The 71,546-nt window shown below is 44.0% G+C and overlaps 4 protein-coding genes and 1 long non-coding RNA gene across 6 annotated transcripts; 3 read left to right on the plus strand and 2 right to left on the minus strand.

Moving 5' to 3' along the window:
• Positions 1 to 13,408: 13,408 nt before the first annotated feature.
• On the minus strand, positions 13,409 to 16,160 carry ISG20L2 (interferon stimulated exonuclease gene 20 like 2). The gene is made up of 4 exons (XM_053474809.1): positions 16,036 to 16,160; positions 14,591 to 15,503; positions 13,841 to 14,041; positions 13,409 to 13,654 (listed from the first exon to the last, which is right to left on the minus strand). The coding sequence occupies exons 2-4, from the start codon at positions 15,368 to 15,370 to the stop codon at positions 13,541 to 13,543; spliced, it is 1,095 nt and encodes a 364-aa protein (XP_053330784.1). The 5' UTR covers positions 15,371 to 15,503; positions 16,036 to 16,160; the 3' UTR covers positions 13,409 to 13,540.
• Positions 16,161 to 18,448: 2,288 nt separating this feature from the next.
• Positions 18,449 to 35,542, plus strand: LOC128504406 (SLAM family member 5-like; the record flags this gene model as incomplete). Its single annotated transcript, XM_053474437.1, has 5 exons — positions 18,449 to 18,680; positions 19,122 to 19,379; positions 19,568 to 19,678; positions 26,910 to 27,118; positions 35,435 to 35,542. Coding segments are annotated over 4 exons (645 nt in total), but the record flags the coding sequence as incomplete, so codon positions are not given.
• Positions 30,234 to 36,339, plus strand: LOC128504407 (SLAM family member 5-like). Its single transcript, XM_053474438.1, has 9 exons — positions 30,234 to 30,338; positions 30,390 to 30,453; positions 33,219 to 33,524; positions 33,972 to 34,229; positions 34,418 to 34,528; positions 35,248 to 35,285; positions 35,517 to 35,609; positions 35,967 to 36,057; positions 36,176 to 36,339. Exons 1-9 carry the CDS (start codon positions 30,234 to 30,236, stop codon positions 36,337 to 36,339), a joined length of 1,230 nt encoding a protein of 409 aa, XP_053330413.1.
• An 80-nt stretch (positions 36,340 to 36,419) lies between these two features.
• LOC128504885 (uncharacterized) lies at positions 36,420 to 39,701 on the plus strand. 2 transcript variants are annotated; one of them, XR_008355499.1, is made up of 3 exons: positions 36,420 to 36,480; positions 36,647 to 37,723; positions 39,542 to 39,701. It is a non-coding gene; the product is annotated as an uncharacterized LOC128504885 (long non-coding RNA). The 2 variants fall into 2 exon arrangements; XR_008355498.1 differs by having other exon boundaries at positions 36,422 to 37,723.
• A 2,925-nt stretch (positions 39,702 to 42,626) lies between these two features.
• On the minus strand, positions 42,627 to 57,400 carry VANGL2 (VANGL planar cell polarity protein 2). Its single transcript, XM_053475031.1, has 8 exons — positions 57,271 to 57,400; positions 52,627 to 52,899; positions 52,167 to 52,287; positions 49,366 to 49,970; positions 48,383 to 48,519; positions 46,940 to 47,075; positions 45,761 to 45,992; positions 42,627 to 44,685 (listed from the first exon to the last, which is right to left on the minus strand). Exons 2-8 carry the CDS (start codon positions 52,695 to 52,697, stop codon positions 44,425 to 44,427), a joined length of 1,563 nt encoding a protein of 520 aa, XP_053331006.1. The 5' UTR covers positions 52,698 to 52,899; positions 57,271 to 57,400; the 3' UTR covers positions 42,627 to 44,424.
• Between the last annotated feature and the right edge of the window lie 14,146 nt (positions 57,401 to 71,546).

Here is a 71,546-nt window from a genome sequence, read left to right on the forward strand (position 1 = left end):
TTATTCCTCCCCATTCCCACTTGCATCAAGTCTTCCTTGTAGAATGAACTGCCACATCCCACTTTCCTCCAACAAGTATTGCCAGAAAATACACCCCTGAAGCTTGGCATTAGTCTTTATTTATAACTTTATGACCAAAGAACCCCTCTTGCTAAACACTGTTACTCCTCTTTGACACCCCATAACTATTTTATATTCTCATAGCTGGGAAAAGCGACAAAAGACAGTCGGACGTAGAAGAATAACCGAGGCCGCGCTAACAACGCAGAGACGAGGAAGACAGAGAAGAAGGGATTAAGGATTAGAATGTTGAGATCGGGGAGACGTTCTTTATGGTTCCGTTATGTCTTCTGGACCGGCTCTGGTGTGGTAGGCATTGAAAACGCCGGCTTACAGCACATGTTGGTTATTCCATTGTGCGACCAAAATGTTTGTCAGCGTATAGGTTATAACTTCTGAAGAAGGGACCTCTGTGTCTCGATAGCACGTATAACGCTTGCCCTATGGATGATGTTTTTTTAGAAGGCGTCACAAACTTCACAATTTGTATCCCGCTTCTAAAAAAAAAACGTTTTGCTTTAAGGCGTGTTTTTCAGATTACAGATGAGCGCCAGATACGTTTCATCCCCTTTGTTCTCGAGTTTGAACAACGCGGACACAGCGTGAAACTCGTGTTTACAACACGCAACGTCGGAAGCCGATAACGTTCATCTTTAGATTTCTAATTGGAATAATACATTTGTCGGCGCATGATGGGCCTTCAACATTATTTTTAAACTCACATAAAGACGGGTTGTGATTACCAGCCATGTGTCAGGGAGGCATAACTGCTTACACATGTTATCAAACAGACTCACAATGTCAGCTCAACTCTGATGACCCGAAAATTCAACGAAGGAGAATAGCAAGGCGGATGAGATGAACGCTTTCCTTTACATCCCCAAAGGCGTAGCTCATATTTCCGACAACGGAGACTCCGCTCCAATACCGAAAACCCAATGCTATAAAAACCCAGAACTGTATTTTTAATTATTTTAACATTAGCATAAATAATCAACTCTGCACTAGTTTGTCACTTTTTTTTTTTTCTCGCTTCGGAGATATTTAGTTTAAATGCTGTTTTCATTGAAACTGGGACTGGTGGCAGCCTGTGGCAGAGCCAGCATTACCTAATCAAAACGCTAATTCTCTTCAGAGTAATCAATACTTTAATTTGTAAATATACTAATACGGGCTTCGTTTTTCTATTTGTCGGCTGAGCACGTCGGAGATAAAGGCTTTTCACCCCAATAAAATAGAAATACGACCAAATGAAAATGTAAATAGATGGTGCGTATATCCCATGTGTTTTCAGTTGTAGCTTAATATAGCAGATTAACTCCTTTTACCTTTTTTTCATGGAATATTGACACAAACCTTAATTTCCTTACAATCCAAGCCATGGGGACCTCTGATGGAAATCCCAACGCATTGCACACATTTATACGCCATGTTCACAGGCGAAGGATACAAATCTGGATTTCTACTTAGTAATCGTATTCCAAAAAGAAAAATAGAGATAATATTAAACCAGATGGGACGGACATTGATCCTGACGCATTACCAGACTGCACGTGACAAGCAAGGATTTGTAGCCTTTTCTATGAGAATTTAATGAAAAATATAATCGCAGCACCCGCTGTCTGCTGTCCGCACGGTGCCTGAAATTCCCACCTCACATCCAGCTTCATGACTTTCTACCAACGCTGATAATCCTATACTGGAAAGGAGAGCCAAGGAGTAACCAGGGAAGCTTGTGAAACGCATGGGGGGGGGGATTAGGGAGCGAGTCTCCAGACCGAGGTGGATTTAGCCGGCAGACAATGACGGCTACCCAGAATCTTTGTTTTCTTAATATTAGAATATTAGTATCAGAAACAGGACTTTTTAAATATACATTACGCATAAATGATTAAGGATTTAAAATATTCACGAATAATTAAATCATTTCTATTGGTAGATGCTATTGCTACATAATATGCTACAACCTTCAGAGGTCCACTTTCTCCAGCATCTACCGGAAAAATCCATTTTGACAAAGGTGAGCACTGCAGATTTTGTATCTCTGAGGTGCCCTTGTTTTACAGTCTCCAAAGCAGCGTATTCAAAGCTGAAGGACCTCGCCGTGGATTTTACACCCAGCTGCTTCCCATTCCGGCAAGCCAACAATCAGCCGTTTGTGGTCAAAAACCTTCTCGTACATTGAAGCACATGCCTAAAACATGCCGTGAGAACGGAGGAAGGTTCCTCGGCTTCTCTGGTTTATGAGGCAAACCATATAATAAAAACCGTAACATGTTAACTGGCCACAAGGAATCAACAACGGCAAAACCTTACAGGAAAATAAGCATTTCTACCACTTCATCCTCTCTGTTCTGTAACCCCTGCCATGGCCAAGAAAAAACATCATTTCTGTGTTTTGATGTGTCATTAGTTTTGGTATCTAGATAAACGAGGAGCAAGATTTACATCACTGAAATTTTTATCGACTCGGAATTCTTGCGCGGCGGCAGCCATCTTGTCTCTCTAAGACACGCCCCTCTTCTTAGGTGCTGCTTGTTTTTCTTGGTTCTTTTTTAGTGTGTTGTTTTAAGAAATATGGTTATGAACAAAAGGAGGGGGCGATTTTCTTTCTAGCAAATTAGAGATGGGTGAGCTAGGGAGTGTTGGAGAGATATTTTTATTCCAAGAAAACTGAATTATTATTGGACAAGGGAGCAATGTGAAATTAACACTGGATTTAGTGCGTCATTAACTCATTTAAGAGAGCCTTTCCATTGAACCATGAACGCCATTAACGAGGGGCAACACCGTTGACTATTTGAGATCTAGAAGCTTTGTTAATATTTCTATAGCACCATCATATTCTGCGGCGCTGTACATGTGTACGTTTGTGAATGACAGTTAGTGTTTGTACGGGCAATTGAACGGGGTGAGAATGTAATGTAAGCCTTGTGCGGTTTCTCCGTGACTTCCCAGCAGCGAAGAGGTTACGTGAAAGTAAGACGTGGAAATTCCAGTCCTCCGCGATGTTGTCTGTGTTTATACAATCTATCATCTTGGTATTATTAAATTTCATCTTATACGGCTGTTCTTAATTCGTTCCATTTGCTGGAAAGCCAAGTTCCTAACGAGATAAGATTATGCAGGAGATTTTCTGTTGTCGTTGCTCCTTCAACAATGGAAAGGCAGAGACTGTTGAAGTTATTAGCGATGCATACGAGACATGCAGAATCAATTAGCGTGCGCTGTGAGACCGGCCCTCGCATCAGCGTTTGGATCATAACTGCAAGCGAAACAATGACCTTAGCATGATGAGGAGGCAGAGAATGGAAGCCTTTAACCCCCTGAGCACCAAGGATCTCCTGTGCACAACGCACTGGATCTTATTGATCAAATCAGGGGCGGCCACTTGTCTGATTGTGGGTCCGACACGGTATGTTCAGCAATTGCCACGTCGCTTAAAGGGATAATCCGGTCATTAAATGCACTTTAATGCATACAATAGCTGAGAGGGCTCTCTAAATACTTGTGATGTCCTGCGAACCTGCAGAACCTCCCATATCCATCGGCCCCTGTCCTCCTGTCAGGGCCGGCTGGGGACACCGAGGTGGCCGTGGCACATTAGGCCAGAGGCCGACTAATGACGTAACCATGTCTGTTGGTGGAGGTCTAATGAGACATGCGTGGAGAGAGCGCCCATTGATTTGAACAGGAACACTTTCCTGCCGCGGCAGCCAATCAGCTCTGCCCATCCTGACACTTTCTGCATACACGCCTCTTTTTTTATACAATAAAATAGTGTTATTTTTGTTACCCTTATACAAAGTCGTCGTACTTTTTAAATAGCAGTTGAATGGTCGCGCATGGTTCTACCTCCCGACTCGTGGAGAATCGAGGGCTATGTCTGCCCTAAAGGGAAAAGCAATTTCCTGATAGATAATCCCGTGCAAGACAGCAAGCACAACCTACCTGGAGAAACGTCAGCCTCAGGTATCTAATCCAGAACTAGAAATGAGCACAGAAAGAAGGCTTTTCACGGGGACGTAGAAACGTTATTGCATTTTTACAATTATTTTTTTTTTGTGTAGGTTTTGCCGTTTTTGGCTGCTTTGCCGGGAACGCTGCCACGATTATATTTATATATATTTTTTATAGTTCTTTATTGCAATGAATCTATCCTGGGAGAATTCTGCCAGCGACGCGTCTGGGTTTCTCCGTGATTAACTGGCTTGTAGATGGCCGAGCGTGGAATGCTGGAGCAGCAACTAATAAAAAGCGAGCGAACGCCAGCATTGATCTTCATTATTAACACATAAATTACATGGGATAAGGCGTAGGTAAGCGGGTGAAAGACGTTTGCTTCTATTGCTGGCGTAAAATACGGGCGCGCATGCTAACCGTAGATGAGATTGCTTGGAGATCATCGCGAGGAATGTTAAAGCTTTGACTCTGCAGTCCCGCTTGTCAGTACGTTGGCGATAATGGGGTGAGATATGAGAAAAAGCAGACACGAGGCTTTATCACCCAGACGATGTGGAATTGGCAGGAGTTCAGGTACCAGATCTAGGGGTTCTGCCGTATGGATTTCATAGGCGGCTGCCCGGACTAAAACAAACTTAATGAAGCAGATTGATCATCGCTAATGGGTTTCGAACGTGTCCGGGCTTCACTTCATCTAACTCAACCTCTGTTACGAATCACCTCTAACCTGCTGAACAATGGAAAGATTCCCCTCGGTATATAATTACACCCAGGTAAAAGCAGGTGCGTTGGATAGGAAGAAGGGTTATTGTGATATTATTGCAAAGGAGGAGAAATGTTAGAAGAAGAAGAAGCCATGATCTAAAACTACAGGGTCAGAGGCTTAAATGGAATATAGGGAAGTTTTACTGAGAGGGTGGTAGATAAGTGGAACAGCCTCCAAGCAGAAGTGGTAGGGGCTAATACAGTGAGGGAATGTAAACAGGCATGGGATAGACATACGGATCCTGAATCTAAGATGAGACCAACAACCGACTAGACGGGCAACTAGATGGGCCGGATGGGGCTGAACTGCCGGCAGGTTCTATGTTTCTGTGTCATGTTACACTTTGCTCAAATATGGTATTTTAACGTGGGCATCTAATGCATCAAACGTTACATGGTCACAAGACCCTGTAGAAAAAGTAATGGCACGGAAGCAGATTAACCCTTTTAAAACACATGGCAACATTGCCTATAAGGGGTAAAAATCCTTCATGTTTGGTTGCACCAGGAATAAAAAAATGCCCTGAAAAACCACAGCAAATAAACGTAAAATATTTCTATATAAAAATGCTAGTCCAACAGTGAAAAGTTGGAAGTATAACGCATGACTTTCATTTATCACGGGTGACTCAGTAGAGTTCTCATCACAGGATTATCTTTTTATTACATGATATGTTCTTTTCAGCCTAGAAAGAAAAGTTCTGGAGCCTTGAAGACAGAGGAGACCTCCTAGCACGTTATGGAAGGAGATGTTCTGTTATTTCTGAGCCCCGCCGGGCTGTTCCTTTTTAGGGTTCTGGCCACGGAATGTTTTTTTACAGATTTAATTAGAGAAAGAGTACTTCTACGGAGTTAATTAGCGCTGAGCGCGGTGTCACCGGAGTGGATGAGCGCTAGACCCTTGGCTGTTAGGGGTTAAGCCCGTGCTGCTTGGCGTGGAAAGCCTCAGGGTAGCATTTTGTAAGCGCAGCAGCCCTCTCCCTCAGAGTCCGGCTCTCGCTCAGCTCCAGATGTTGGAATAAATAATACAAGCAAGAGAGGGGCCACCTACATCAGGCTTAAGGAAACATTTAAAGCTTTGTGGGGAAAAAAAGAACAGCATCGACTTATAAAAAATAATAATAAAATATCACACTGAAGTCACGCCGAAAACCTTCCCACTCGCACACATCCACATGCAAATACAGTGACGAGACCGTATGCTGTGGAGACGCTCGATAATATTCCATGCGCGTACATAAACCATTTTAGTGAAATCTCAAGGAACCCCCCCACACACTGTATTTTAACACATTGCTTCAGAATTTCTATGAAGCCCCCGTTATATTACACAGACGCATGTAAATAATGTGCCGATACATTACATCGCAGAGGGATATATTCTACACCGACCCGTACTCATACATTGTTTCATGCTATGAGAATCGGGTGCCGGGATTATGTGTTTAGAGAGATGAGGTCACTGGTTTACCTCATAGGATCCAGGATCTTTTTAGTCTTTGAACACCCAAGGACAGGCAAAGAGAGATCCTCTTTGACAGGAACACACATGACCTGGCATACCCACCAGATCACCAGACACAGAGGGCCGCCTGACACCTGGAGACTCAGGGTCTGCTCATAGAAGGTCCAAGAAGGTTGAGGAGCACCGGAAGCGATTGGAGAACTTGCAACAAACTATGCGTGGGAAATGTCCTGACATGGACAAATAGTTTGGTGCGGTTTCTGGGGCAGTATCGGTTGGGTAGTGTCTTCTAATTTGTGACCCGCTCAATAAAAATGTAAGGACCCCCTTTAGGAACATTGCTCACCACTTCCATCCTATCACTGGTTCATAACTGGCATGGACTCGGGTGATAAAAGCATCTTTCCAAGAATAATCAGTTACAAAGCCAAGCTCAGACTAAATGCTTGTAATAATATTACATTTACACGGTAACCGTGTGCCCAAAACACAGACAAAGGGGAAGATGATTCATCCTCCCAGCTCACCTCTGCCTCGCTTAACAATGGAGGTGTCGCTCACGCCTTGGATATGTTGTCAACATTTGGAAAAGGTCAATGTAACAAAGCTGGTAGGAAATGAAAGGACGGGACTTCTCCTGCACCTGTAAACCTTTGTTACAGACCGCCGCTCCCTGCACTGTTTCACCTTCTTTTGGCATTGGAAGTATTCTGGGTTTTATTAACCCCGGAAAGCTTCTATTAAAGGCAGCTTGCAGTGTAATTTGGAATGTTAGTGATACAGAGCAGCATGTGAGTTAAGTGTGTGTCTCTTTTGTGATAAACCCCCATGTTTGTGAGAGCCATCCGTTACACACTAGTAACACAGTTGAGGTGCCAAGGCCAACCAAAAGGAATCAGCTTCAACCAAGCAACTTGCAGAGTCGATGCAACTAAAATTTGGGTGAACCCGACTACTAGTTCAGGTTGATTTGCATTGAAAAGCACACATTCAAAGAAAGTCAAGTGAAGTTAACAAAGGAGCTCCACCTCGGCAAAACCAACTCGCCTTCTCTGGAGGAGTCAGACAGCAGACTCTGCTGTTGTAGTCTATTGTGACAGTGCTTGCAACCCAACACACGTCGAGAGGAGTTGGACAATAAGGGGCTCGAAATGTTAAATTCATCAGAGCCCCCAGTTAACCAACTAGCCTTATCTTTTAGCAAATTGACCCGAGACAAGATCGCACATTTTCCATCAACAGATAGAACCTGGACTGTGAGAGGATTCCCTCTTAAACTGATCGCCTACGTGTTCTACTACCACTCATCCTGGCTGGATAGTGAGACTTTTAGTCTGAAAACAGCTCAGTTGGCTGTAACGACATATTCTATATTAGAATGAGCTGGACGCCCCTTTGGTTTTACATGAAAGGAGACGAGTCCTATTATTTATGGCGTTGGCAGAGGCGCTCGATCTTCTAAAAGCCATAAATACAGTTTAATTTTTCTGTTATTTTTTGAACTCGTTCTCTCTGTTCTCCCAGTCGGCAGGATGCGTGTGACTAGTAATGAGATCATTCGCTGTACATCTGCTTAATTAACCCCGAGCAGAGCAGTCTGGAGACCGAGGATTTGCTCTGATGCACATAACACATTTTTTTTATTGGTCCTTATCGAAAAAAAACACATAAAGCTGCAACGTCAGCTTTTTAGATTTTTATTGATTTTTTTATTAATAGGAGTGTCAGGAGCCCTCACTTTCTGGGGGATATTTACAGCTCTGAGCGATGCTTTCTGTAGCGAGGATGAGAAGTAATTAACCATTAACGGCGTAACCCACCAAGTGGTGAATATCAAGTCTGCATAAATTTAACATGACACCTCGATCACGGGATACGTGTGATTTACCCGGCACCAGGGTGCTGAGCAGATATATGTTAAAAGTTACTAAGTTCACCAGCAGCCGGGGGTTGTCAATCGTTGATGGGTATTTAGCGAGAACAATGCGCTTTTAGATAAAAGGGGGGGCGTCGGAGGGCCTGATACAAAGACATATCTAGATGTAGGTCTCGCTCTCAGATTTCATACCTGCTTGTTGAAATTTGATGTCTTTGCTGCTTTTTAAAAAATTCAATAGGGCCATTCTGCCGGTAGCGCATGTTCATAAATCTCTGGAACCTCACACAGGCACCACAAGCCGAGACGTGCAGAGCCCGGTCCGCCAGCAGAAAGACATGACTATGTAACGCTGGACACGTTCCCAGGCCGTGATTAAAGGCTGTCTCAGGTGAGAGCTGGGTGGGAATGGAGCTACGAGCAGCCACTGACTGCCGGCTCTTGTGATCTCCCGGCTATCTGTCCGTTTAGAAGAGATTCCAAGTGTTCCGATCGTACGCTTGGCCTTTTCGGAGACTTGATTTACCAAATAAAACTTTGGCTCTGTATACGTGTTCATTATATCAAATAATTAAAGACTAATTATATGACCACTGATTAGTCGTCAGCCATTGAATGTAGACCAGAACCCCAGCCTGGCCGCGCATGGTTTAATTAGTCTACGCAGTCACCTCTGTGATGGCAATTAACATGGGCTCTAGGACCAGCCATATCTCTCTTATGATGACAGGTTACATTAATGCTGTGACGGGTCTCGGTAATTTACGACTTTCTCTCTGTGCCTGGAATGCAGAAGATCCTTTCACAGAAGCATCACAGCCGGGGCCCCGGTAACAGCATGCATGACCTTGCTTCCAACTCTCCAAGGTCAAGGCAGTGATGCTAAAGAAATAAGATTTATGAGCGGTCCCGTGATTTAGAGACGGGGAGAGGCCCCACACTCCATACCCCGTCTTTCAGACAATGTTGAAAATAATCAATAACCCAACAGGCCCATTACTCTGGATGAATTATGGTTTCCTTAAGAGCCTAGAATTTCAGCTCGTAAACCCATTGTGTGCCTGTTGACTCTTCAAAGCCAAGGTAGATGGCTCCTTTTTTCATGTTGTTTCTACCCCCTGCTGTCACCCGAGGGTCACAAGAGAAAGCTTGTCATACCCGGGCCTTTGTTTTATATATAATGGCACCGGGGTCAGGACTTACACATTAATGTAGTCAAGGGATTTCACGTATTCCGGGGCTGCCCCTCTCCTGACCCCCTTTAAAACTGCTTTGCATTACGCCCAATTAAAGTGCTTTATGGAAGAGAAGTTGTGGAAACGTCAGCTCCGAAGGTCATTGTTCACAGAACGCGCTTCCGAGCGATCTTGCGTTGCCTCTTTGTGCCCTCGTTGATTGGAGAGTCCGGTGCTTGCTCTCCCTGGGACTCCAGATGCATCTGAACCTGGTTAGTTCCAGGTGGAGGTGGAAGGTCAGCTGCCGGAAAGCGCTGGGACTCCGAGGACTTCCGCTGGTTATTTACCTTTGGAAAGTAGCTGTACACAACGTTGGCGCATGCGCATGCTTTAACTTGAAGGTTGTGACACTGACCCTAAACCACCTTTGACACCCATCGTATCGTTAACCTCCTTTCTGAGACAAAAAGTTGCTTTTGAAGCTATATCTTGAGAATAAAAAGCACGCATCTCCTCTGTAAGTCCCGTCGTATTTGTCGCTGTTTGCGGTGTGACCTGCGAGGAACAAACATAAGATTGCTGATTTGCAGTGAAGTGGTTGGAATCCTGAATAAATGAAGCTAATTGTTTATGGTCTGGCTCTGTAGTTTTTTGTTTGTTTTTTTTTCGTAATTTTCTGCTGAATAATTGAAAGCACGTGAACTTCAATCATGTAAGTCTCTCTCTCACCGTTGCATAGGTGCCAACAGTCTTGAAAATAAGACTTAGGCATCAATCAGAATGTGCACAAAAGAGGCGTTGTTTAGGCATCGCATGGCAGGAGTTGCTGGCATTTTTTTCTACACACCCGTAGTTTTATTGCATATTGATGGCTGAGGGTGTCAAGATTTGAAGTCTAAAACAAAAATCTGGATCATTCAGATATCGCTGAATAGCATCCGGGGGAACCCGAGTAAAATCGATCATCACATCTTAAACGAAGTAAATGCAGCTGGCTCCAGTGGTCTGGGCACGATCATAGTTATACATGGTTGGCTTTGCTTATGCCGCCCCCTGCTGGCAGTAAATGCACAATACAAAGGTTTGAATTTTTATATTTTTGTGTTAGAATCTTTTTAGGGTTATACAAACAAAAAAATCCATCCAAAACGGGTGGAAAACGGCATCTTTAGTACGCTGCCTGCGTCAATGCACGTGATGTATAAGGAACCACATGCCACATAATTCTCTGTTCGCGTTGAGTCTGGAGGCAGGACCAGTTTAACTAACAAAAAGTCGAACAAGAAGGGAATCTTCAGACTGAGGGAACATAACTGATGGGCAGCTGCCCAGCCGGCTTCATTCCAAAGGAAAACAAGACCACACGAGCTGTTCAGAATGACGGACATGCGGGACCATCCGCTGGACTTTGCAACAAACCTTGTAAAACCACCATGATCCAACAAGGACTCGTTCACACGGCAAACCATCACCTCCAAACTAGGTTGAAAGGGCAACTTGTAGACTTAGCATTAATGCCCTTCAAGCCAAGACTATAATGAAGGCTCGGTGCGTGTGGACATCAGAAATGTAACCAAAGAGGATCAGTACAGGGTATGGAAGTTCCTCTCCCATAAACGTTAATTAGTTACTAACTTCATGTCTGGAAAAGGTTTTTGGGGTTTGAGAACCCCTTCTATGGCGGACACCGCCTGTATCAGCCAAATAAACAATGCTTTCACTAATCGGCTTGCATATAGTACCCGGGCACGAGGAGGGGGTCTGTACCAATCTATCGGCTCCACCGGTGACCCCATGGGTTTTAAGGCTCCTGAAGACGACTTCCATCTCATAAAGGTGTGTGTTTGAATGCAAAAGAACCGAACTTACTAAAGGAACCCCGGAATTAATGCTACAATATATTCATTTTGGATAACGACATTTGGAACGGTCTGAAATCTTAAATGGGTCACAGGTTAAAAGGGACAGTTTAATGTCTCAAGACAGCCTTACCAGAGAATACGGTACTTTGCGAGTACTTTTATACGTGTTCATTTACGTTAATGTTAATACTTAGTTTACGGAGAAGCTGCAGCTGATCCCCTCTTCCATGGTTCACCAATTCCACTGATTGGCTGTTTGAAGCAACCAATGAGTGTCGGGTAAAGTGCTCCCACTGCAATCAGCAGTAATGTTTTCCACACATGCAGACGGGGGTCTTATTAGACCCCTCTTAGCACCACTGAGCCAGCGCTAAACACAACTCCTGCGCTGCAAATAGCCGGGGGATGAAGAAAGGGGGAAAATAAGTATGGGGGGGTCCTGCATGGAACATCTCGTAGCCACTTCTAACTGTAGAACCAAGTCAGGCCCTAAGTTTGATGCTGTTTGGTAGGAGTCTTGGATGTGCCGAGGGATTTATTCTTCATACCTGGCAAAGCACTCCATGTATCTGTACCTCCGCAAACATCCATGCGCAATGAACAGCTTACGGATCAATTCACTTCAAATGTTTGCGCCGTATAAATAGAAATGTGTACCTCTCGTAAACCCAGATCACCGAGAACTTCTAACTGGCAATCGTAATAATTTGCCTTTTTATACTATTATAACCATTCTGTCCCATTCTAGACCCAAATTTAAACTGCAATTAGAAATAAGAGCTGCGCGTACTCGCTCTGTGCAGAGAAAGCGCTGTAATGAGGCTGATGCAGTCAGATAGAAGTGGTTTGTTTTTCTGGCGTGTGGGATGTTCTTCCCATTACTTACTGACGGCGAAAGATAACGCATAGATCATGACGCAGGATGTCGGACGGCTTCCGATGTAATTACGAGGTCAGTTAAAGGGGAACGCCCGCCATTTTTTTTTTTTATTAGTACCAAATTAAAAATATTTTTAAATACCGTATATTCCGGCGTATAAGACGACTTTTTAACCCCAAAAAATCTTCTTAAAAGTGGGGGGTCGTCTTATACGCCGGGTACTTACCAAGCCGGAGGTTCCCACGAAGCCACCAATCTCTCTAATCACTACGCGCCGGCTATTGATGCCGAGCGCAGGGATGCCGTCATGTCCCGGCGCCCGGCATCAATTGCCGGCGCGTAGTGATGAGGGAGCAGGGAAGCCCGAGGTCTGGCACTTGAGACCTCGGCTTCCCTGCTCTCTAATCACTAGGCGCCGGCTATTGATGCCGAGCGCAGGGATGACGTCATGTCCCGGCGCCCGGCATCAATAGCCGGCGCGTAGTGATTAGAGAGCAGGGAAGCCGAGGTCTCAAGTGCCAGACCTCGGGCTCTCACAACTGGATGGAAGAAAGAAGACAGAAGATAAGGTAAGAGATGGGGAGAAAGGGACAAAGGGGGGGAGAAATATATATATATATATATATATATATATATATATATATATATACATACACACACACACGTGTGTGTGTGTATATATATATATACATACGTGTGTGTGTGTGTGTGTATATATATATATATATATATATATATATATATATATATATATATATATATACATATACATATACATGTGTGTGTAAAGGCAGGGGTGTGTGGTGAGGGCAGTGTATAAATGTGTATGTATGGACAGGCATATGTGTAGATATATATATATAGATATATATATTATATATATGTGTGTGTAAGGGCAGTGCATGTATGTATATGTCAGCAAATCAACCAGCAAATCACCGGTAAGGTACATCGCTTGCCGTGATTGGCTGGTTGTTGTACGCTGGGTTGAGGGGTAGTCTTATACGGCGAGTATAGTCCAAACTCTATATTTGGACTGTAAAAGTTGGGGGCGTCTTATACGCCCAGTCGTCTTATACGCCGGAATATACAGTATATTGGGCAGTTTTCTGTTTTTTTTAACCAGTTGTAGTATTTGCCCCATAATGTGTTTTCAGGCAACTGCATATTAGCCATTAGAGTTCTCGCTCTGTTATCTGATCCCGATCTACTAGACAAACCCGCCGACTCCTTATCATACTGCCTGTGGGGAACAAAAGAATGGCTCAGTCTTAATCACCCAGCCAGACACTCTGACTATGATAGAAAAACATCAGTAGTTTGTGGATAATTTCCTGGACATCCTCAATAATGACACAAATATTCTCTTAGTTTTTTGTTTTTTTATATATATATATATAAAACAACTCAATACTAAACAGTTTAGCTTTTATTCCGTCCCATCTGAAGAGGATTAAATACTTTCTGCCTCAAGATGGTGACGCACACAAGGTGTTATTTCTGGGCATTGCCTGCCGCCAGCTCTCTCTCCCACTCGGCTTCAATCACTCTGTAAAGTTCCATCGTAGTCTTGGCGTCCTCGACGGATGAATGGCCGTTCCTGCCGGTCTAAATAACAGAAAGGTAGGTTCGCATCATTCTAACGAGTCGATGTCTCGAGGTGCAGGTTATCTCCAGCAGGCGCCGTACGCCTTCATGCCGGTCTGCACTGATGGGTTGGGACGGACACGTTACCCACGTTCACCATTATTCGTGACCGTTCTCCATGGCGGTACACGAGGGGTCTGGCCTTACCTGGATATCCTTGCGCAGCAGCTGCTTAGCGAGCCGTTTCAGAGAAACCGATTCTTTGTCCTGGAAGCCCGCCTTACGGTTCAACAAGGGGATCATTGACGTATCGCGGGTCATTTCCTTGGGATGGAAGTATCTCAGGGCCTTGAAGTCGTTGTGGATGGCATGTCCGACCACTATCTTACCACTGAGGATTTTCAAGATCTCAAGGAAGAAAACAGAACACAAAAATATTAAACTTACAAGAAAAAAAATTCTGCCAGAAAATTAAGCTTTTCCCTGGCATGCCCGAAAATTCTTCTTCCCGAAACTAAGACCTCTTAGAGACGTAGCTGTTGGGTCAGTTTAAACATACAGAGGGAGATGCTGTCTCAGAATGAAATATGAAGACGTTTGGAGCTCACAGGTGCCCTGAATCCCTCCAACTAAGCTTTTTACTCTACAGTTCCATACGGCGTTTCTAGACTGGGAGAATATAAAGCATTCTGTGGCACTTTGTGTATTGTGGAAGCATATAATACGCATGGACTCTCCTCTTTCCTCATCTCCCATTGGCTGCGGCTTGAGTTTAGAACCCTAACACGCTGTGATGGTTTTGGTTTTAGTTTTGTATGTTTTGGGAAGGATGTGTTTTAAATGGATTATTACCAGGAAGTGCCTCGACATATCATACGTTTAACATTACAAAACAAAGCTTGCCGGGCCAAGAAATACTTTGAACCCCGAAAGTTGCGCAATCCTTGCTTTCCTCACCTCTTTCTGCGCTACGCTAAATGGAGTGGCGTTAACCATGTGCTCTCTTCTGATGCCGCTCCACTTTGACCGGTAATCTGTGACGGGGCTCTCGGGTTTGATGTACTTATCATACACCACGTCCCCATGGTAGCTGACAACGCTGCACCGAGCCAGGTCACTGTTCCGCCCCTTCGGCCCCGTGCCCACCATTTCACAGTCAATGGCCACGAGTTTGTAAGATGGTTTTGTGCCGGAGTAGACTGGGGGAAGTCCGCTTTCAAACTCGCTCAGTATATTCACTTTGCGTTGCTCTGGTGGAGCTCCACAATGCGTATTGGCACCATACCTGCGACCGTTGACCAGGCTTGGCGCAGAAGAAGTGTTTGGCACGGCCGTTGCCGTGTTAGGCACATAGCTTGCCACGCGTGAATGATGTGGGCCGGTGTCCACACGGACCGTGAGCGTGCTACCCTGGCCCCGGAAGGCATTTCTTGTTGATTTGTCAGGGACGTCTTGTTGGTGGAAACCACTCCCAAGCCCTGTTTGATTGGAAGGTTTCTTAGTCCTGTTAAATTTGGTCCAGCTGCCATCTTGGCCCCCTCTCTCCTTCGTCTGGCCCCAGGAGTTTGAGGCATGCCCTGCGTTTGGCTTCGCCGGCAGTTGCTTCTGCTTGAGAAATCCCTTTCTTTCCAAAAATTTACGTTTTCTGAGGAACTGTTGATGCTTCGTGTTGAAATGTTCTTTCTTCCCGCCGGACGGACAGGGCCCCGAGTCCAGGTTTAAAACTATGTTTGACATGGCGACGACCGATTAGCCACACGGGATCTCGAGGCGAACTAAATTAACGTCAGCATGCGCATCATCCGAATCTTCTTAGGGTTACGTATAAAATATACGCCGGTCAGATCGTCGCGCAAATTCATCGCCTCACCTGAAAAACGGAATAACGAGAACGTTAGATACCGCAGAAAATACTATAAAAACAGCATTTCCGTGAGCAACGCTTCTTCAATGGCTGAAACAAAGTAACTGGTGGATTTCGTGAAATGCGTCGGGGATAAATCTAAATATTTGTGTGTATGTGTATGTATATATATATATATATATATATATAATGTGTGTGTGTGTATATATATAGTGTGTGTGTATATATATAATGTGTGTGTATATATATATGTGTGTGTGTGTGTGTATATATATATATATATATATATATATATATATATATATATATATATATTATAATGGCAAACAACCAAATAATCACATTATAAAATACTATAAAATACTGACATTCGGGTGTGCGATAACATAATGCTGTTTGTTATGATGATACATTAGATGGCAGCGTCCTGGCCGTTGCAGCCTCTTATTATTTCGGTTATTGTATAATAACGGGTTAATTCTATATGCACAGTGAAGGCAGCAGCTGTTGTGGCAGAATATACCCTGGCGTGGGGTACCTGTGGGGAGGGTTCTGCCCCGAGGAGGGGTGAATTTCCCCAACACAGGGCAGCCTGCGGTATGCGATGAGCCGACACCGGAAACTCACCGTACACGGGATGGCGAGAAGGGGGGGGCAAGCACGCACTTCCGGGTCTGTCGTCACGTCCCATAGCAACGGCCGCAGCTCTTCCTGGAAACAGACTGAGGCGGAGGACAGGATGATGAAAGAAGGCACGTGGGAGAGGCTAGAGGAGGCGATGTGGTGGGGCAAAGGGGGCAGAATGAGCACATGACGAGGTAGAACTTAGAACAGCAACTAAATACTAGGCCACCAACCCCCCCCCCGGAAGCCCTAGGAAATGTGAAAGTGCCCCATACTGGGTGTACCGGGGAATGTGGATAAAGACTAAGAAAACTCTGGGTAATGGGTTGTAATGCAGGACAGTGAAACCGGCTCTGGAGTCTGTGCTTTATCTTTTCTAGATCTGATATTAATCAAGGTGTGAACCTCATTATATACCTGCCAAGTGTCCCTGTTTAGTCTGGCCAGTTTCTCCCTGATGCCCATCTCTTCTTCCTTGATGCTTCTCTTTCATCCCCTTGATGCCCCTCTCTCCTCCCTTGATGCCTCTCTCCTCTCTTGATGCCTCTCTCCTCCTCTGATTCTCCTCTCTTCATGCCCCTCTCTCCTCCCCGATGCCCCTCTTTCCTAGGTGCTCTTTTGTTTGCTGGGTATGAGGGTATCACAGGGTTCTACAGCCCTAAAATCCCCGATAATGTGGATAGAAACAGCAGGAAATGGCTTTATAAATAAAATGGGGGTGAATAAAAGCCATTATTCTTCCAAATGCCCCACTCAGTGCCACGCCTCTGACCACACCCCTAAACAAAAAGTGCCCCTCTGACCATGGAGAAGGGCAACACTAAGAACGGTGCAATGGAAATACATGGAAGACATTTACATAAAAGATCAGTTGCCATGTTCCTGAGTATACAGGGGCAGTCTGAGCTGGGTCGGGGCAGTTGCATCCTGGATTAGTCCAAATACTGGGGTGAAATAATAAGAACACAAAGGTTATTAAAGGGGTTAATGTGATTAGGGCGTTGTGAAGCCGACCCTCTAAGCAGTTCTACTTTTCTCTGCTCCTCTCAGGTCATTCCGGCTTCACAGGACAGCCGATGTTTGTGAAAATCAATAGCTGCCAACACCCCGAGGACATGAAGGAAACTTGAATGCGTAGGAACTGAGAGCTTCCCACATACAGGTATGAGATTGTCTCCAAAGCCTTGTGAGCCAACTGAATAGCTGAGACATCTGTCACCCAACTCTCAGATCTATGATGTTTTTCTTCCAGGGGTATTGTGGGGGGGCTGGAGGGTTGGTTAAGTTGACTGTTAAAATACATTTTATACATTTAATAAACTAGTGTTGACCCCAATTTCTAGTATTGGCCACTAGGTGTCACTGTCAGATACCTGTATGGCACGCACTGCTGCGACATTTCCCTTCACTTAGAGCGCAGTAGATAAGTGGAACAGTGGTCAGGAAGAAGTGGTAGAGTTTAGCATTCATCTGTTTGTGCTAAACTCTGCAGTAGGTGGCTCTCAGTGCTGAATTATCCGTTATGCACACTAGCCACATGCCTATGGGCCTCGAGCCGTGAGACGCTCCTGTGATGTAATGCACAATATGGCTCCATCAGCAGCGGGAGTCTGGTCATGTAATGCGATGTAAGAGCACCGGCGCAGCAGCTCTCGCTGCATGGAAGGAGGAATTGACACCTGGGGCATGTGTGTATTTACGCCCTGGAGGGTGTTCGTTCGTTACTGGAGACTCCCATTAGTTTACGCCCCAAACTATATTGAACGATGTAAAGAGGAAACCACATATCAGTCGGATCCTCGTGTGTCGTCCGTAACGGTCTGACATGGACGAGAAGCGTATTCACTTACTCTGGAGTTTGTTAATATTTTCTGTTTGCACAGGTAAGACCCACGTCTCTGAATATCAATAAGGCAATCGGTGCATTTTCGGATTAACAGAATTTATTCCTATTATAGACTTTATGCAGCGGCGTTATACGTTTCATATTTTTAAAAGTTAGTTCAGAACTTTTAAAAAGTTATTGATTGAAAGGCTCTTTAAAATAATACAATGAAGTATTCGGGCTGCAAAACTATAAAACACTGAACCTTTTTATACATGCTGAATTCTCTTTGGTCTCGTCTTAGATTCAGGAGCCATATGCCTATCCCATGCATGTTTAAATTCCCTTCTGCTGGGGGGCTGTTCCACGTATCTATGACACTCGGTGTAAGAATATCCTTGACAAACTTGTTTTCAATGTCTTGTTAGTTCTCTCCAACACCGTCAGGCGGAAGGTTTTTGTGTCTCCCGGCGAAGACCTCATTTTATCTCTGAATCAGACATATTCTGATATTCTGGACGCCTCTTGGATTGCTGAGGGAACCCATTTTGCAACAACTAAACCTAATGAAGATGTGGTAATTCGAGACAAACGATACGAGGGAAGACTAAAAGCCAAAGCGGATGGATCTTTAATCATCATCAAAGTGACCAGGGAGGACCAAAAGGTTTACCAAGCTGATATAAACTCAGATAAAGACTTGCCGCTCAAGGAATTTGATGTCAGAGTCTTAGGTAAGGTTTTGCTTTGACTGTAAGGTTTTAAGACCCCAGGATTGCTGCAGCTGGATTGCATTTACGCCATTACTAGAACCTTTCTATTCTTTCTATGTACACAACTTTGTAACATGTCAGGATCATGTGCGTCTCATCAATGTCTGGCCACCTCTGTAGCGGAAACGGAGCTGAAAGTGCAGGGCCGCGCATGGGGAAGGAGGTGGCAATTAAGCTTGACAGCAGACTTAGGCTGAGCGCTAAGGTCCATCACAAATGGAACAGCCCCCCCCTCCCCCACAGCCCCCTCTTGCCTTTGCACGGCGTAGAGAGCCGGTTGTACCCCAGTTAGTTCGCTCTAGAGGTCTCAGTCGCCCCTGGACCACCATGGAGGAGTCCCGCCTAAAGCGCAGAATGTTACAACTCAAGCTGCATCCTGTAAGCCGGTGTTTTATGTTCCAGATAAACTCTCCCCACAAGACATAGACATTGTGCACGTGGTGAGTAGTAATGAGACCTGGGCCTGCGCTTTGTCCTGTAAAGTGAACCGATTCAACGTGACAATCACCTGGAGCAGCTCGGACGGCAGGGGACTGCATCTGATCAATGGATCCCTCCATGTTCCCGAGAACGCGACCAACGTTAGCTACACCTGTTCAGCCGAGAACCCAGTCAGCAGAGCCAACAAAAGTGTTCTCCCCAGGGAACTGTGCAAGAGAGGTAAAGCATTCTATAAAGTACCTGCGAATTAACCCAACACGTCCAAAGCAGAAGTATAAATAAATAACGTGAAATCCAACTGAAAAATACCCAAAATATCCCGGATTTCACTATGCATTAAAACCCCAATTTAGTGAATACGTCCCTTGGTTTTTCTGAAATGAATAACATTGTCCAAACTCTTACAGAGCCGAATACTTCTGCCCGTGTACACGTCTCTGTTTGCATCATTATGGCTGCGTCTATCGCATCGGTAGCAGTGATTTGGTGGATTGTTTACTGCGGAGTTTGCAGAAAAGGTATGTTCACACGCGTGTAATCCAGTCTGTGATGTCAGAGCGCTTACTGCCATTATTAGGCTAGGTTTCTACTTGGTTTTTTTTTGCTAAAAACGCCAATTCAGCCACACGGCGTTTTTTTTAATGAAAAAACGCTGCAGCCAGATGTTAGCTGTTCTTCAATAGGAAATCGCAAAATGCCATTTCCACTTGGCGTTTTTCTGTTTGGCGTTTTTTCAGTCCTCTTTGGCGTTTTTCTGCTTTTTGGGGCTCTGTGGCAGTTTTTCAAAATCGCAGCATGTTGACACCCTGGCGTTTTTCTCCAATAGAAGTCAATGGGAGAGAAAAAACGCCATGAAAAAGCCATGTGGGTTTTTTGCCTTGGCGTTTTTTATGGCGTTTTTTTCCACAGTTACAATGCAGAGGATGGACCCAGTATCTGTGTGTCCTACGAGAAATAGGCTGGAAACAAACAGTTTCACACAAAACAAAGTTCATATTGAATTTTACACCATTGGGACCAAACATGCCATTACAAACAAACAAACCAACTGGATCCTGCGTGCCAAAAGCAACAGCAAACAATTTGCACCCTCATTTGGGGCCAATCTTCCTAGAGGAGCAGACATTCGGAATAAAGCATGCCTTACATGGCCGGGGCGTTTAAGTAGAACTCTACCAAGTAAATGACATCAGGAGGGGGCAGATACTTGCCATTTATCCTAATCCCTTTTAGCTGGGTGAAACTTCTAACTTGTAAAGGCTGGAAAAACTGCCTAAGGTCAAAAAAAGCAATTTCCACAGAAAGGCTAAAACGCCAGAAAAAAGCAGTTTTCTTGGCGTTTTTCCTGGCGTTTTTCATCAAGAAAAAAACGCAGGACAAAAACCCAAGTGGAAACCTAGCCTTATAAAGAGCCGGGGTTTGTTGCAGAGGAAGGTGATGGCACTGAGACTTCGCACTGTGTTACTCGGTGCAGTCAGCGAAGAGTAACAGAGTCTGATGCCCGGTCCATCCCATTCGGCCCCTGTCTAGTCGCCGTTTATCCTTCTGTAAAGACTGTGACAGAAAGGCCGGTACAATAGTGGATGGGCGGTATATACGCCCTACTCTGGCTAACTTTGTCTGTCCTTATGTGTAAAATTGAAGTCCCAGGGAAAGATGTTGTTTGACTACAAACTGCATTACTGGCAGTTTGCAAAACATGGTAAGGGTCCCTGGGGCGGAGCATCTGGAAGAGTAGGGTGGGCCAGTGCTCCAACAGCACTAATTGCTGTCCAGAGTCTGCATTCTGGACAGGAGCTCCACAGGTGTGGACTAAGTAGCAGCTCACCTGTGGTTGATTAATTAGCAGGCAGAGGGTAAAAGGAACTGAGCCTGATTCAGGAAGAGGCCATTGTTATTCCAGCTGGGAGAGCTGAGGAACTGAGGAGTGTGGTTTCTCTCTGAAAAGCCATTTTGATGGAAACTTGTGACTTGTTGGAAGGTGAATGTTTGGAGCTCTTTTATACTAAGTCAGTGCTCAAGCAAAGACTGTAATCCTGTGCTGCTTATAACTGCTGCTGTTTCTTTCTGTAAAATAAACATTGATACTGAGCTGGATGTATCCTGGGCTTCATTTACCCTAGAAGACTGTGGTAACAACCGAGATCCTTGACAAAAATCCCAAGGAAAAGGGAGGCCTGTCGCATATGGTGGAGATTGCGGGCATCCACGTAAGTCTGTGGGTAGAAGCCATTTACAGCTCACCATGGAGGAAGTTATTAAAGCACTGATCCAGTCTACTTCTGCACAGCAGGAAGCTAATAGGAGAGCTGCAGAAAATAGTGCAGCCCTACAGCAGCTGGTGCTGGCTCAAGCAGAGAATGCTATGATAATGGCCAAAACACAGAAGGAAAGCACTGAGACCTTGGTACAGCAGATTGTTATGACACAAGCGGAGGCATTCAGAGTGACCCGTGAGGAACAGCAAACCGCTACCCATGCGCTACAGCAGGAGATTCACGCTTTGTCTGAAAAACTGAACTGGGACTCTGAAGGGACCTATCAAGGACCCAAGGTGATTTGGGCAAGTCACTATCTTCAAAAGATGACTGCAGTAGATGACACTGAGGCATATCTTCTGGCTTTTGAACGCACAGCAGCGAGAGAAGGATGGCCGGCAGCTGAGTGGGCAAGCATACTGGCACCGTTCCTGAGTGGAGAACCCCAGAAGGCCTACTATGACTTTGAGCCAGCACAGGCCAGTGACTACAGCAAGTTGAAGGATGAAATCCTGGCAAGGCTTGGAGTAACCTCAGCAGTACGTGCACAAAGGTTCCATTCATGGTCCTATTCCTCTGACAAAGCTGCAAGATCCCAAATGTTTGACCTAATACATCTGGCCAGGAAGTGGTTACAGCCGGAGGTCAACTCAGCTAGTCACATTGTGGAACTCTTAGTAATGGACCGTTTTTTGCGGGGCTTGCCTCCCACTCTGCGTAGATGGGTTAGTCAAAGTGACCCTCAGACAGCAGACCAATTAATTGCTTTGGTGGAGAGGTATGTAGCTGCAGGAGAACTTGCACGTCCTGTTTCAACTGAGCAATCCCGCAATCAGAAGATCCAAGATCCTGGGAAAGCTGGTAAGACTGTTCATGATTTAAGGGGTACTGAAGAACGGCAGTTATATGCACAAGACACCAGAGACGCTATTCCAGGAGTCAGAGCCGCATTCAGACATAACAAACCTGGGAAAAGAACTAATTGGGGATATGACTATGTTATCAAATGTTATAAATGTAACGAGGTTGGTCATACAGCCAAGGACTGCCCACTCAACGACGAACGTATGGAATGCAATATGGGGGAAAATCCATGTTCTCTTTATCAATGTGTTGGTTCTGCTAATAATGATAATTCTCATTGGTGTTATGTGAATGTAAATGGGAAAATGTCTAGAGCACTGCTAGATTCAGGGAGCATGGTGACTTTAGTAGCCGAGTCGATAATACCTGAGGTAGAAACAGATCATGTACATAAAATGGGAATTATCTGTGTACACGGTGACAAGCGAGAATATCCCACTGCTGAGGTACAAATTGAAACTGAGTATGGTAATATAAAATATAGAGTAGGTGTAATGCCCAGTTTAGCACATGATGTGGTGATTGGACGAGACTTCCCCAACTTTCTCCAGCTGTGGGGATCCACAGAAAACTCAGGCCATACCTCATTAGGAAGCAGTCAAACTGGTGAAGGGTCTGTGTTTCCCTTTTCTGATGTTGATTTGGAAGACGCTCTGGATGACATGAGACAAAATAAATGTAAAGCTTTCCACCCTTTACCTGTGTTAGTAGGGGATAATACTGTTGGAAACAGAGAGGAGGCTGGTACTAGCACAGAGAAGGAGGATGATTTCCCAGAGTTAGGGGTCAGTCCGGGTAATTTTAAATGTGCTCAATGGGAAGATCCTACATTAGTTGCTGCTAGAAATAATATTCAAGTCACAAATGGAGTTGTTAATCAGCCAGAAAACAGATTGCCCAATCCCTACTTTGAAGTAATCAATGATCTGATATATAGAGTAGAAAGAAAGGGTGTAGATACCACTAAACAGTTATTGGTTCCCCAGGCTTTCCGAAAAATCGTACTTAGTCTTGGACATAGCCACATTTTGGGTGGACACCTGGGAGTAGAAAAAACACGAGAGAGAATTCTTAGACGATTTTACTGGCCTGGGGTATTTGCTGCAGTAACAAACTATTGTTCCTCTTGTCCTGAGTGCCAACTCAGAGCCCCTTTCAAGGCTTTTCGTAGCCCACTGATACCTCTACCTATAATCGACATACCCTTTGAAAGGATTGCTATGGACTTAGTGGGGCCATTGGTAAAATCAGCTAGGGGACACCAATATATTTTGGTTGTTATGGACTATGCAACTCGTTATCCGGAAGCAGTTCCCCTACGTAATATGTCTGCAAAGTATATAGCAAAAGAGCTCATGTTAATGTTTAGTAGAGTGGGTATTCCTAAAGAGATACTAACGGATCAAGGAACCCCGTTTATGTCCAAAGTCATGAAAGAGTTGTGCAAATTCCTTCAAGTGAAGCATATTAGGACCTCAGTTTACCATCCCCAGACTGACGGTTTAGTCGAGAGGTTTAATAAAACTCTAAAAAGTATGTTACGGAAAGTGGTAGACACTGATGGCAAAAATTGGGACTTTTTGTTACCATACCTAATGTTCTCCATTAGGGAAGTTCCCCAATCCTCCACTGGCTTCTCACCCTTTGAGTTATTATATGGGAGACATCCTCGTGGATTGTTAGACATAGCTAAAGAGACGTGGGAGCAGGAAACCACACCTTACCGAAGTGTGATTGAGCATATAGCACAGATGCAGGACCGAATGGCAGCCGTCATGCCTGTAGTCAGAGAACATATGCAGAAAGCTCAGGAAGCACAGAAAAATTGCTATAATCGTAATTCTAGGATCAGGGTATTCCAACCTGGGGACAGAGTACTAGTGTTGGTTCCTACAGTGGAGAATAAGTTTCTTGCAACTTGGCATGGCCCCTATGAGATCATTGAAAAGGTGGGAGAGGTTAACTATAAAGTAAGGCATCCAGGTAGGAGAAAACCTGAGCAGCTCTATCATATCAATTTGTTAAAACCTTGGAAAGATAGGGAAGTCTTAACCGCTTTGAAGCCCCCAGAGCCTCCCATCCCTGATCCTGAGGTAAATATTCCAGAAACACTCTCAGGGCATCAGAAACAAGAAGTCAGAGATTTTGTCAGGAGAAACAAGGACATTTTCTCTGCAGTCCCAGGAAGGACTAGTATCATCAAACATAATGTAATAACAGAACCCGGGAAAAAGGTAAACTTAAAACCATACAGAATTCCCGAAGCTCGGAGGAAAGCTATAACCTTGGAGGTGGAAAAAATGTTAAAGCTGGGGGTAATTGAAGAATCCCATAGTGAATGGAACAGTCCTATTGTGCTGGTTCCAAAACCTGACGGCACTATAAGATTCTGTAATGATTATCGTAAGTTAAATTGCATTTCAAAATTTGACACATATCCGATGCCTCGCGTTGATGAATTGATAGAAAGGCTGGGGAAGGCTCGTTACCTGACGACCCTAGATTTAACAAAAGGATACTGGCAGGTCCCACTCACTGAACAGGCAAAGGAAAAAACTGCTTTTTCAACACCAAATGGTCTTTTTCAATATACTGTATTACCATTTGGGTTACATGGGGCCACTTTTCAGAGGATGATGGATAAGATTCTAAGGCCTCACGTCCGTTATGCTGCAGCATACCTCGATGATGTTGTTATCCATAGTACAGACTGGGAATCTCATCTCCCTAAAGTTCAAGCTGTACTTAATTCTATTCGCTCTGCTGGCTTAACTGCCAATCCTGCCAAGTGCACTATTGGCCTTGAAGAGGCAAAGTACTTGGGCTATTCGATAGGGAGAGGGTTGGTTAAGCCTCAGTTGGCAAAAGTGGAATCTATACAAAACTGGCCTCGACCACTCACAAAAAAGCAAGTGAGGGCATTTTTAGGGTTAACTAGTTATTATAGAAGGTTCATTCGTGATTTTGCTACTATTGCAGCCCCTTTAACTGACCTTACAAAAGCAAGATCCCCGGTTTCTGTTAAGTGGTCTCCAGAAGCTGATCAAGCTTTTCATACTTTAAAAGGAGCTCTCTGTGCTCAGCCGGTCTTGGTAACTCCAGACTTTTCTAGAGAATTTATGGTACAAACTGATGCTTCTGATGTTGGCTTGGGGGCTGTCCTTTCCCAAGAGTACCAAGGTGAAGAACATCCTGTTTTTTATTTGAGCAGAAAACTAAACCCACAAGAAAAGAATTACTCCATAGTAGAGAAGGAGTGTCTGGCGATTAAGTGGGCTTTAGAGGCTCTTAGGTACTATCTTCTGGGGAGGAAATTTAGATTAATTACCGACCATGCTCCTCTAACATGGATGTCTCAAAATAAAGAAACAAATGCAAGGGTAACCAGGTGGTTCCTCAGTTTACAACCCTTCAATTTTACTGTGGAACACAGAGCAGGTCTTAAACAAGGAAATGCGGACGGGCTCTCCAGGGTACACTCCTTGATATCCATGGTCGCTCACCCCTGTAGGAATGAGCTGGGGGGGAGGATATGTGACAGAAAGGCCGGTACAATAGTGGATGGGCGGTATATACGCCCTACTCTGGCTAACTTTGTCTGTCCTTATGTGTAAAATTGAAGTCCCAGGGAAAGATGTTGTTTGACTACAAACTGCATTACTGGCAGTTTGCAAAACATGGTAAGGGTCCCTGGGGCGGAGCATCTGGAAGAGCAGGGTGGGCCAGTGCTCCAACAGCACTAATTGCTGTCCAGAGTCTGCATTCTGGACAGGAGCTCCACAGGTGTGGACTAAGTAGCAGCTCACCTGTGGTTGATTAATTAGCAGGCAGAGGGTAAAAGGAACTGAGCCTGATTCAGGAAGAGGCCATTGTTATTCCAGCTGGGAGAGCTGAGGAACTGAGGAGTGTGGTTTCTCTCTGAAAAGCCATTTTGATGGAAACTTGTGACTTGTTGGAAGGTGAATGTTTGGAGCTCTTTTATACTAAGTCAGTGCTCAAGCAAAGACTGTAATCCTGTGCTGCTTATAACTGCTGCTGTTTCTTCCTGTAAAATAAACATTGATACTGAGCTGAATGTATCCTGGGCTTCATTTACCCTAGAAGACTGTGGTAACAACCGAGATCCTTGACAAAAATCCCAAGGAAAAGGGAGGCCTGTCGCAAGACCCAAACTTTAATCGGTTGTTGGTCTCGTCTTAGGTTCAGGAGCCAAATGTCTATCCCATATGTGTTTACATTCCATCAATGTATTACCCTCTACCACTTCTGCCGGGAGGCTGTTTCATTTATCTTCCACCTTTTCAGTAAAGTGGAACTTTCTTTTATCCCATATAAGCCTCTGGCTCTCTAGTGTTGGATTCTGGCCTCTAGTTGTATCATTTCTCCTCCTTTGGAATAAATGTCCCTCCTATACTTTTGTTCCCTTTAATCCCTTGATGTTATTTAAAAGTCTCTCTCCCATCTCGTCGGTCTCTTCTCTCCTGAGCTGAGATCTGTAACGTGGCAGAACCACCTCCTTCTTTCTAACGCGTCTCGCGGCTCTAATACAATAATTACTCAATCACTTAAATGTTGGTTATGCTCATAAATGCTTTGTATTCTAATCATTTATTTTATTTTATTATAGAGGCACGTGGACGAGGACCACAAACAACCTACGCTGAGGTGTGATGTTTGTTTCGTATCGCAGATGGGGGGCCGCGTGCCTATTATCGGGGATTCTGCTTTATAGATCACACCGTATTAGTTAAAAGTAGTATTTCATTAATTGTTCTGTTTCTGCTAATCATTTTCTTTTATTCATGTGATTTTAATAGATTTTTTTTCCAGGGCAGAGTTTGTATATGACTTGCTGCCCTATTGGTATCTATTTGTGTAACTAAGTGGGGCATTTAGAAGAAGAATACTGGGGTTTTATTTACCCGTTTAATTTATAAAGCCATTTCCTGCTGTTTCTATATACATTATCGGGACTTTTATGGCTGTAGAACCCTTTGATACCCTCATACCCAGCAAACATTCTCCTAGAAAAGAGGGGCATCAGGGGAGGAGAGAGGGGCATCGGGGATCAGTGCTCCAACGTAGGAACACTTGAGAAGTATGATTTTTTTTTTTTGAACAGAGACCAGAAACAAATGAGCTAAATTCTGGACAGGAGAATATAAACTATATATATATATATACATATATATACACACACTAACGTAATATATGTCCTCTCCCATCCACGTACAAATGCATGATACCCCAGTTCACCCTGGAGGGTCTCACATCCCAGTAAAAGTTCTGCTGGGAGGGGGGCACAGAGCAGATACACAGAAGGATATTCCTATAAATCACGCTGCGTCTCGGCACCCGAGGGGGGAAAAAGAGAGCTCATGGGGAACACGCAGCTTTCGTAAGCATCACAGTGCATCTGATGGGTGGAGTGTCTCCTTCTAATGGGGATCCGGTCATTTTTGGAATGTGTAATATATAGTTCCTTTTTCTTGTTCTCAGGACAGAAAAGAAGAATCGAAGGAATCCATGAGCTCAGTGTAGGACACCGTACCGGACTGTATGCCGGAGTCTTCCATATACAAGTAAATACATCACCGTTACATCTCCGGTTTGGGACGCGTCTCTGTCTGTACCTGGACTATTATGTCACTCATACACATATCAGTGTGACGTCACTATAGTGCGCTCCTTAATATAGGTGCAGTTACATCCATTGGGAGGTTGCCCCTGAGCCCTATTCCTTTCCAGATGCACGGGACAGGATGAGCGGGACAGACTTACGGTCCCGGTGTGTAGACAAGTGAATGGAAAGTTCTTCACAGTGTTGGAGCCTGCAGATGGGATGGGTTTTGGAGGAAGGTGTCTTTTTTGGCCGGGATCTTTCTGTTCCTGTCGACCACCTGTCTATGCGGATGGCGAGGTTCAGCCAGCTAGGTTGTGATGTCATAGCCTTTCTTTATGTTTTTTGGACCAGCAGAGAGCAGGACAAGACATAAATATCTCCCCTTCTCCACTGACCGTCCGGTGGCTCGGGGATCGCCTGCATTCGTGGGACCTGCAAGTCTTGTGTTCGTGCCACTGGCTGAACCTAACATGTTACTACCGCTCAAAGGTTCAGGGGTCACGGGACTTTTCTGCCCATGAAGAGATTCCAATAAAAATCATCCGTTTCCAACATTAACCCCGTTTGTGCTGGATTTCTGATCCATTTCATGTTATTTTAATGGACAAAGTCTGCGTTTCTTCCAAAAACAAGGTCATTTCTAAGTGACCCCAAACGTTTGTCGTGCAGAAGGCAGGGATTTCCTGTGTTGGTTGCTTGCAGCTTCCTGTGGTTACATGAAAGGGAAGATGGCTAACGTGGGGGCCACTTAGACATTTGCAGTAATAAAGAGCTTAACTTTAAACTGCGTTGCTTTGAAAATAATTTCACAGCATTCTGGTGTCCGCCGGGGTGTATAATATTCTCCAGCCGCTGTCTCGCACGCAGCGAGCACTCTCAGCCGCACACACAGCCACACCGCCGTTACGTTATTATTTTACCAGTAAATATTAATTCATGTAAACTATTTTTTCATATTTAATAATATGCTATGCCAGGGCTCGACAAATCCCAGGCGCCAGGTCGCCTAGGTGTTTGTGACCTATAATTGGGTTTAGTATCCAGATCCCCCGCAGCGTTGCAGGGGACTTGGATCCTCCTTTCCGGCAGCAGCAGGCGTCTGTGCGATGCAGACAACCCCGCTGCCGCCGGCGGCTCCACCCACCCTCCTCACTGAACGGGGCTGTCACCGCCCCCGAAGGTCACTAAGTCGCGCTGGCCAGCTGACTCAATTATATTTCAGATCAACGGGGACGGCTTCTTAAAACGCCACCCCTGTCGATTCAAAATAGAAGTGAGTCAGCCGGCGCCGCTCAATAACTTTCGCGGGCGGCACCAGCGCTGCTCAATGAGCTTTGTGGGCGGTGCCAGCCCCGTTCAGTGAGGAGGATGGGTGGAGCCGCCGGCAGCAGCAGCGGGAATGAATCCACATCGGGGTCAGGTAAGTGGAAGTAACTGGGGGCATGCTTGGCAGTGGGAGGCTGGGACAAAGATGCCTATGGGAGACTGGGGGCAAACTCTGTCCCCAGTTTCCTATAGACATCTTTGTCACTAAATAGCTTCCCATAATCTCATGTTTAGTGACAAAGATGCCTATGGGAGACTGGGGGCAAAGGCAAACTCTGTCCCCAATTTCCTATAGGCATCTTTGTCACTAAACATGGGACAATGGGAAGCTATTTAGTGACAAAGATGCCTATGGAAACTGGGGACAGAGTTAATTAATGGTAATTAAAAGTATGCACTGGTGCTTTTTGGTGTGGGCAAAGTGTGAGTGCTGGGGCAAAGTGTGAGTGCTGGGGCAAAGTGTAAGTGCAGGGCAAAGTGAGGGCTAGGGTAAAGTGTGAGTGTAGTGCAAAAAAAAGTCCTGGCTCCTAACTTTTTTAGCTGGCTCCTAGATTTAAAAAAATTGTCAAGCCCTGTGCTATGCTATGATTGAGAAAAATCTTTTTTTGTTTCATGTCCTTTAATTTGCCAACCTGCCCCCCAGCTATGCACATCTGCCCCAGAAATGCCTTATACCCCCTATATGCCACTCTGCCTCCTTGATATGCTTTTTACCCTCCTATATGCTACTCTGCCCATGATATGCCTTTTAACCCCCAAATGCCACTATGGGGGGTTAAAAGGCATATCATGGGACAGAATGGCATATAGGGGGTATAAGGCATTTCTAGAGGCAGAGTGGCATACAGGGGAGACACTTACACACCCAGACACTAATTTACCCACTTACATACCAAGACACTTACATACCCACTGTGACACACATACCCAGACACTAATATACCCACTCAGACACACTTCCAAACCAAGACACGCACTCAAGCAACTAAAGCACTCACCACGATGGATCAGCAGGCGCTTAGTATACTGCGGCGCCCACAGCATTACGGCATTGTGACTTTGGGACGGCACAGTGCCGCCCGGGTCCTACGGGGTCTTGCTTCTGGAGTGCGGTGCCAAGATCAATGATTTCCCTCAACCGGCTCCGCTCCCCGGCAGTGGGCGAGCTATTGCAGCGCGGAGGAGGCGTCCCCCATGCTGAGAGCATGCTATGCAGGGAAAGGTACGCTGCTGCCCGCGCTTTCACGGCGCTCGCAGATAGATTCCGGTAGCAGCTGACGTTACCAGACCGGAGGATCCAGATTCCCTGCAGCCCTGCAGGGAATCTGGATCTTAGTCTCATCTTAGTCTCATAGTCAGACCTCTGTTTGAGGTCTGATTATAAGACAACCCCGATTACAAGACGAGGGGTATACTATTTTTCAAAAACCTCATCTTATAATCGAGCAAATACGGTACTATACATATATATATAGATATATATATATATACACACAATATATATACTATACATATATACATATACATATATATATATACAAAATATAATATATACTATATATATATATACATACACGATATAATATATGCTATATATATATAATGTAAAAGGGTGAAGCCGTATTAGTCCAGTAGACACAATGTAGGGACAGAACAAATAAACTTATGGAAACCAATAACCACAGTAATCTATCTTTGTTATTATCGTTGATGTTTTACTGTGGTTATTGGTTTCCCGAAGTTTATTTGTTCTGTCCCTGGGTTATCTCTCTACCTCTCTGCATTTCTCACCTCCAGACCTATTATTTATGACACCCCACTCAACCCCCCCTTTCTCTTATACCATCACTTGTTTTAAGTTGTAACCTCTATCATGTTGATTAGTATTGCTTCGGACCTGATGAAGGGAGGATAACTCTCGAAAGCTTGTCTAGAGGCTAGAGGAGGCGATGTGGTGGGGCAAAGGGGGCAGAATGAGCACATGACGGGGTAGAACTTAGAACAGCAACTAAATACTTAGCCACCAACCCCCCCCCCCCCCGAAGCCCTAGGAAATGTGAAAGTGCCCCATACTGGGTGTACCGGGGAATGTGGATAAAGACTAAGAAAACTCTGGGTAATGGGTTGTAATGCAGGACAGTGAAACCGGCTCTGGAGTCTGTGCTTTATCTTTTCTAGATCTGATATTAATCAAGGTGTGAACCTCATTATATACCTGCCAAGTGTCCCTGTTTAGTCTGGCCAGTTTCTCCCTGATGCCCATCTCTTCTTCCTTGATGCTTCTCTTTCATCCCCTTGATGCTTCTCTCCTCCTCTGATGCCCCTCTCTCCTCCCCGATGCCCCTCTTTCCTAGGTGCTCTTTTGTTTGCTGGGTATGAGGGTATCACAGGGTTCTACAGCCCTAAAATCCCTGATAATGTGGATAGAAACAGCAGGAAATGGCTTTATAAATAAAATGGGGTGAATAAAAGCCATTATTCTTCCAAATGCCCCACTCAGTGCCACGCCTCTGACCACACCCCTAAACAAAAAGTGCTCCTCTTTGACCATGGAGAAGGGCAACACTAGGAACAGTGCAATGGAAATACACGGAAGACATTTACATAAAAGATCAGTTGCCATGTTCCTGAGTATACAGGGGCAGTCTGAGCTGGGTCGGGGCAGTTGCATCCTGGATTAGTCCAAATACTGGGGTGAAATAATAAGAACACAAAGGTTATTAAAGGGGTTAATGTGATTAGGGCGTTGTGAAGCCGACCCTCTAAGCAGTTCTACTTTTCTCTGCTCCTCTCAGGTCATTCCGGCTTCACAGGACAGCCGATGTTTGTGAAAATCAATAGCTGCCCCCGAGGGCATGGAGGAAACTGCTGGAATGCTTAGGAGCTCGGAGCTTCCCACATACAGGTATGAGATTGTCTCCAAAGCCTTGTGAGCCAACTGAATAGCTGAGACATCTGTCACCCAACTCTCAGATCTATGATGTTTTTCTTCCAGGGGTATTGTGGGGGCTGGAGGGTTGATTAAGTTGACTGTTAAAATAAATTTTTAATAAACTAGTGTTGACCCCAATTTCTAGTATTGGCCACTAGGTGTCACTGTTAGATACCTGTATGGCACGCACTGCTGCGACATTTCCCTTCACTTAGAGCTCAGTAGATAAGTGGAACAGTGGTCAGGAAGACGTGGTAGAGTCTAGCATTCATCTGTTTGTGCTAAACTCTGCAGTAGGTGGCTCTCAGTGCTGAATTATCCGTTATGCACACTAGCCGCATGCCTATGGGCCTCGAGCCGTGAGACGCTCCTGTGATGTAATGCACAATATGGCTCCATCAGCAGCGGGAGTCTGGTCATGTAATGCGATGTAAGACCACCGGCGCAGCAGCTCTCGCTGCATGGAAGGAGGAATTGACACCTGGGGCATGTGTGTATTTACGCCCTGGAGGGTGTTCGTTCGTTACTGGAGACTCCCATTAGTTTACGCCCCAAACTATATTGAACGATGTAAAGAGGAAACCACATATCAGTCGGATCCTCGTGTGTCGTCCGTAACGGTCTGACATGGACGAGAAGCGTATTCACTTACTCTGGAGTTTGTTAATGTTTTCTGTTTGCACAGGTAAGACCCGCGTCCCTGAATATCAATAAGGCAATCGGTGCATTTTCGGATTAACAGAATTTATTCCTATTATAGACTTTATGCAGCGGCATTATACGTTTCATATTTTTAAAAGTTAGTTCAGAACTTTTAAAAAGTTAGTGATTGAAAGGCTCTTTAAAATAATACAATGAAGTATTCGGGCTGCAAAACTATAAAACACTGAACCTTTTTATACATGCTGAATTCTCTTTGGTCTCGTCTTAGATTCAGGAGCCATATGCCTATCCCATGCATGTTTAAATTCCCTTCTGCTGGGAGGCTGTTCCACGTATCTATGACACTCGGTGTTAGAATATCCTTGACAAACTTGTTTTCAATGTCTTGTTAGTTCTTTCCAGCACCGAGAAGCGGATGTTTTTTGTGTCTCCCGGCGAAGACCTCATTTTATCTCTGAATCAGACATATTCTGATATTGAAGACGTCTCTTGGATTGCTGATGGAAACCATTTTGCAACAACTAAACCTAATGAAGATGTGGTAATTCGAGACAAACGATATAAGGGAAGACTAAAAGCCAAAGCGGATGGATCTTTAATCATCATCAAAGTGACCAGGGAGGACCAAAAGGTTTACAAAGCTGATATAAACTCAGATAAAGACTTGCCGGACATGGAATTTGATGTCAGAGTCTTAGGTAAGGTTTTGCTTTGACTGTAAGGTTTTAAGACCCCAGGATTGCTGCAGCTGGATATGTCACGATTTGCATTTAGGCCATTACTAGAACCTTTCTATTCTTTCTATGTACACAACTTTGTAACATGTCAGGATCATGTGCGTCTCATCAATGTCTGGCCTCCTCTGTAGCGGAAACGGAGCTGAAAGTGCAGGGCCGCGCATGGGGAAGGAGGTGGCAATTAAGCTTGACAGCAGACTTAGGCTGAGCGCTAAGGTCCATCACAAATGGAACAGCCCCCCCACACAGCTCCCTCTTGCCTTTGCACAGCGTAGAGAGCCGGTTGTACCCCAGTAAGTTCGCTCTAGAGGTCTCCGTCGCCCCTGGACCACCATGGAGGAGTCCCGCCTAAAGAGCAGAATGTTACAACTCAAGCTGCATCCTGTAAGCTGGTGTTTTATGTTCCAGATAAACTCTCCCCACAAGACATAGACATTGTGCACGTGGTGAGTAGTAATGAGACCTGGGCCTGCGCTTTGTCCTGTAAAGTGAACCGATCCAACGTGACAATCACCTGGAGCAGCTCGGACGGCAGGGGACTGCATCTGATCAATGGATCCCTCCATGTTCCCGAGAACGCGACCAACGTTAGCTACACCTGTTCAGCCGAGAACCCAGTCAGCAGAGCCAACAAAAGTGTTCTCCTCAGGGAACTGTGCAAGAGAGGTAAAGCATTCTATAAAGTACCTGCGAATTAACCCAACACATCCAAAGCAGAAGTATAAATAAATAACGTGAAATCCAACTGAAAAATACCCAAAATATCCCGGATTTCACTATGCATTAAAACCCCAATTTAGTGAATACGTCCCTTGGTTTTTCTGAAATGAATAACATTGTCCAAACTCTTACAGAGCCGAATACTTCTGCCCGTGTACACGTCTCTGTTCCCATCATTATGGCTGCGTCTGTCGCATCGGTAGCGGTGATTTTGTGTATTTTTTACCGCCGAGTTTGCAGAAAAGGTATGTTCACACGCGTGTAATCCAGTCTGTGATGTCAGAGCACTTACTGGCATTATTATAAAGAGCCGGGGTTTGTTGTAGAGGAAGGTGATGGCACTGAGACTTCGCACTGTGTTACTCGGTGCAGTCAGCAAAGAGTAACAGAGTCTGATGCCCGGTCCATCCCATTCGGCCCCTGTCTAGTCGCCGTTTATCCTTCTGTAAAGACCCAAACTTTAATCGGTTGTTGGTCTTGACTTAGGTTCAGGAGCCAAATGTCTATCCCATACGTGTTTAAATTCCCTCAATGTGTTACCCTCTACCACTTCTGCCGGGAGGCTGTTCTATTTATCTTCCACCTTTTCAGTAAAGTGGAACTTTCTTTTATCCCATATAAGTCTCTGGCTCTCTAGTGTTAGATTCTGGCCTCTAGTTGTATCATTTCTCCTCCTTTGGAATAAATGTCCGTCCTATACTTTTGTTCCCTTTAATCCCTTGATGTTATTTAAAAGTCTCTCTCCCATCCCGTCGGTCTCTTCTCTCCTCTAAGTCGGACGTCTAGAAATCCCGTGGTCTTACCGAATACCCTGAGGTCTGAGCAGAGATCTGTAACGTGGCAGAACCACCTCCTTCTTTCTAACGCGTCTCGCCGCTCTAATACAATAATTACTCAATCGCTTATATGTTGGTTATGCTCATAAATGCTTTGTATTCTAATCATTTATTTTATTTTATTATAGAGGCACGTGGACGAGGACCACAAACAACCTACGCTGAGGTGTGACGTTCGTTTCGTATCGCAGATGTGGGGCCGCATGCCTATTATCGGGGATTCTGCTTTATAGATCACACCGTATTAGTTAAAAGTAGTATTTCACTAATTGTTCTGTTTCTGCTAATCATTTTCTTTTATTCATGTGATTTTAGCTCCAAGGCTAAAGAATAAATGTTTTTGAGATTTTCTATACATCTTTATTCAGATTCTTTTCTCTCTTTATTTATCAAATAGGTAGAAAATCCGTCAAATGCATACGGACAAACCTCAGAAACAGCGAGAGAGGTGGCAGTGAATACTTTATACAGTGAAGTCCAACTTGTCAGGGTAACGTATCCTCACACATCCCAATATGACAAGTGCCCATAGAGGGGCAATTTTATTCTAGGGGGTGTGGTTAGAGATGGGGTGGAGCTATTGGTATCTATTTGTGTAATTAAGTGGGGCATTTAGAAGAAGAATACTGGGGTTTTTAATTACCCTGTTTAATTTATAAAGCCATTCCCTGCTGTTTCTATATACATTATCGGGGCTTTTAAGGATGTAGAACCCTGCGATACCCTCATACCCAGCAAACATTCTCCTAGAAAAGAGGGGCATCAGAGGAGGAGAGAGGGGCATCGGGGATCAGTGCTCCAACGTAGGAACACTTGAGAAGTAATGTTTTTTTTTTGTTTTGAACAGAGACCAGAAACAAATGAGCTAAATTCTGGACAGGAGAATATAAACTGTACGGGGAAAACCATCTACAGTATAGTCCGGCATACAAAGGTACGTTATTATATATATATATATATATATATATATACACACACTAACGTAATATATGTCCTCTCCCATCCACGTACAAATGCATGATACCCCAGTTCACCCTGGAGGGTCTCACATCCCAGTAAAAGTTCTGCTGGGAGGGGGGCACAGAGCAGATACACAGAAGGATATTCCTATAAATCACGCTGCGTCTCGGCACCCGAGGGGGGAAAAAGAGAGCTCATGGGGAACACGCAGCTTTCGTAAGCATCACAGTGCATCTGATGGGTGGAGTGTCTCCTTCTAATGGGGATCCGGTCATTTTTGGAATGTGTAATATATAGTTCCTGTTTTCTTGTTCTCAGGGCAGAAAAGAAGAAGCGAAGGAATCCATGAGCTCAGTGTAGGACACCGTACCGGACTGTATGCCGGAGTCTTCCATATACAAGTAAATACATCACCGTTACATCTCCGGTTTGGGACGCGTCTCTGTCTGTACCTGGACTATTATGTCACTCATACACATATCAGTGTGACGTCACTATAGTGCGCTCCTTAATATAGGTGCAGTTACATCCATTGGGAGGTTGCCCTTGAGCCCTATTCCTTTCCAGATGCACGGGACAGGATGAGCGGGACAGACTTACGGTCCCGGTGTAGACAAGTGAATGGAAAGTTCTTCACAGTGTTGGAGCCTGCAGATGGGATGGGTTTTGGAGGAAGGTGTCTTTTTTGGCCGGGATCTTTCTGTTCCTGTCGACCACCTGTCTATGCGGATGGCGAGGTTCAGCCAGCTAGGTTGTGATGTCATAGCCTTTCTTTATGTTTTTTGGACCAGCAGAGAGCAGGACAAGACATAAATATCTCCCCTTCTCCACTGACCGTCCGGTGGCTCAGGGATCGCCTGCATTCGTGGGACCTGCAAGTCTTGTGTTCGTGCCACTGGCTGAACCTAACATGTTACTACCGCTCAAAGGTTCAGGGGTCACGGGACGTTTCTGCCCATGAAGAGATTCCAATAAAAATCATCCGTTTCCAACATAACCCCCGTCTGCCCGGGATTTCTGATCCATTTCATGTTATTTTAATGTACAAAGTCTGCGTTTCTTCCAAAAACGAGGACATTTCTAAGTGACCCCAAACGTTTGACGGGCAGTAGCCTTATAAGTGAAGTATGAGTGAAGAGTCATGCAGAAGGCAGGGATTTCCTGTGTTGGTTGCTTGCAGCTTCCTGTGGTTACATAAAAGGGAAGATGGCTAACGTGGGGGACGCTGAGACATTTGCAGCTTAACAGACATAAAGAGCTTAACTTTAAACTGCGTTGCTTTGAAAATAATTTCACAGCATTCTGGTGTCCGCCGGGGTGTATAATATTCTCCAGCCGCTGTCTCGCATGTCTCAGACGCAGCGAGCACTCTCAGCCGCACGCACGGCACACACAGCCACACCGCCGTTACGTTATTATTTGTGCGATTGAGTGCTGGCAGCTACCGTGGTCGTGTCTGAGAAATGCTGCTCTGTTATGGTGTTTACTGCTTAAAATAAGCAGTAGCTGTATATTAGAAATCATCCTTCTGTGTACGCCATGGGATCATAGATGTTTATTCCTCCCCATTATGTTAGGTTGCTGATTGCTGTTGATTGGTTCAGGGAGGGTGGGGGGAGGAGAAGGACGACAGCTTAAGGCTAGGTTTCCACTTGGGTTTTTGTCCGGCGTTTTTTTCTTAATGAAAAACGCCAGGAAAACTGCCAAGAAAACTGCCACTGCATTTACCTGCGTTTTGGCGTTTTTTCTGCAGTTTTTTCTGGCGTTTTAGCCTTTCTGTGGAAATTGCTTTTTTTGACCTTAGGCAGTTTTTCCAGCCTTTACAAGTTAGAAGTTTCACCCAGCTAAAAGGGATTAGGATAAATGGCAAGTATCTGCCCTCTCCTGATGTCATTTACTTGGTAGACCCTTTTGTCTCTTTTCTGTGGTTTGTAAGGCATGCTTTATTTCGAATGTCTGCTCCTCTGGGAAGATTGGCCCCAAATGATGGTGCAAATTGTTTGCTGTTGCTTTTGGCACGCAGGATCCGGTCGCGTATGTTTGTTTGTAATGGCATGTTTGTTCCAAATGGTGTAAAATTCAATATGAACCAGTCCAGGACTTTGTTTTGTGTGAAACTGTTTGTTTTCAGCCTATTTCTCGTAGGACACACAGATACTGGGTCCATCCTCTGCATTGTAACTGTGGAAAAAACGCCATAAAAAACGCCAAGGCAATAAACCCACATGGCTTTTTCATGGCGTTTTTTCTCTCCCATAGACTTCTATTGGAGAAAAAAAGCCAAGATTTCTTGCAAAAAACGCCAGAGTGTCAACATGCTGCGATTTTGAAAAACTGCCACAGAGCCCAAAAAAGCAGAAAAACGCCAAAGAGGACTGAAAAAACGCCAAACAGAAAAACGCCAAGTGGAAATGGCATTTTGCGATTTCCTATTGAATTACAGCTAACATCTGGCTGCAGGCGTTTTTCACAAAAAAACACCAGGTGGCGCTATTGGCGTTTTTATAGGCGTTTTTAGCAAAAAAAACCCCAATGGAAACCAAGCCTAAGGCTAGGTTTCCACTTGGGTTTTTGTCCGGCGTTTTTTTCTTGATGAAAAACGCCAGGAAAACTGCCAAGAAAACTGCCACTGCATTTAGCTGCGTTTTGGCGTTTTTTCTGCAGTTTTTTCTGGCGTTTTAGCCTTTCTGTGGAAATTGCTTTTTTTGACCTTAGGCAGTTTTTCCAGCCTTTACAAGTTAGAAGTTTCACCCAGCTAAAAGGGATTAGGATAAATGGCAAGTATCTGCCCTCTCCTGATGTCATTTACTTGGTAGACCCTTTTGTCTCTTTTCTGTGGTTTGTAAGGCAGGCTTTATTTCGAATGTCTGCTCCTCTGGGAAGATTGGCCCCAAATGATGGTGCAAATTGTTTGCTGTTGCTTTTGGCACGCAGGATCCGGTCGCGTATGTTTGTTTGTAATGGCATGTTTGTTCCAAATGGTGTAAAATTCAATATGAACCAGTCCAGGACTTTGTTTTGTGTGAAACTGCTTGTTTTCAGCCTATTTCTCGTAGGACACACAGATACTGGGTCCATCCTCTGCATTGTAACTGTGGAAAAAACGCCATAAAAAACGCCAAGGCAATAAACCCACATGGCTTTTTCATGGCGTTTTTTCTCTCCCATAGACTTCTATTGGAGAAAAAAAGCCAAGATTTCTTGCAAAAAACGAGTGTCAACATGCTGCAGTTTTGAAAAACTGCCACAGAGCCCAAAAAAGCAGAAAAACGCCAAAGAGGACTGAAAAAACGCCAAACAGAAAAACGCCAAGTGGAAATGGCATTTTGCGATTTCCTATTGAATTACAGCTAACATCTGGCTGCATGCGTTTTTCACAAAAAAACGCCAGGTGGCGCTATTGGCGTTTTTATAGGCGTTTTTAGCTAAAAAAACCCATGTGGAAACCTAGCCTAAGGACAGCAAATCCTTGCAGTCAGGCCTGAACAGATGCTGTCCTTTACTTTATGGCTGCAAAAGTGTAAGCGTGTGCGGCGGGGCCCACACGTGCGTCATTTTATCAGCCGCTGCTTACAGTATGTGCTAAAATGTGAAACACTCACAATAAACCTGTACAATTGTGTTTTTTATGTGCTGGTTTTTGTTGTTATTTATTGCTGTCACCAGACCCCGCGTCAAACGTATTATTATTATTATTCCGCACAATCCAGATACCTTTATAGTTTTTTAGCAAGCGATGCCGGGCAGCTGCACACATGTGGTCTGCACACTTCCTCTCCACGTGATCTCCAACGGTCTTAGTGATGGGCGTTAGGCTGCATCGAGTTTCAGTTTTTGTATGAAACATGACCGCCAAAAAAAGTCAGATGACTGATATAACGAGTATGTATGTATATATACACACTATATATTATACCGGTATATACACACAATATATACTATACATATATACCGTATATATACACACACAATATATACTATACATATATATATATATACACACACAATATAATATATACTATACTATATAATATATATACATACACGATATAATGTATACTATATAATATACTATACTATTATCCCTATTTATCAGTGTGTGTATATATATATATATACATATACACACACACTAATAGGGACAGACTCACCTCAGCACCCTATCCTGATTATACATCAGTTCACACCCGTTTCCTGAAACAAATGGAGTGTCCCTGTGGTTGAGGGCCATGGGAGTGGCAGTCCCAAGGCTTGTTTTGGCACACAGCCTTATTAATGCAATGCAAAGTTGTGGATGAAAACCTAGTATATATTTTTAACAGTGGTGGTATCACCATAGCAACCAATGGATTGCTCTAATGAGCAGACACAGGGCCTGGGGTGAGCTGGGGCTCCATGTGTAGACACATTATTATTGTGTTATTATTAGTACTATTATTACTATTAATGTTATTAGTAGTAGTCGTATTAGTATTCCTAGTAGTAGTGTTATTGTGTTATTAGTAGAAGTATTATTACTATTAGTATTATTAGTAGTAGTTTGTTTATACTGTTAGGAAAGCCTGGGATGTTCACTTAAACTTTTCCTGAAAAAAGGCGGGAAATGGTCCCTGCTTGCTGATTGGTCACTGGTCTGCCATTTCCAGTCTGTGTAGATTGTCAGTCGTGCGTTTGGATAAAGTTGGGTGTAATTAAGGTGAATTCAGCACAAAGGCAGGCAAAGACCGGAGGGAAGAAAGAGGACCCCAGAAGGTAGGGGTGACATCTTGCCCTGGGGTATTTGTGAGGGGGTAAATGCCATTTCAGTGTAGGGCTAGCGGGTAACGATTGCAAATCCTTTGAGATAAAGCGCAGGGTCTGTCCCAACCGCCACATCACAGCAGAGGGCTGAATTTATTCCATGTGACGTGGTTTGGCTTTCTGCCCTATGGGTCATTCTGAAACCGCATGTAAAGTTAGCATGTACATAGACTGCCGACAATCCCAAGTTTTACTAGGACAGTCCTGACAGGTCTTGTTAGGTGGGTGGCCCAGTAACACCAAATATCACGTGTTGTTTAGTACACCACACCGGCAACGTAAAGCTGGGATTGTGTTATGACATGATTGCTTTTCACACACTGTCATATGTTTATTGTCTTACTTGTGACTTTTGTATGGTGTGGAACGCACTGATGGGGAAGCTTCACCTTTCCCCTTTAATTAATACAGCGTGATGTGTGTATATATTTATATATAGACTGCCCGTCTAGTAAATGTAATGATCATACAAAGCATTAACTGACAGAAGGGCATGCATCGGCAAAGGAAATTTCTGTCCTTAAGAGCTTACAGTCGAAGTAGCGTTTGTTGTACCCTAATTAAATAGTTTGGGCTGGATTTGTGGATTTCTGTAAGGCGGAGGCTTGCATCAGTTTTTTTTTTTTTTTTTTTGGAACTGCTGCATGAAGGATTGCCGGAAGCTTTTGTGAAAGCCCCTGCTATGCCGTTGGTGGATTCCGCGGGTGTAACAATCACTTGCGATGTTTCCAGCACTGGACACTGGTGAGGTAGTGCACCCCGTCCAGAGGGGTTACTGACACAGGTTGGGGTGGCTGCTTCAATGTTCTGCCTTCCTTTGGAAGTTTGACTAAAGATTAAACCTGATATACGGGAAGACAAAGCAAGAGAGGGACCCCCCCGTAGATGGGTGCAATGCTCTGCTGAAAAGAACGGTGGATCATGGAGATTAGTCTTATCATTACAGCCGGTCATGACACAAACCTTCAGCAGCGCAGCCACATTATGGCCCGACAGCATCATGACTAACAGGAGGTCACGCATAAGTGTTGTTTCAGTGGCTTGTTGTGTTTCCTATGTAGCTCACTGGTCTGACCTCCCGTCTGACCCACAAAAAAAGTCCGACAGTAAATAAGGAAGAGAGAAGTCTCACCTAAAACCGCAGCCCTATTTTCATGTTTACGGCATATCCGAGTCACGTTTGCATGAACTCCAGCACATTTTACTGCGTGCAGATCTGAGCAGGCGCTCTATAGTTATTGGAGTTAAACGCCTGTGTCATTTAACTCCTACTGAGCATGTGCAAGAAGCATACTGAAGTATGCTTCCTGCATTTAGTAGACAGCTGGGGGGTAGCTGTCAATCAATAGGAATAGCAGCAGCCAATCACATTTATGCTTTCAAAACAATGTCCAGATACCGTACATGTGATTGGCTGCTTCTACTCATGGATTTTTATCATGTGTTACACTGCACACGTGCAAGCAGTGTACTAAGTTATGCTCCCTGCTCTGTTCAATTATAAGCCCTGTTTCTAATGGACAAAGAATGGAAGCGTCTTAACTATAATCTCCCCATTTCAATAAAATATTGTATGGTGGGTAATAAGCAGAGGTAGCTCACTGTGGTCGGCCCTTCATAATATATGTTGTCCCTTTGCCAGCTGGGCCTGTCGACACTATCTTTGCATAGCTTCACAGGGTTAACGACATGGCACTACATCCCACTCCCCCTTGTGCGAGTGAAGTGACAAGTTAAGAAATGATGTAAAAAAAAAAACCTTTTTATTCTTTAAATCTTTCAGTAGTGGGAGCCTAAAAATGTCACAAATCATCTTAGTACTGAAAGCGAGATCAGTACAAAGTAGAAATAAAACAAAACAGAGCCATACAGAAAGGTGTGGGCATTTTCAAGTGAAAAACGAACCCGCGCCATATAAATCTAGTTTATTTACAAACCCATTATATAGTTCGGGCTACTTTTTGCTGGTAATATTTTACCCACCGGTGACACAGCAGTACTCTGCCTTGAGCGAAAGCCTAAATGATGGGGTATTTCTGGTTCTGCCCAGTAGTGTGAATGCTGGCAGGCAGTACACCAGTATAAATACCAGTATCCAATGGTAGGCAATGAGGCGCCTTCTGGCCGCTGCCCACCAGTATCAGATGGGACCAAGACGGGCATCTCAGTACCATGGGTTACTGGTGAGCTGGGGCCAAAGTGACGTGCCGCTAGCTTGGCCCACCCAGTATGTGAAGCTGGGCATCTCTGACCCTGGCCCACCAGTATACAAAAGGGACGAAATCAACTGAGGGGATACATTCTCTTAAAACATAAATAAGCTAAGGGGTATTTTTAATACAATCTTAAAATAAACCATATTTATATGGAAGGGTTTAAATTCCCCGTTTAAACAAAAACAAGCAATCCCATTTGAATGTCTTTCACACCACAGCTATTAGAAGTTAGTGGGAAAAAAATTCCTAATGTCATTTATAAAAAAAAACAATGTATTGAATCACAGACCTGCAGTTCATAGACTGTAAACCAGAGGACACGTTGTTAGTGCATTGTTTTAAGTTACAAAAAAAAACAAAACATTGTGGTGAGACAATGGATTGGAATGCAGCGTCCCGATTATAAACCAAATGAAGAAAATGAAATGGTTGCATTGGAATGCAAATCCGAACCGTCGCAACCTTGGACTACATTCACAAGACAAGGTCCATCTCTGGTATAAAAAAGTAATGAAAACCAATCCAAGATGGCGAGGAAGGATCTTTATACTAAAAATAATAAAAAAAAAAACTGTAAAGGCATTGTCCAAATATACACCGAAAAACCAGATGTTTCTTCACAAAGAGGGGATAATCCTTTAGATAGGGCCACAAGTTAGTGGTTATAGAGCAGAATGTCTGGAAATACAAAAACTCCCCCTATCCTTGTTCTCTCTGTCTGTCACATCTGTACATCCCATGGAATTAGCCGCATCTGTCTACAGGTCCATCAACATGCCGCCGAACGGGATCATTAGGGAATGTCCAAGGCAGGGAGAGGACCTTCCAAGTCCAGCACCATGACGGTTGAAGGAGATTTCAAATACAAAGAACGTTCCGATAGCCCTTGGTTTTTGGCACCAAAAATGTGTTATCCTTTAGTCTTGGTTGGGAGTCAAGAAGGTCTATAAGAGTTGGTGCAAACACCAGCTTAATGATATTATCTTGGCTGATGCAAGTAGGAGAAAAATTATTGCAGATGTGGTCGACAAAAGGAAGTCTTTCTTGCCAGGGATCCCTCCAGAATGGTTCCTAAATCTGGAAGATTGCACTACATTTTTCTGTGCACACTTCTACCTGGCAGCAAGGAGTGAGGGGTCGATGGAAAAAAACAGAAAAGGTTGTGATCTTGGAATGGCGCACGAACAAGGATACATGTGGAGGTTTCCCCAAAGTCCAACAGCAGATAGCAAGGAAGGAACGATGTCCACACGTGCCAAGTTGTGTTACAGTCTGCAGCGTGAAAGAACACCTTTTATTTCCGCTCCAGCGGTACGAATGTCCAGAACTTCAAACAGAGGTCTCGGACTGAAGCCTCATTACAAACTTGTGTGATTTGGGGTCGACAAATTCCTCCGAGATCTTAAAGAAAGGTATCTTCTTGGTGCTGACCACCAGGCTGAAGTCGTGACGCTTTAAGACAAACACAACACCGTCTTTTAGACCATTGGTTACTGGTTCCTCGCTCACCAACGTCCACTGCTTGGCTAGCCAGCGGTCCTTGTGATACTGGATGGTTGGCCCGGGTCCTAAGTATCGCTCGAGAAAAGCCTGTTGGAGTAAAAGTAGAAATAGTTAATACTGGCGGCAAAATCTTCAAAGGCATACCAGTAGAATATGAACGGGAAATCAGGACTGTTTGCAGCTGTAACTGCATCTACAGTAAACTAGTAAGCTCCTATCCTTTCTCTGAGGTCGTCAAGCTGCGTGGTCCCATGCATCTTAAATTGCATTTCAACGCTAAAAACGAAAATTAAAATCCCCCCATTACCATTTCTTCTGTAACTCTCGATAAACGTCTATAAGCTCTTATCTTTTCCAAATGTAACAGTCTCTGTTCTTTCATTAAAGGCTTCGGGGTGCGATAGACACATCTGCTCCACACAAGACAAAGACTGCATTGAGACCATTGTTAAAAAATGCATGAGATCCATCAATATTTCATAAGCCAGGCATGCCTACTGCATAATCCGGGGCTCCGGCGAAGGCTGTGGATGCCCTCATTAGAATCCCGGAACTTCCAACAAAGCACCACTAGGGGGCGACAACATTCTCTCAATAAAAGAATTGGTGTTGGATTACAACCGCCATCTAAAGTAATAAACTTCATAATATAGTGCAATGAACAAAAATTTTAAAAGGTCACTACTATAAAAAAAAAATACCCAAAGATTGTGGTCTGAGCTACTCATTAAACCGGCGCTTAACCAGAAAAGGAAATATGAGTGGTTTCAAATTCACAGAAGAAGGTGTTAAGTTGCCATTTTTAGAGTATGGAAACTGCTGCTGTTACATTGTACATCAACTCTGTTCAGCAACCGTTCTAGAACATCACATTTATTCTATTTAATGGTCTTTCAGTTCCAGTAATATGCCACAATATACACATAGCTCATGGTTTGACGCCCCCGTTGTAAGAGAGCAGGGGGCAGTATCACTTATACAGCAACCTTCCAGTAAAGTATCAAAACCTGACATTCGATGACCACTAGGAAACCATGATCAGATCCATCCGGGTCACCGAGGACTCCGCTTGCACGACCCTATTCCAAACCACCATGATAAATTCATTTTTAAAATAAATTAAATATTGTGGAAAGGGGAGGAAAAGGCCTTCAGAACTAACCTTGGGCGTCATGTCATGGGTGATGCAGAACTCGAGGTGTTGTAGAATGCTCTCCATGGTGTGGTACGGCTGCTGCTTCGTGGTGCGCAGGTACTTCTGCATGGCCCTCGCCATGGACGCAAAGATGGCCTGAGCCGCTTCTCTCGGGTCCATAATCTCTCGTGGGTTCTTCTGGTCCTCCTCCTGCAGCCGCTTGATATGAGTGAACGCTTCCTCCACGGCTACCACCAGCCTGCATTAGGGGTGGAGATCAGACATTCAGTCAGGAGACATCCTTGGAAGATGGATTTCACATTTAACATCAATGCGCCTATTCTTCAAAGCCAAGAACTAGAGACCCTGCAAGTTTCAGCCAATCCGGTGGCAGGGAGAGAAATATTCCTTCTGAATCCAGCTATTTAATTCCAAAATAAATCCTACATATCAGCTAAACTCCAAAAAGATCCTCGATTTTAATCTGCCAATGATGTCACCACTTTTTAGCGGACACACATTTTCATGACATCACACAAGGCTGCGTATATTGAAGATTAGATTAATGATGGCATTAAATGATTAAGGGATACAAAAACAAACTGGCAAAACCCTTCAGTATCAAACACAAAACTTATTAGATCATCACTAATAGCTTTTTTCCAACTATTTAATGTGTTTTAATCAGACTGCGTTTTTGCCCCGTCTACCTGCACTAGGAGCGAGTGAAACTGCCACGGTCAGATTACCCCTGATAGGCACCTGTTGACAGTTTGCCCTGGAGACAAATACGGGCATCCTGAAGAATGCCAAATATAAACGAGAGAGTCTTCATTACAGAGAAAAAGAGGCCAGACGTAGAAGGGCAATTATCTATCAGGGGAAGGATTATTTTTCATGGAAGACGGCAGTCTTCTTGCCAAGTAAACGGCAGGTACCCGCATTACAAAGGTGTTCTCTGATCCAGTTTCTCAGACTTCGAAAATAGGGGTGCCAGGGGAGGGCAGAGGAATAGGGGTTTGGGGTGCAGAAAGGGACTGACTGAACTAAATAGCGACACTCGGCAGGAATGGTAAATGTAATAAGGCAGATAAGACCCATTTGGCCCATCCAGTCTGTCTGGTGCTTGTGGTCTCGTCTTAGATTTAGGAGCCATACACCCATTGTTGTAGAAATCTCAGGACCCCCCATGCGCTGTTCACGTACCTGGCTTTGCGTTTCCGCACCCTGCGCTCGTGCTCTGCTTCTTCGTAGTAGTACTCATTGTGGCTGTTATCCCTCCTGCGGGCGGCTGCCGCTATCACTGCCCGGGACTGCCCCGTCGAGTTATTTGTGGAGTTTTCTAAAAGCAAGATATGAATATTAAGATATGGATAGTTCTATTTGATTCTATTAATCGTATTAATGCATTAGAACAAACCAAGCTGCCCAGCGGAGAGGTTAATGAATGCAGGGGCAGGAGTTTAATGAAGTGAAGTCAGAGCATCCGGCCGCCCACTACAAACATCGATTATCCCCAGCGTTAAGACAGACAGACATTATTCCATTCAAGGGATGCCCAGAGAAGTTAAGGCTGCGCCCTTGGTACAAATATAAAATACATTGTTATATTAATACAATTTAACATATCTAATTTATATAACAGTGTTACGTTGGGTTATAATATAACTATGTTTTATGAAATATAACGTTATGAGGTTATTTTAAATATAGCGTTATGAGGTTATATTAAATATAGCCTTATGATATATTAATTATATTAAATATCATTGTTATATTGTATTATATTGTAAGTAGTGTTATATGATATTATATTAAATAGCGTTGTGTTATATTAATAAGCAGTGATATATTTTATAAATATAGTGTTATATGATCGTATATTAGTGTTATACGATCATATAGTAAATATATTGTATGATATTAAGTATATGAACACCCTATACTGCTTTGGTGTAAAAAACTGCAGTTAAGAATTGTGCTAAATTAGATACAGTATAGGTCCTGCTTAACTATTAGTGGTAAAGGCTTCCAAGTTATAAACCCGAATGCCAGGTTTGATTCTGCCAGGATTTAGTAGTGAAGGAGTTAATAAATTCATTTAAAGGCAGCCTGCAGCTTCTTGTGCGTCTTTTCAAGTCGGGAGTATCCTAAGGAGGTCCTGGTTCAAGTCTCAGCAGAGCTTTGAAGTCTCAGCTATTCATGTTTTTGTATTCTGTTCACATTGCCCTAAAGGGGCAGGTAGATTTCAGAGGTGGCTTCGTTACTTTTTTTATGTTTACCCCAGCAGTTCTCTTTTGTGTAATCAGAAGGAATACATTTTATAGTTTTACCAACACGTAGACAATTCTTTGAGTCAGATGGACATAGCCGCTTACTGATGGATTTGCACTGCATGATCACAATAAATATTGCTATAGAGTGGTGGAAATGGCCACCTATAGTAGAAGTTCTACTTTATTAAAGGGCTGATAAGGAATCCTACATCACGTCCCTTCTGCACTTGTGCTACTAGGACAAGTAGCCCATTGATGCGACTATGACAATGTTTACAGGCAGCCGGACAGGGTGCGCTTTATACACAGGGAGTGAAGGGACAGAGGAAACGCGGGACCGGGCAGAAGAGCGGGCAGAAGAGCGGGACCTCACCCTCGCCAAGGGAGTAGACCTTGAAGCCAGACATTTTCTTGGACAGGATGGATTTTGGCAGGTTCAGGAGAGCAGGGTTGTAGACAGGGAAGTCGTGATAATAGTTTTCCAAAATCCATACGGCAACTCGCTGGATACTGTGAGGGAAAACAGACAGGGTAGGACAAGGTATACGGAATATACATTTGTGGCCAGAGGGAAGAAACAGCAGGTGACACAAGGATATCAACAAGAGGAAAGCAAACAAAAAATAAAATGGGGATTAAAGCTATGACAACAAAGACTGGGTGGATTTGCAGATGTCCAATTTTACTTCAAGGTCACATGGATAAAAGGCCACCTTTACAGATTTTTTTCCTATTGTTAGCGGATAATAACACCATTTCTTACTATTAATGAACATTGAACCATCCTAAAAACCTTGCCTTAGAGCCTTCTTGGCCACCAAATTCAGCCATGGACAAGTAGCACCCCGTGTCAGAGACCAGCAAGGAAGGCTGTTTTATTATAGTGCAGATTAGATTAAAAATCTAAAAGCATTCATCAGAACCCATTCTAAATTTTAGACATTTCAGTGAGATTATTTCACATATAAAACAGGTTCAAGGCCAGGAGGGTTACTTTAAAGCCACCGCCAATTCTACCATGCAGGGCCAGCCTTTCCTGATGCATTGTGTCATTGGTGAAATGAAGACAACTATCCTACAGACGCCCACGTTATTGTCTCTAAAGCTTTCACTCTTTTTATAGTAGTGTAGCGGTATTGTTACTTCTAGAGTCCAATTCTCAAAACTACAAGGCCCAGTGAAACGTAACTTACTCACAAAAAGCCTGATGGACCATTACATGATTTTAATACAGATCAGCAGTTATAGTTATATGGCTGGTGGCTCTTCTGGTTCTCCCAGCTCTTACCATCCACTGTTCATTTTCGGCATTTTAAGAGGATACGTTGGGGTAAAACCGCTATCTGCTTCGCTTACCTTAGGTGGCCGATGTTGTAGAATCTGCTGGCCCCATCGGTTGACCTCACTACCTTGATGGTAAATTGAGGCTGGAGCTGCCTTAGCTCCAGAAGCACCACAGCCAAGTAGTGGACAAAAAGCAGGGCGTCCACCAGCGAGACGGCGTACTGTACGATCCCCTGGTAATTCCGTTCCCTGGTGTGCAGAATGCGGACTCCGTAAAAAAGCCAGTAAGATACGATGAGCAAAAATATCAGCACCATCAGCAGGGCTCGGAAGACGAACACCCTCGGGAAGAAGGCTTTAGGGCGACGGAAGAAGAGAGCCCAGCTTCCCAGTAGAAGGATGAGAAGTTTGAAGGCCACGGAGATGAAGAGACCCTCGCAGGCCGTCCCACAAGCTTCGAGGTCCGGCCACATTATCTGAGGCAGCAACATAAAGGCAATGGGTGTCAGGAAGGAGAGGAGAGCCAAAGCTCCACCGATGACAACCCCGAGATGCCGTGAGCAGTCCAACTTGGCACTGTCCTCCATGTCCTTTGTAATACGTGTGATATCATCGTGGGAGATGCTGTGCTCGGATGTACCGGTGACAACAGTGGTAGTTTCTCCCCAGTTATCGTCCTGGAAACCCAAAAAAACATAATAAAAATTAAAAAAACGCCCCTTAATATTAATGATTCTGTTTAACAATGAGGATTAGTCTATGTTTTCATGGTGTAGAGGTCACTCTTGATCTATGCTTCTGCATCAACTACTCCTAGCGCCATACAGTTGCCCGTTGGCTTTATACAGATGCTGACCAAGCACCATTTTGGGGACTGGTCCGTTTCACATGCTTAGAGAAATACCACGTTTTTACTAGTAATGCATAACCAATTAAATAAGGGCAGGGATTATTTAATTACCTAAAACTAGTGTGTGAAATGTTGTAGGACTGTCTAAATCCTGTAACCTTTGTCATTATAAATGAGAATATATATTATATTTTATAATAAAAGGCCTCGCACACACATTTTACAAGGATCCTCTTTTTTTTCCCCCCAGATCTTCCTATCAGAAGATGAAAATCATGAGAAGGTAGAAAGAAGTTTTCAGAGGCCTACGTAAAGGTAATTAACACTTGATCTGCTGTAATCCACTCGCGAGTTGTGCTGTTATCCGGTTTGAATTTACATTTAAATGCAATGTATAGAAGTGAAATGCGCGTGGGGGGGGGGGAGTATGGTGGTAACAGAGGTCCCTTAGGGGCAAAGGCCCAACTGGTTCTTTTGATGCCAACACTAATGAATCTGCTATTAACATGTGTAATATATGTTGCCAGGCATGCTTCCTCGTGTTTATATTACTTTTGTGTCAAATTTGTACCTTGTGTTTAAATTCTTCCTAACCATTGCCTATAAGTGAATGCAGAATTCTGTGAACCATTTATACATATATACACATTGTGAACCATTTAGATTGAAAACTATGTACATATACACATAAAGTGGGAGGCCGCCCGCAGTTTACCAAGACCCAATAAAGAGACGTTACGACGTTAAAATGGCTAGATGTATTTGACGTATTCTAGACAGATGTTGTGTGTAGACTAGCAGGGGGCATCATCAAGCAGAAGCGCTCAGCACGTTCCATTCATCCGCAGCGCAGAAGGGTCACAGCGTAGAACATGCACTTAAAATGAAGATTCACCGTTTTGTCCTTGGCATGGCTCGGTAGTAATGACATCACCGCGAACCAATCAAAAGCCCATGCTAGTTGTCCCTACTTGCTAAAAGCTGAGCCCACGCCGGCACGCGTGTTCTCCCTTGGCTTGTGTCCAAGGGCTCATGTCCTCTACACACTCGGCCAGCTACTCGTTTAAAGCTGTACTGAGAAAGTGACGGCTTCCAGGCTCCAGACTGAAGCTCGATAAACGGCGCAGGAATCAATAAGCTTTCTTGTTAATTACCTCTGCAGACACCCTTTGAAAATAATTACCCGCAAGACCTGGCAGGCATTAAGATGGCACGGGTAATGTCTGGGGTGCATTGCAGAACCATCTCCCTGTCTGCAATCTTGCACAACACTTCTATTGAAAAGGCATAGCAGTAGTTATGCCCCTGGTTGGCTTGTAAAAGTGCAAAGTTCCATAAAATGTGTGTGTGTGGGGGGGATTAGTATGGGGAATATTAGCACTATTACAAATTGCAGTTCACACCGTCTCTCAATCCCTAATTGGCCTCCAGCCTCCGAAATTAGAGGCCGACAGGGCAGAGAACACATCTTCTGCTAGAAGACAGAGCAAAAAGTAGGCACAGAGGTTGTTGAATAAGTTGCTTAAAATGTTGTGTTTAATCGATTTAAAGTTGTTCGTCTTCTTATATTCTGCGCTTGTTTCCTAGTCTCTTGCTGATAAACAGATACTTGTAGCAGTAACTGGGTACGATAGGTGTGTATAAAAGCACGGACGCTTTTTAAAAGGGGGCAAAGGGGATTGTATCCGGACGCAGATTGTGAGATGAGATACAAAATGTTACCCAGCTGAACGGATTTACAGCTGCGGATCAGAACTATTGGTCGGTGACAAATTTTAGTCCCTCATAATACATTTAGGTGAAGTCAAAAGGTTTGACCGATACACTTTAATGTGCAAAAAGCTGCGATCCAATATATCGTGATTAGTAGACCTCCTCCAACAGTGTTGATGTCCAATTGTGTTTCATCTGAGTGTCCCCTCACCTTAGTTTGCCAAAGATAAAAGGTAACTAGCTTATCTAAACTCATCAATATAAGCATTTCCCCTGAACTCTAAATACTTTTAGAAAGCTAAACGCTTACCCTTTCTTCACCTCTTGTAGACTCATTATCCAGTAACGGTTCCCCGGGAGCTTGTATAGTTACTGACTTGTCTGCACGACTACCCTCGCGGCTTTTGGAGCGATGCCGGTCTCTCCTGTCTCTGCAGAATACATACAATCCATGAAACGCGTCAGAAACATTGCAGAAACTTTTTTACATCACTTCTCACCCGGCCTGTGTCATTTAGGGTTTTTATTATTTTTATTGTTAGAAAGGCTAAACTTAAAGTGGTCTTTAATACGGGCCACCTATCAATAATTTATCTCCCGAGGCATGTCAAACCCAGGTAACACTTCCCTGTCCTTGGAAATTCCACCGCCTCAACTTAACTAGGACTAGGTCGAAGTCCAAAGCCTTAGGACCTTAACAAGTTGGGTTATTTCAACATTCAAACAAATGCCTTTTACCAAACGTTAGTCCTTTGGTGGGATTTTCTCACCTGTGTTTTCGTGAGCTCCTGGAATGGCCCGATTTATAGGAGTACCCGGAATATTGGGATTCGTTGTCCATGTTTTCGGAATATCTGCCTTTGTGGCGATCCACGTTGACGGATTTGGGTTTCCCCGACCCAGGAACCGAAGCCAAAACAGCAGCCGCTTCTTTCAGCACTGGTTTCTTCAGGCCGAAAGGCACCTTCAGAAAATCAACTTTGACCTTGAGGGACTCTATTTTGATTGGCTGGCTCTATCCCTCTCATATAAAAAAAGGAAGCCTAGATATACATATTAAAAAAAATATATATTAATTCCACATGCATTCGTAATATAAAACTTCAGTAAAAACTAGTATTGTAGAACAGAAATTTTTTTTATTATTTTTTTTTTAAATGTAAAATTGGTGACAAAGTGTTGGAAGTCTCTTAAAATGTAATTAGGAGAAAACTAAACAGCCTTGAGCATAAATCACATTTAGTAATGTTTAATTCATCTTGTTTTAAGTAAACTATACTTGTGTGGTGGGATATCTTTGTCAATTCATCAGAAAGCTTTTTTTGTCAATAGATCGCCCCCTAAATAATAGCGGACTTATTAATAAAAACATTTACAAGATCCGGAACGAGGATAAAATACACTTAGGAAGAGTTTCGGCGTTGGCCAGGGAGTGCGGAGACTTTTCCGCCTGTCTGACTTAATCATTTAACCCGCTGCTTATGTCACAGCTCAACAAGCAAGAACTCATTATCATGTTTGCCAATCAACCCTCGGGGCAACTTTCTATTTAGGTTTCCCTCCCGCCAAACACTTTCTGGATTGTTTACCCTTCTCGTCCATCTTTCCTTGCACTTTCAGTAGAGAGAATACAAGGGGGTGCGGGATTAGTTTTTACTTTTAAGGGACAATGATGGATTACTCTGCTACTTAACACATCAAATAAATGGAAATGTAACAGGGAGGTCAATAGGACTATAAAAAAAAAAAAAAAAAAAAAAAAAAAAAGTGCGTTGACATTCACTGCCTGCTTGGTCCACAGAAAAATTATGATACAAATAGAATGATAAATAATATTTCTTATTTCAGCTACTGTTCTGGAATTGTTAGAACCGGTAAGGATCCTTTACAGAGGAGATGTGAGGTTTAATGCCTCGTGGTACCATAAATTACCAAAAGATTATGGGACTTTAACAAACTAGATTCATGTTAATGGAGGGGGGACGATTTAATAGTGGAACCTCTTCCTGTCTCACCCCACCCATACTCCTATAACAGTTTGTCATTGTCTACTACCAGGATTTTTCCAATGATACTGTCCATGAACAGCAAGCGCTCGACATTATTACAGATAGGAAGCACAACGCACCCACAACGTTCTTTCAAACCATTTTTTGACGTGACTTTCATGAGCAACGCTTTAAACCTACAAAAATACTTTCAAGTGAGCGCCCAACTTGTTTTACCTCTAGTGTGATATATAAAAAGTGTATTGTAAACACAATTCTTGCGTTCAGATATTATACAGCTGCATATTAGCCGTTTGTATGAGTTCTCGCTCTGTTATCTGAGCCTCAATCTACTAAACAACCCGACTCCTTATCATACTGCCTGTGGGAAAGAAAAGGATTTCTCAGTTTTAATCACCTAGCTGGACACTGACTAATGAAAGTCTATGGAGGAAGGGACTTCATTAGCATTGCCATAAAGCATCAGCTCAGTGTTGTAATGAGAGAGAGATTGTCCATGTCTTCTGCTCGCTTACAGAAAATGGGTCACATGATCACCAAAGACCAGCGCAAGAATTGTCACATCTACGAAAGCAGTGAACACTTGTCCAAGAGGTCGACGTAGACTTCCCTTAAAATCAAAACACCGTTCCTCCTATTTGTGAAATGTTTTCGAACATTTTGGAGGCAGACCATTGCTAATCTAATGTTTTGGATGAGGTTCTTTGAAACCATCTTAATGAAAAAAGCTCTCCTGGTCTGTCAGAAGAGGTATGTTTCGTTCCAGGGGGTAAGATGAGCCAAATTAGAATTCTTGGTATTACCTCCTTGGTGAAACGTTTCTTTATGCGCATGGAGAAGTAATGGGGGTGCCCAGGCAACAAGTTGAAGCAAGGTTACCAAGGGAACACATCCAAAGGCCATTTAAAAAAGAAAAGCCAATGGTGCATCTGTCCTATGAGTGGTTTAAAGGGGTTGATGAAGAAAGGGGTCAGAATGCAATAGCAGGGGAAATCTTTTGTCCCAAATTTTTTTTTTCTCTTTTTGCATCAATAACCATGGCAACCCAAAGGTCTATTCTCAATGTCCCTCCTTCTACCCTCCCCCTCGTTGCCAAGGAAATGGCTGTCGGGCCTAGAAGCATTCTCCCATGCTACTGCATGGCAGGCGAATCTGGGCGGAGGGTGAACGGAGACTGAAGACAGAAGAGAAAAGGAGACGCAGAGGGGGGGAAACTTTGTAACCCTTCTTTTGTTCAAAAGAGGGGGGATCAGATTTCTCCAGGGAGCCGGAATACAAAAATGCCTCGGGAAATAAAACTTTAAACCAACCTGGGTTAGCTACACCCCGGCAATCCACATTGTGTGCCTCCGTTTTAATGAGCATTTGGAGGAAGATTTATATATATTTCAGTAAATTTCTTTACGCAATTAAAAAAAAAAAAAAAAAAAAAAAAAAAAAGTGATAAAAGGGCGGTAATGAATCTAGGAATGGAATGGATTCTTCTCTTTAGAAGTCATGTTACCTCTTGTTCTAAGGAACCCTGAAAAGGAAAGCCTTACTGAACCCTCACAGAATATTCAAAACTTGCAAGGATGCTTTCTTTTTTATTAAATGACCATCTATAGAACTTTCCTATCCTTGGTGTTTAGAATGCCTTTTTTTAGAAGTTTGTATATAGATAATACTAAATTCGAATACTACTAATACTGTGCTCTAGCAATATCAGACAGAATCTTTCAATATCTACCACAGTAGGACTGCACATGAAATAAACCTACCACGCGTTCTCTGTCTTTCCTCCCCCGATGGCCCTCTTTTCTAAGAGCTCAGAATGTTTGCTGGATGTGAGGGTATCACTGGGCTCAACAGCCATAAAAGCCCCGATAATGTGTATAGAAACAGCAGAAAATGAATTTATAAATTAATCTGTGAATAAAACTCATTCTTCTAAATGCCCCGCTCAATTACATTCACAAGTCTGGTTAAAGCCCTGTCCCAGAGACACCTCTTTCAACAAGTGCCCCCCTTTTCAATGTTCAAAATGTTGGGATGTATGAAAGGAGGACGACCACTAAACCAGTGAACCATGACTTAGGAAGGACCAGACTAACATGTCAAATAACCTCAGGGGCATTGCAGGTGCTTTGCCTTACTCCACTCTCCCACCTATGCCTTGTTCCAAACCCTGGCTGGTGCATGCGGGGCATAGAAATGGAGGATAATGAGTGGCATTATAGCACACAGAGCATCTCCGAGTCCTCCTGTGTACTTAAAGGCGGCCTTCAAAGATACGCCTGGAGAGAAATCCAGCCTTCGTCCAGAGAGACACGTTACAGGCTGCCTAAAACCAGAAGAGATTTCAAGTACTGGGTTTGATGGCCAAGTCATCACAAGCGTCTGCAATTAAAGAAATCTGCAGGAAGCCATCCTCACCCTTATAATAACTGAAGCAGCCTGAAGTCAATGAAGTCATTGACCAGGAAATCCCAGAAACCACGACCTCTACAATATTCCCAGGAAAAATATTCAACCGAGATACAAATCCAGTTCCCCAACCAGATGGCTCTCATTCCGTCCACGTAGAATATACTTCTGTCTGTACACTAGCTAAAGTCACATAAGGGGTTAAAAATACAGATCTGGTGCACGTGACTTAATGCCATAATAATACACAAGTGAAACAAGCGACACATTAAGGAGATCTGAAAGAACTTGCCAAACCAGTTCTATCTTTAATAGTTCAAAGTCCGCAGGAAGGCCAAGGGATTCGAAACTAGTCCGACACGAAGCTGTCACTGCTAAAGGCCCGTCGACCCAACACAAGTCAGACTTCCTCGCATGTGGTAAAAATTAAGAAGACTTTCCAGAACTGCTAGGACTTCCTTATTGGAATTTAGAATCTTATTTTTTTGCCTGGGCCCCCTCCCTTTGGCAAACATTCTAAAATTAGAACCTTTTGTCAAGGAATTTAAAACGGCCGTCACTGTTTGCCATAACGGCGCATTCCACGGTTTATATAAAACTATTACTCACGGAACACGCGAACAAAAGATGGTTTCGGTTCTGGCACTTTTTTCTTTTAATGTCAGTGAGTCCGGAACATGAACACACATTTCAGGGATTGGATACGGGGGAGGGGGACCTCAATTTGACATCAAGCTTACAAATAGTTGTATTGTGTTGCTCGTTGCTCTACCCATTTCTCCCAAGCGCTCTATTTCAAGGAGGTTTCTCAAAGTCAAGAACAAAAGCAAGACCTAAGAACTAAATTACAGCCATGTTCTAGAAGATAGATGTTAGCAGTTGGGTTGAAGACAATCAGAAAAATGACCTCCAAAGAATGAATGTATGGCTTATTCTATTATGAAACTGGAGAACCAAACAACCCCCCCCACCCCGTTATAATATCAATCTACATCTCACCGTAACAGGAGCGCAGGGAGGTGGATGCTGGTGGGTCGGGTTGGTCCTAGGAACCACTGTACATGTTGAGTTGGATCTTTGCTTCAATCTGGAAAAGTTGCTGGTCCTGGCTGACCCACCATCAAGGCTCTTCTAGGACCCCAAAAACAAGATCCTACAACAGACAACAAACAAATATATTTCATGCAGTGTTACAAGAGCCTTTTTTATATTAAAAGCTCATAAGACATCAACTATCCAGGACCGATGATGTATCAGGGATACCGAGTCTCACATTTTGCACAGTGGATAAATCCACTCTTCAGGAGGCACAAATACATTTAGCACAAAAAAAAAAAGCTATTAAAACGAAATCCCTACTTATCCACAAATTAAACCAAGACACGTTGCGTATGGACGGTAGTTTAAGGATTGGAACGGTCTGTGGCAATGCCCACGGATTAGCACTGAATTCCGAAGCTTCTCGTTCATGGAGTCGCAAAGATCCGGGGCATGCAGGGTATGTTCTGAAAGGTTCCATTTAAATCTAATTGTTATTAATTCCTTCCTGGCTCTGGAAATCCAAGCAGACATTGGGAAACCCTATCCCGCTAGTCCCACGCTTCCACCCTGGAGTTCATGAGCTCATCTCACTGTCATCCATCATCAGGAGCTCTCACTCTGTATCGACCGACAGCCATAAAAATACTCTCTCCAATCGCGCCTGCACATTCCGCTTCGTTTTCTATAAGTAGTCCATGAAACATGTCTGGCAGAGGTTCTGTGGCGGCTAACAGGCCAAAAATTCCCCAGATTTCTGGCCTCAAAAGGCTTTTTATGTTTAGGATCTAACAATCGCTTTAACATGAAGGGCGTGGAAATCTTTGCAGTAGGTTCTTAAAGCCAGTGGCCGCCGTTACCCAGAGCTCCAGGCTCACGCGATTCTGGGAATTGATAACAAGAGGCAGACCAATTACTAGGGACCGACGGCGGAAGGAGACAGATATTTTAGATATTAGAAAGCAGCCCTTGGAGACCAGGCAACTCACCCCACGGTGACATCAGGAGATAACAGAGCGGTTATGTGATGGCTGCTGCTCTATCAAATAAGCCATGAAATAGGTAGCTACGTTTAGTGTTCATTCCCACTATCTTTTTTTTAAAACCATTTTGAATAAAATCCGATCTTGTCTTTATGGTATCGCCCCTAAATCACCAGTTTTCTTTTTCCTTGATTATATTGTCTTACATTCCATTTTAGAGTCCTAGCAGATTCAGTGGCGCTATTACGATGGGAGAAGAGTCTGCTCTTGCCAACAGACATTAAAATGTATAAAACCTCAAACCCCAAGATAAATTTAAAAAAATTAAATAGTTTTACAAAAAAAAAATCGAGATCTTTTTAGTTTAAAGACTCCGGCTGCACTTAAAGGGGTTAAGTAAATTTAATTTACCGTGGAACAATGTATCACTTTCCGCATTGTGCGCTAATTGTAAACAGACTTGTAGAGAACAAAGTCGGGTAGACAAGAGAGCGTTATCTGAAGTGACAAGCGCGGCCCTAAAGGGCAGAATGCGTGGGCAGCTCGGGAGCGCCTATGGCACAAAACCTTTGTGGGGGGGGGAATCAGCCCATGGGGCAAGCACCCCATCCCAGTTATAAAATAAATCTTAAAACCACGCCACCTCATTTCATCACCCCTTAGGGTTTTAGAGACTGCACGCTGTCGGCACTTAACGGCAGCGAGGTTGGTTCTAACCCCGGCAGTCGGGCAGAAGGCATCGGGTACTAACTCGCTTCTTGTAGCTAATTGATGTTAATTTCGAAACAGTAAGTAAAATATTTTATTAAAAAGAGACTATCACTAAATGGTTTAACCTTTAGGCGCCTGACTGGAAAACACATGGCACTGCTATAGGTAGGTTATATTTTAACTACCCTCGCTTTAAAAAGCCCGCAATAAATAGCATAGACCGTGGCCGCATGAGAAATGATCTTTGGCTCGTTTTCCCTGCACCGTCTACTAAGATATCTTAAATCTCATCTCCCGATATACATTGTTCTCACTACTGACCCCGCATCGTACATATGACAGATAAAGCAGTCAGCCTGGTTCCAATGCAAGAAATCCCTCTAATTTCGCTCTGGAATTGTTTAACCCACGGGGTTGCGTCGGCTTTTGGTTTGTTTGAGTGAGAAGCGTCTCTAACGTAAATACAGACCTAGGTCAGGGAGTCCTGCTTCCAGATTCTCCCGTGTTCGGTGTACACCAGGAAGATTTATGGACAGACGACAGACACGCTAGCAGGGGTGTTGTGATTCACAGTTTAAACACAAATTGATATATCGATGCAGAAACGCTATGGAAAGAGCGAGGGCATTATTTGCAGATGATTTGTTTATTTTACCCTATACCAGAAAGGTTCCATCCATTACATCCTGTTTGGGGAAATATAAACTATTTATAATTGGGTAAAAACAGGGATACCGCCTAAAAAGTGCCAAACTAGGCAGAAAAACGGCAGTTCGAAAAATTTGTAATTACTCGTATAAAAACTCGATATTATGTTACAAAACCTCTGAACAGGGAGAATGCACCACGCTTCCATAGAAGGAACCTAGAACCTGCCCGCAGACCGGCACCATTCAGCCTCCATCCTGCTGTAAAGACTCAAACCTTAATCAGTCGTTGGTCTCGTCTTAGATTCAGGAGCCGGATGTCTATCCCATCCATTCCCTCACTGTATAACCCTCTACCAATTCTGCTGGGAGGCTTTTCCACTCATCTAGGAATCTCTCTGTTCCAGTGATTGGAAGACCTACTCAGTCTTTGGGCAGAAGATGAAGGGTAGTTAGGTGGACCAGGTCTTTCTTGGGACTTGGTAAAGGCCATATGCCTCCGTTCACCATATTCACCAAGCCAAACTTAGACCCAGATCACAGAAGACCTTTAGGCTGTAATATAAATGACTTTGGTCAGCGAGAAATCTACAAAGAGGTAAAACGGAGGCTTGAAGCTTTCAGACAATCTCTAAGCGATCCTCCGATGCAGTTTACGTTTTTGGGGAGGTGCGTCTCGCCTCAACGGCCAACTCAGAATAATAACTTGATAACTTAATAGTTACAGGATTGTAAAGACTGCCAAGAACACAGAGGAACGGGCCAAGTTGGCCACAGGAACCATGCACTATTACCCTAAATTAAATAATAAATGTAGCAGCTCATGTTTAACACCTCTACGGCTGGCAGGATACATTCAGGATTGTTCCCGTCCGGCACCAAGGGCCACGGACCTTTAAAAAGCGCGTAGAAAGGATTCAAAGACCTTTAAAGCTCCCTTTATGGGAAATGATAAAGCGCTCAGCCCTACGTTTCATTGCGAATCGGAATAATTGTGCTCAGCAAGCGGAAGGAGACAGCATTTCTAATCCTTTAGGCTGGACGATCCACGGACTCTTACAAAGGAAGCTCGCCAAGGCTGCAAGACGGAGAAAGCTTATTGTCTTTGACCGGACCAAAAAAACCTGCATTTTAGGTACTTGGAGAAATGTCAGGAGACATGATGGGGAGGGGAAGGGTGCGACGGTGAGACACTACTGCCTCCTTCCCTCCTGTAGAACCCTGTGATACCCTTATACCGATATAGATGGATAGATATAGATATAGTATCCAGTTCTTTATATTAGAAAGCAGGAGAAACAGGTACAAAGATGTACATCCCTGGATAGACCCCATTTAAACATTACATAATCTGATCATTAGCATCCGGGGTATATCAGCAGGGATCACGATACCGTTAACGCCCTCAAAGACCGACAAAGTAAGCTAGACATACTATTAGCGCAATCAAGCTATTAACCTCCCCACGATATGTGGAATAATGACGGGAAGATTTAAAGAATTACATGCTACAATAACGTGCTTGAGTAAATGAAATCCCATGTAAAGAGATTGGCTGGATGGGGCATTAAACAGAGAAGCCATCTCATTATGGCAATCAAACATTTCAACAAACGCTCATCGACTTAATCTATAGCTTGTCGCTACCTGTCTATTGCTCAACTCTTAAATAATAAAGACTCTTTGGAGCTGTATGGATCAAGGAGACAGCCAGAGTTTTGACTTCCTTATAATGACTGCCGCCATATGTCTGTAGGTCTGAGTGGAGATGATGGGAGACAGACAGACAGACAGAGCAGACGTTATTTAAAGGCTTCTAGCAAAAGGAAAAAGCCAAGCCATTTCAACCTGATGCCACAAATAACTGGCAGCCCTGCCACCCGTGCACTAAAACCACTGTGTGTCATCTATCTCCCACCACCAGTCCTGACTTGGGCTCAGCTGAAGGCTTGGACCTGCCAGGAGGAGATAACCGTGAAGAACCTCCTTACCCATGACTTTTTTAGGGTTGAAAACCTTAAAAGCAGCGCTACTACTGAAGGTTCTGCTTGAAATATACACGTTCCTTGGCATATAGATATCAGGACTCGCTCACAATAGATCACGGTAGCTGCACGCAACGGCCTGTCCATGGACTCTGCAGAACATCAGATACAAACATGATGAACCACAGGCCAAGAAGGTGGTCACAGGCAATCCCTCATATTGTAGGATTTAAATATATAATTGGAACCGCCTGGATAAATAAAACATAAGAATTCACATATACGTCTTATTCTTCTGGAAATCCGCCGCACAGAACACATTCGCATTACATCCATTTCTATTCCCAACATGTAGTGAATGTGTATAATCCACGCAGGTTTATTAACCATCTTCTAACATCCACTAAACTTCACACATTTTGTTCCAAAGCTTTATAAAGTTTAAAAACTTCCACACGTTTCCCTGAACAAACCATATTGCGTCCAAATGCTGCCAAAAGGCCGGATAAACTGCTTTAGCAGCGCCTTACTGACTCTGGGTAACCGCATACGAAGGGGCGACTGTTTACATTTTGAGGCCCATTAGTTACAAAGTTGCACAGCGTGGGGGAGCTGCCTGGAAGTTCTGCTGAAACCCCCCCATCTGGTGTCTAATCTGGACCCTCGGAGACACAGCAAGGTCAGGCTAGAATGTGATTTATTGGAGGCAGACATTCACACAACGGAGCGGGCCACCCCAAGGAATTCATTCAAGGAGAGCCCAGGACAAAGGCTTAAATGCCCCGTATAAATAGGTTTACACGTTAAAACCATAAAATAGATTTAAAAATGGAAACCCCAATCCAAGGTCAGAATAATTGGATGGTGATCCCAGATCGCCAGTGGAACAATGGTTAGGAGAAGTGTATTCTCCCGTTCTCTATACATTATCGCCAAAGCACTTTAGATATGGTCCTTTTATTCAAAGCTCGAAGGAACATCTACTCAGGGACTCCGCTCAAGGTCAGAAGACACATTGTGGACACAGGCCTGAAGAGCAACAGGACTGGCGGAAGGAGTCCATAGACTAGCTGCGATCGATAGTCCGCAGAATTCAGAGTCTATTAAAGCAGTAGAACGTTCAACGGCAGAGATAAGGGCGCACAGTCCGATTTCTGCTTAATGACATATCCCAGGCCAAAGAGCTTACACTCTAGCTTACACTCTAAAGGGGTGGAAAGTTGAGATCTTTTCCAAAGTAACACATTATTCGTGATACAAAGTAAATCGACGAGGGCCTCGGGAATGATTGTAACCTATATTAGGTTATTTCTTAGAAACAGCACATTAATCCTTTATACAGACGTCTGAACAAACGTTTAAGGCAATTGATAACTCTACAACGTGATGTCTGAGGCGAGAAGTCCTGGCGTGAAAACTCCCAATCTGGATACAGGTTTAATTAATAACCTTGTATTCTTTTCTAGCGTGCGACTTTGCTCTAATTTTAATATCCAACTCTGTGGGAAATCAGTATTTTCGTACATAGTTCTTTTAAGCATTAAAATCTCCTTGCTTTCCTCACTGTATTAAACACTACCACTTCTCCTGAAAGGCTGTTACACCTATGCACTACCCTGCCAACAGTCACACTCAGAGGGACCTTAGCATCTCCCTAAGAAACCCAGAACCTGCTGGCAGATCGGCCCCCGTTCGGCCCATCTACTCGCTCACTTCTCCTGCAGTAAAGACTCAAGCCTTAATTTATCTTTCCGTTCAAATTTCACATAATGTTCTAAGCGGCTGCGTATTAGTGCTGTGCATGTTTTCTCGCTGTCTTAGAACACGCCGGGACCTTATACTGCCTTTAATAAATAGAGCGGCACCCGCAGAAGTCTGTTAGAAGAGGCCTCGTTAGATACAGGACTTCATTAGATTTGCCATAAAGCATTTGCCGTAATACTGTATAGAGCGCCAAAGAGAGGGGGTGTTACTGTATAGAGCACCCATAGGACCCCATTTAAGGTTTTATAAGAGTGGTAGGTGATCATGAGTCCAATTAACCCTTGCTATTAGGACAGTTAACACCTTGGGGACACTAATAAAGAGAAGGGGGGTTAACTGCCCCAGCCCATGAGCCCCTGCTTACTCATGCAGATTACAGAGCAGGAGGGAACTCGCACCTCTCTACCAGATGGGACCCCCCTGTGGTACATAAGCGATACCACCTGGCAGGATGTGTCATTTGGCTGTAGGGTTAATGACATCATCCATCCACCCACCCCCCCAACAAAAAACATTTTGAAATAACCCAGTTTTTTTTAGCAGGAGTAAGTATTAAGGTTCTAATTTAGAGCCTTTCAGCCAGAGCGAACGCGGAAGAGAAGTTTACAAATCACAATACGTCGCTGTATCCTAATCCTAACCCAAAGTCAAAGAACAGGAGCAAGCTGGGGGCTGTGTATCGAAACTGATCCCACTGCAGTGTTTGTAAAAGTGGTTTTATCACCATAGCAACCAATACAAGGTTGGTGTCAATAGGATCATTCCATTAGTTGCTATGGTGATAAGACCACTTTTCAGACTGTGCACCAGGATTACTATTAATATCCCCTGATGATGGAGACGATTCAAAATGCTGCCTCTCTACAGCCAGGTCCTGCCAAACATGGGTCACCAATTCCCTCCAACATTTCAAAAACCCAAATAAAACAGGTGCAGATATCTGGGGGGGGGGGGTTTAATTATCCCTGTATTGCTGGCAAAAACCTACTTTTGTGAGCAATTTATTTGATGGTAGATTCGTGGAAGGTAGTCTGGGCAGAGATGTTGGTTTGAATTAAAGGTATTTACGTATAGCTTGCGGCAGGCTAAGTAAACTGACAGGACAGGAAAGAGATTATACGATGCTGGCTCTGCCACAGGCTGCTGCCAAGCTCGGCTTCCCTGGGATTCAAGCTTAAACATAATATCCATAATACTTTGATAAACTGAAAGCACCTGTTTATAAACCGTATAACGCATGTTAAAAAACGGCACGGCTTCTACACAGCTCTCAATGGAAGATAAGAGACTTGAGTCAGGAGTCATGTAGTCAGAACATGTGATCAGCGGCCTCCCCTGAAATAACACAATGGCATTGTTCATACACACAAACGGTAAAGTGGTAGAGGGTAATACAGTGGGGGTATTAAACATGCATGGGACAGGCATATGGCTCCTGAATCTAAGACGAGACCAACAACTGATTAAGAAAGTGGGGAGAATAGATGGGGTGGAAGTCAATGAAGTTCCTGTATTACTCATATAAGCTTCTTCTTCTTCTATAAATCTTATGTTCTCCTCGGCCATCCCCCCGGCGCAGGCACTATACGGATACCCGTTTCCTGGAAACTCCTTCACACTGTTTGAGTAGCTCTATTTGCCCATTCTGGTCCCCGGTCGATCCAGAGTGCGTTCAAAGGGCCGTCACTCCCAGGTTGTGAGCAAACACAGGGAAGACCGTCCCCAAAGCAATGCGAGACATTACATTTCACAAGTCACTTTGCGCGATAACACCTGCCATTTGGCAGCGGAAGGGGTAACATTTGCAGGGCGAGCAGATCCTGTCCACAACAAGACAGGACTGGTCTGACCACCGAACCTGAGAAAATGGCTGACTAGAGCAGAGGCTAGTTGGTACCTAAAGAATAGTGGATCGGTAGAACATACTACTTGCGGAAAAGGCAGAGAGGAAGACAGAATTTGGAAATGTTATGAGATCTGGAACAAGGGATCTGAACGTTAGCTCCCTGTGCCGTTTACCCAGTGGGTGATGGATACATGGAACAGCCTCCCAGCAGAAGTGGTAGAGGGTAATACAGTGATGGTATTAAATATGTATGGGATAGGCATACGGCTCCTGAATCTAAGACGAGACCAATGACTGATTAGGTTTGAGTCTTTGCAGCAGGAGAAACAGGCAACTACTTTATAAAAGTCACAGAACAACAACATAACCTCATCTGACCGCCACTCAACATCAGATAATCCTAAATTCCCCCATTTAATTATCATGCATTTCACTGCCAGAAAAATCAGCAGCAGGTCTAGTCAAGACATTCCCGGGACCCCGTGGCAGATCTTACGATCTCTCTTTCGGTGCCTCCTCACAAGTTTTCCTTTGATGGGGAGGGGAAAAAAAATTGCATAATACCACGTACTCTTTAATTACACCAGACCTTATTGGTGCGGGCTTGAAATCTAGGATAGGCTGCCACGTAACATTTATCGCTGATAACTGCTCTTAGAGTACTGGGGAGGGGAAAAAAAACAAAAGGCACTGAACCCCTACCACTTTTGTAAAATGACCAAAATATTTATATTATACGGCGAGAAGAGGAGATTCCAGTCGATTCATACTGCGGAAAGTGTGAAGAATTAGCAGCTCTTCGCTCCCACTGAGATCGGCTGAATAGCTTGTGTGCACACAAGACACCATTACAGTGCAAATCAGCCGCCAGCAGGGGACACGGCTTCTTAAGCGCCCAACCGAGACACTCGATGTTTGCCAAGCTTTTCCTCCAGGCCGCGGCCGCACAAAACATTATCCAGCAACTCCTCAGCCTTACAGAGCGCTAAACATCCCATAGAGGAGGAAAACCTTCAAATTAGTACTTGGTGGTGGACTTTCACTAAAGAAACACAACACTGGTAACGAGGACCTCTGGGACACCCAAAATTCCATCCCCTTGCCTACAAGCCCTGCGCATGGATACTATATAAGAGGATAAACTATCTGGACAAAGTATAGCCATGGAACAAATTAACCCGCGGAGCCCTGTCTTCCCTCACCGGGAACGTTTACAAAGCAACAATGTTTTCCTACTTATTAAGGTGTCCGCTGCGTTAAGGCTTTTGTTTCTCGCACCCGAAGGCATGTTTCCAGTGACATCACATGAATTATGTGGCTCCATTTACTCCAGAGGTGGGTTTATCGCCTGCAGACTTACGGAAACTGGAAGCTGACAGCTTGTCTATGGCGGGGCTTCTCCTGTGGACCTTGAAAGGGTCCCCGCTTTTAGGTCATGGTGGGTTCTTGGAAGGGCATTTAAAATCAAAACCATACCCTGCTCATTGTCATCATCATAAATATTCAGAGATATTTAATTTACTTCAAGGAAGCCAGGGTGTGGCAAACAGTGGCACAACCAGCATTAACTCCCTATCCTGAAGGGAAAAACTTGGAGCTTCCTACTGGGTAAGTGGCCTGGATCTTGAGTCATGTTCCAGTTTAAGCATAGTTTTGGAACGCAGTGACCAAGTACAGCGCTTCCTTGAGTCTACCTCAGGCAGCTTCTCTTCCTTCCATGATGTGTGAAGCACAGGGGTACGACATCATATCCCAGCGATACACCTCTGTATATAGACCAACTACAAGGGGCATCTAACCACTCCAGCCCGCGCAGGCAAATAGGGCAATCTGCCCCAATGAATGCGGCACGGGAGTATTTCTGCGGATGAAAGCCGAGCCCATGGCACCCTTTCGTAAGTCCCAACAGCTGTGCTAAAACCCCCTTGGAGGTCGATTACCCAAACAGATGACAAAGTGTCCTTTGAACTGTAAACGAAGCAGGGATTCAGAGCTTTGTGGTTTATTGTCTTCCCCACAACAGCAAGACACCTTTTCTCATCTCCTCTCAGAATGAAAAGTCAGTATCTAAAGAATGTTTATAAGATCTGAGTAATCGCCACGGGCCAACAGCTTATTATTAAAGGGCAGAGATCTAAAAATGTCGAACGAAATGCAGGCATCTAGAACCCGTATCCTTCACTCCTGCAGTAAATCTTTTTAGGGTCAACACTTGGCCAAACCTACGAGTATCGAGACCATTTACGCTGCTGACTTAGACCCCTATACATAACCATCTGCCTAAAGAAACAGCCGGACCATTCACCGAAACCCACGGTTACTGGCGTCTCGCTCTCTCACCATACATTAACGTGCTAAAAGCCGTCCATCCATACTGACCCAAGTTCAAACCGCGTGCCAAGAACATCTACGCCGCATTTCCTACACCAAGCAGACACCCTCTCTCCATAAAAATTACCCTTTTATATCTCAATGAACTCTCAAGCATGGATTTGGAGAATCTAAATACGTAGATGCGCTGGGGGGGTGAGAAGCCGAGGTCCGTTTCGTCTGGAGTGATGTTGTGCCTTAAGGAATTTTTTTTTATGGCTACCATGATGGATTAGACTGCATTCTATTGTATTAAAGGATGCTGTGTGAAGCCCCAAGCCATGGGAAAACACAATCCATTGGATGGACCAGTTTAATGGCTTCCATTGTGAACGATCAGCAGGCCTTTGAGCACCAACGCATGAAGTTACCTTTCACATATAACCAACAAACTTCTATGACAGACGTCGCCTACATTAATGCAAGATCCGGCGTGGCGCGGTCAGGTCTGTATTAATGTCTCTGGCACGGCTAGCAAAGACAACTGGAGATGCCCCACAACTATGGGCATGGTGTAGAGCGGTTAAGATGCGTCAGATCTGCTTTATGGGTAATCAGACGATGGACGTAGATTGTTTTAACCAGCCCTCTGGGACAAAGCAAGTCTCTTGAAGTTTATTAAAAAAGCCGAAGCCTCCGATACCGGCTAATTATCCGTACATTATAACCAAGTGGCGATACAATCACGGGAACCCGACTGCAAATCCGTGAACATCATCTACTGCCTCATTTTCGCAATGCGGCCAATTATATTTTGAAATTTTCTTGGTTAATTATAGCACCATTTAAGAATTATGGTTGCCTTTTTCTGCCCGGTTTAACGCTGGCAACGTTATGGTTGCCAGATGGCTCCAGCTTTCCCTAAACCAGAAGGTCTGGGGGCAACCAGAGGTCAAGAGAGGGCTGAGCCCCCCTCAAATAAACCAGTCAATGGAGGGGGGGCAGCAAATAACCCCTATTAACCCTTTCGCAGACATCATGAATTGTGCAAGAGTAGAACATAGCACCATTTTAAACTAATTAACTCCAAATAAATGTATCAACATTAAAATTAAATAGGAACCAGCATCTTAAAACGGACGGAGAAAAGTCTGCATCTGTGTTTCCATATTCTTAATTAACACTCTGATATAAATACAGACGCAGATGCTAATTATCCTTAATCGGCCCGGAGTCTGGAATTTCTGTGGGAAGAGACAGTACCGAGTCACACTACGAGACCGTGTATTGGTGGCTACCCCAGCGGTTACAATATCTAACCCGCCGACAGTCTCGATGGGTGCCTCTGCCAGTACCCCAAAGGGGATCTCGTGGGCAAATATTTTAAACTAGATGAAGTAAACCTGACATTGATGACCGTGTCTCAGAATTTAGCAGTAATATTATTGTGGTTTAAGATTTCAAGTTGTGCAGCTAAGCTTTGGAGATGTAGAACCCTGTGATACCCTCACAACCAGCAAACATTCTGAGCTCCTGGAAACAAGGGGCTCTACAAAGTAAACCAAAACTATTGGTAGGTAACACTTATTACCGTGCCATAAACTCTAAAGATTATGTATAAACTCACATATCCCCGAAACCACAAAGTGGCAACCTAAAGCACTTCCAAGTACTCCCATCCTCGGTCACATGACCAATTCTACACGTTCCAAAACGCATACTGCACAAAATAGGTAAAAATAATTCATACCTAGAATTCTATGAAAACGCCAGCACATTGTAAGCGCCGCATGTCAATTTCTCAATTTCCCAAATCAGCCATCTAGCAACCAGGGACCTAAATAATATTACTAAATATCACGCATTCTACATGTTGGCTCTATAAAAGGATGAAAATGTATAAGAATCGCATGTTTGAGGAACGGGACAGGGGTTATTCCAAGTCTACACCAATGATGGGAGATAATTAAAGTGAGGGACTATGTGTAAATCCAGGATAGTGGGCAGGTATTTCTTACATCACAGGCCAGAACCGGTGTTTTAAAACAGAGATGAGTTACAGTACCACCCAGGGTCCCAAGGACGATAGACACAGGCCAGCAGAGGGGGCGATTAAATAAATCCATATTTCATTTTGAGAAAGATCTGGCATTTTTCACCTGCTAACGCTCACTGACAGCGGGGGAAATAAACAGGTGTTAACTGCCAGGTCCCATTTACCCGTGATACAGGACAGAGCTGTCCCAGAGGGCCGCAATCCTGGGGGGGGAGTTCAGAATTCCCAAAAACATGTTAACAATCCGAGGCGCTACCCTGAAAACCTGGCCTGACTGCGGCTCTCCGGGATACTGCACAATATGCGTACACTGACATTTCTACTTCATCTGTGGGTCCATTACCACTCATAGCTAACATCGCACTGTGGACTACAACTCCCATCATGGATATTATGAGATTTGTGGTACACAGAGGTCATTGCGGGTCTGCTATTCAACACATCGTTGACCGCCCCGTTCATTAGAGAGGTGGGCTTGTTTCAGACCTAGGGAATAGCCCCTAGGATGGAAGCCAGTCACCACACTCCTCTCCACAGAATGCCCACCAACATTTTACATGCAGAGGAACATTAGCAGGATGGCCTCAAGTGCCCCAGAGAACAACAGGACATTCGGCAGCTATACTACAATGCACTGGTGGGACATGTAGTCCAACAAAGCCAGTGCCGACAGTAAACGTAGTGATGTCCTATCTCCGCGTGTCTTCGTTTACACGGCGAGGTATCCCCGGAAAGCATTTAATGCAGAGGGAGCTAAACGTTTCTCCTGCAAATAGAGATCCCGGCTTCATCAGTCACACGATAAGTTTACGACACCAGATACAGGCCGGCATCTGCGTGTGAAAAGCCGGCCACATCTGAACTAACAGCCATGAATGGGAGAGGGGCCGGCGGGGCCATTGTTATATACAGCACCGGCTGACTACTGGGGGGTAAGGGGGTCGAAAAGGGGACAATGATTAACACCAGCCTTTGTCACAAGAACGCTGCTAAGAATGGATCAGACCAGATACCCCCAGGGCAAGCAACATATATTAACTAACCAGCTGCCTGCAGGGCAATAAAGTGGATTCACTCGTGTGGCATGTGGGGAAATATGGGCATTTGCCAGCTCTGTGTCACGGTCAATTGAAAGCAGCCGGCCCAAAGCCTCAGGAACAATATCAATTCCCTTTAACACAGATATTCTGGGCATGATCATATTTATATAAAAGCCAATGCTTGTTGGGACAGACATCTTGGTTCTCTTGCAGACTTCAGCCATATTGGCATCTGCGCCATTTGTCACAAGTTCTACGCAAACCATTTGCTTTTGCAACATTCTAAACCAAAAAAATATATTAAAACAATAAGCTCCATAACCACTAAACATGCTGAAAGGAAAAGTTCTAGAATCCTAAAAAGTTATGTTGGTCAAAAAAAGAACTACAATTCATAGCAACAAAATTAATGTATCCCCCAAAGTGTTACGTTAAGCGATCTTAACATTTTTAACCCCTTATTGACAAAAATGCATTGTTTTCAATGGGTTTAAGGACCGTCCATTGTCCTTAAGGGGTTAAGCGGGTAGATTTTATCATCTCAAAGACCACTGAGGGTAGTTTGAATGTTTGGTGACGGATGAGCCCGGATCTGTTACAATGTATGATGAACCAGTAGCTGGGAGAGAGGACAGTCCATATTTTACTGAAATCAGGACCTATTAGAGGGAAGCAGCTGAACGTTATTAGGTCCTCATCCTGCTCATTCCCTGACATTATAAAGTAGGGGGAGGAGGTAATAGCTTTGCTGGGTTTTTTTTTTCCTCCCCTGTCTCAGAAGCCGGGAATTTGGGGTCAGTGGCTTCCGCAGGGGAACTTTAGTCTCACTCTGTGATCCCACAAGGAACAACATGCTATGGTTTCACGGTAAGCATTGCCGTTTATTTCACTTTGC

Source organism: Spea bombifrons, chromosome 9 (assembly GCF_027358695.1).
Source record: "Spea bombifrons isolate aSpeBom1 chromosome 9, aSpeBom1.2.pri, whole genome shotgun sequence".
NCBI classification, from domain to species: domain Eukaryota; kingdom Metazoa; phylum Chordata; class Amphibia; order Anura; family Pelobatidae; genus Spea; species Spea bombifrons.

Coding starts and splice junctions, on each gene's coding strand:
- ISG20L2 (XM_053474809.1), bottom strand. CDS start 15,370: ATGTCAAACATAGTTTTAAACCTGGACTCGGGGCCCTGTCCGTCCGGC. Junction 14,042..14,590: donor TTAGCGTAGCGCAGAAAGAG/GTGAGGAAAGCA, acceptor TTCTTCCTTGAG/ATCTTGAAAATCCTCAGTGG. Junction 13,655..13,840: donor TGCTGCGCAAGGATATCCAG/GTAAGGCCAGAC, acceptor TCTGTTATTTAG/ACCGGCAGGAACGGCCATTC.
- VANGL2 (XM_053475031.1), bottom strand. CDS start 52,697: ATGGACAACGAATCCCAATATTCCGGGTACTCCTATAAATCGGGCCAT. Junction 47,076..48,382: donor GGTCTACTCCCTTGGCGAGG/GTGAGGTCCCGC, acceptor TCTTGCTTTTAG/AAAACTCCACAAATAACTCG. Junction 44,686..45,760: donor CCCATGACATGACGCCCAAG/GTTAGTTCTGAA, acceptor TTACTCCAACAG/GCTTTTCTCGAGCGATACTT.
- LOC128504407 (XM_053474438.1), top strand. CDS start 30,234: ATGGATCAGCAGGCGCTTAGTATACTGCGGCGCCCACAGCATTACGGC. Junction 33,525..33,971: donor ATTTGATGTCAGAGTCTTAG/GTAAGGTTTTGC, acceptor TTTATGTTCCAG/ATAAACTCTCCCCACAAGAC. Junction 35,286..35,516: donor CACAAACAACCTACGCTGAG/GTGTGACGTTCG, acceptor TTTATCAAATAG/GTAGAAAATCCGTCAAATGC.